The sequence below is a fragment of the Hordeum vulgare genome, chromosome 1H (assembly GCF_904849725.1).
Source record: "Hordeum vulgare subsp. vulgare chromosome 1H, MorexV3_pseudomolecules_assembly, whole genome shotgun sequence".
In the NCBI taxonomy this organism is placed as follows: domain Eukaryota; kingdom Viridiplantae; phylum Streptophyta; class Magnoliopsida; order Poales; family Poaceae; genus Hordeum; species Hordeum vulgare.
Genome location: NC_058518.1, coordinates 396,868,871 through 396,940,959, shown reverse-complemented (window position 1 = coordinate 396,940,959; position 72,089 = coordinate 396,868,871). Strand labels below are relative to the sequence as shown.

The 72,089-nt window shown below is 44.7% G+C and overlaps 1 protein-coding gene and 1 pseudogene across 1 annotated transcript; both read left to right on the top strand.

Annotated features, from left to right (window-relative positions):
• The first annotated feature begins 39,289 nt into the window (after window positions 1-39,289).
• On the top strand, window positions 39,290-59,155 carry LOC123440153. The gene is made up of 11 exons (XM_045116727.1): window positions 39,290-42,233; window positions 42,375-42,614; window positions 43,389-43,518; window positions 44,462-44,614; window positions 44,712-44,953; window positions 45,038-45,104; window positions 46,038-46,244; window positions 46,394-46,617; window positions 47,128-47,206; window positions 47,285-47,422; window positions 58,287-59,155. The coding sequence occupies exons 1-11, from the start codon at window positions 39,493-39,495 to the stop codon at window positions 58,494-58,496; spliced, it is 4,431 nt and encodes a 1,476-aa protein (XP_044972662.1). The 5' UTR covers window positions 39,290-39,492; the 3' UTR covers window positions 58,497-59,155.
• Window positions 59,156-62,260: 3,105 nt separating this feature from the next.
• Window positions 62,261-63,305, top strand: LOC123399601 (annotated as a pseudogene).
• Window positions 63,306-72,089: the final 8,784 nt, after the last annotated feature.

The following is a 72,089-nucleotide window of genomic DNA, read 5'->3' as shown; positions in this document are numbered from 1 at the left end:
GGTGTGTCCGAACGTCGTAATCGTACTCTATTAGAGATGGTGCGATCTATGATGTCTCTTACTGATTTGCCGTTATCATTTTGGGGTTATGCATTAGAAACAGCTGCATTCACTTTAAATAGGGCACCATCAAAATCCGTTGAGACGACACCATACGAACTGTGGTATGGCAAAAGGCCAAAGTTGTCGTTTCTTAAAGTTTGGGGATGTGATGCTTATGTCAAAAAGCTTCATCCTGAAAAGCTGGAACCCAAAGCGGAAAAGTGTGTCTTCATAGGTTACCCAAAAGAGACAGTTGGGTACACCTTCTATCTCAAATCCGAGGGCAAAGTGTTTGTTGCTAAAAACGGAGCTTTTCTCGAGAAGGAGTTTCTCTCGAGAGAATTGAGTGGGAGGAAGATAGAACTTGACGAGGTTGTCGAACCTCTCATCCCTCTGGATGGTGGCGCAGGGCAAGGGGAAACCTCTGTCGTTGCGACGCTGGTTGAGGAGGAAGTTAATGATGATGATCATGAAACTCTAGTTCAAGTTTCTGTTGAACCACGCAGGTCGACGAGATCACGCGCTGCTCCGGAGTGGTACGGTAATCCCGTCTTATCAATCATGTTGTTAGATAACAATAACCTGCAAATTATGAAGAAGCAATGGTGGGCCCAGATTCCAACAAATGGCTAGAAGCCATGAAGTACGAGATAGGATCCATGTATGAGAACAAAGTGTGGACTTTGGAGATACTACCTGAGGGCCGCAAGGCTATTCAGAACAATTGGATCTTTAAGAAGAAGACGGACACTGACGGTAATGTGACCGTTTATAAAGCTCGACTTGTGGCAAAGGGTTTTTCACAAGTTCCAGGAGTTGACTACGATGAGACTTTCTCACCCGTAGCGATGCTTAAGTCCGTCAGAATCATGTTAGCAATAGCTGCATTTTTCGGTTATGAAATCTGGCAGATGGATGTCAAAACGGCGTTCCTTAACGGTTTCCTTAAGGAAGAGTTGTATATGATGCAACCCGAAGGTTTTGTCGATACTAAGAATGCTAACAAGGTCTGCAAGCTCCAGCGATCCATTTATGGACTGGTGCAAGCATCTCGGAGTTGGAACAAACGCTTTGATGAGGTGATCAAAGCATTTGGGTTTATACAAGTGGTTGGAGAATCTTGTATTTACAAGAAAGTGAGTGGGAGCTCTGTGGCGTTTCTGATATTATATGTGGATGACATATTACTGATTGGAAACAACGTAGAGCTTTTGGAGAGCATAAAAGGTTACTTAAATAAAAGTTTATCTATGAAGGACCTAGGAGAAGCTGCTTACATTCTAGGCATTAAGATCTATAGGGATAGATCAAAACGCCTGATAGGACTTTCACAAAGCACATACCTTGCTAAAGTTTTCAAGAGGTTCAAAATGGAACAGTCCAAGAAAGGGTTCTTGCCAGTTTTACAAGGTACGAGATTGAGTAAGACTCAGTGCCCAGCAACTGATGAAGATAGAGAGCATATGCGCTCCGTCCCCTATGCTTCAGCCATAGGTTCTATCATGTATGCAATGATGTGCACTAGACCGAATGTTAGCCTGGCCATAAGTATGGCAGGTAGGTTCCAGAGTAATCCAAGAGTGGATCACTGGACAGCCGTCAAGAATATCCTGAAGTACCTGAAAAGGACTAAGGAGATGTTTCTCGTGTATGGAGGTGACGAAGAGCTCGCCGTAAAAGGTTACGTCGATGCAAGCTTTGACACAGATCCGGACGACTCTAAGTCGCAAACCGGATACGTATTTATTCTTAATGGGGGTGCAGTAAGCTGGTGCAGTTCCAAGCAAAGCGTCGTAGCAGATTCTACATGTGAAGCGGAGTACATGGCTGCCTCGGAGGCGGCTAAGGAGGGTGTCTGGATGAAGCAGTTCATGACGGATCTTGGAGTGGTGCCAAGCGCACTGAATCCAATAACCTTGTTCTGTGACAACACTGGTGCCATTGCCTTAGCAAAGGAACCACGGTTTCACAAGAAGACCAGACACATCAAACGATGCTTCAACCTCATCCGCGACTACGTCGAGGAAGAGGACGTAAATATATGCAAAGTGCACACGGATCTGAATGTAGCAGACCCGCTGACTAAACCTCTTCCACAACCAAAACATGATCGACACCAGAACTGTATGGGTGTTAGATTTATTACAATATAATTCACATGGTGATGTGAGGGCTAGATTATTGACTCTAGTGCAAGTGGGAGACTGTTGGAATTATGCCCTAGAGGCAATAATAAATATAGTTATTATTATAATTCCTGTATCAAGATAATAGTTTATTATCCATGCTATAATTGTATTGAATGAAGACTCATTTACATGTGTGGATACATAGACAAAACACCGTCCCTAGCATGCCTCTAGTTGGCTAGCCAGTTGGTCAATGATAGTCAGTGTCTTCTGATTATGAACAAGGTGTTGTTGCTTGATAACTGGATCACGTCATTGGGAGAATCACGTGATGGACTAGACCCAAAGCTAATAGACGTAGCATGTTGATCGTGTCATTTTGATGCTACTGTTTTCTGCGTGTCAAGTATTTATTCCTATGACCATGAGATCATATAACTCACTGACACCGGAGGAATGCTTTGTGTGTATCAAACGTCGCAACGTAACTGGGTGACTATAAAGATGCTCTACAGGTATCTCCGAAGGTGTTAGTTGAGTTAGTATGGATCAAGACTGGGATTTGTCACTCCGTGTGACGGAGAGGTATCTCGGGGCCCACTCGGTAATACAACATCACACACAAGCCTTGCAAGCAATGTAACTTAGTGTAAGTTGCGGGATCTTGTATTACGGAACGAGTAAAGAGACTTGCCGGTAAACGAGATTGAAATAGGTATGCGGATACTGACGATCGAATCTCGGGCAAGTAACATACCGAAGGACAAAGGGAATGACATACGGGATTATACGAATCCTTGGCACTGAGGTTCAAACGATGAGATCTTCGTAGAATATGTAGGATCCAATATGGGCATCCAGGTCCCGCTATTGGATATTGACCGAGGAGTCTCTCGGGTCATGTCTACATAGTTCTCGAACCCGCAGGGTCTGCACACTTAAGGTTCGACGTTGTTTTATGCGTATTTGAGTTATATGGTTGGTTACCGAATGTTGTTCGGAGTCCCGTATGAGATCACGGACGTCACGAGGGTTTCCGGAATGGTCCGGAAACGAAGATTGATATATAGGATGACCTCATTTGATTACCGGAAGGTTTTCGGAGTTACCGGGAATGTACCGGGAATGACGAATGGGTTCCGGGAGTTCACCGGGGGGGCAACCCACCCCGGGGAAGCCCATAGGCCTTGGGGGAGACACACCAGCCCTTAGTGGGCTGGTGGGACAGCCCACAAGTGCCCTATGCGCCAAGGAGAAGAAAATCAAGAGAGAAAGAAAAAAAAAGGAGGAGGTGGGAAGGGAGGGGGACTCCCTCCCACCAAACCTAGTCCAACTCGGTTTGGGGGGGGAGAGTCCTCCCCCTTGGACTCGGCCGACCCCCTTGGGGCTCCTTGAGCCCCAAGGCAAGGCCCCCTCCCTCCCACCTATATATACGGAGGTTTTAGGGCTGATTTGAGACGACTTTTCCACGGCAGCCCGACCACATACCTCCACGGTTTTTCCTCTAGATCGCGTTTCTGCGGAGCTCGGGCGGAGCCCTGCTGAGACAAGGTCATCACCAACCTCCGGAGCGCCGTCACGCTGTCGGAGAACTCTTCTACCTCTCCGTCTCTCTTGCTGGATCAAGAAGGCCGAGATCATCGTCGAGCTGTACGTGTGCTGAACGCGGAGGTGCCGTCCGTTCGGTACTAGATCGCGGGACTGATCGCGGGATTGTTCGCGGGGCGGATCGAGCGACGTGAGCAGTTCCACTACATCAACCGCGTTCTCTAACGCTTCTACTGTACGGTCTACAAGGGTACGTAGATCACTCATCCCCTCTCGTAGATGGACATCACCATGATAGGTCTTCGTGCGCGTAGGAAAATTTTTGTTTCCCATGCGACGTTCCCCATCACTATTTGGTATGGTGCATGCTATGATGTCTCCTATCGAATTACCACTATCGTTTATGGGTTATCATTAGAGACAACCGCATTCACTTCAAATATGGCACCGCGTGTTTCCGTTGAGATGACACAGTATAGACTGAGGTTTAGAGAAATCTAAACTATCGTTTCTTGAAAGTTTGGGGCTTCGACACTTATGTGAAAAAGTTTCAGTCGAATAAGCTCGAACCCAAAGCGGATAAATGCATCTTCATAGGATATCCAAAACAGTTGGGTACATCTCCTATCTCAGATCCGAAAGCAAAGTGTTTGTTTCTAGAAACGGATCCTTTCTCGAGGAAAGGTTTCTCTCGAAAGAATTGAGTGGGAGGGTGGTAGAACTTGATGAGTTTATTGAACCATCACTTCAACCAGTGTGTAGCAGGGCGCGGGAAGTTGTTCCTATGGCGCCTACACCAATTGAAGTGAAAGCTGATGATGGTGATCATCGAGCATCGGTTCAAGTTACTACAAACCTCGTAGGTTGACAAGGTCGCGTACTACTGCAGAGTGGTACGGTAACCCTGTCTTGGAGGTCATGTTGTTGAGCAACAGTGAACCTACGAGTTATGGAGAAAGCAATGGTGGGCCGGCTTCCGACAAATGGCTGGAGGCCATGAAATCCGAGAGAGGATCCATGTATGAAAACAAAGTGTAGACTTTGGAAGAACTACTTGATGGTCATAGGACTATTGAGTAAAGATGGATCTTTAAAAGGAAGACAGACGATGATGGTGATAAGTCACTATTAAGAAAAGCTCGACTTGTCGCAAAGATGTTTCCGACAAGATCAAACAGTTGACTATGATGAGACTTTCTCACTCGTAGCGATGCTAAAATCTGTTAGAATTATGTTAGTAGTTGTTGCATTATTTATGAAATATTGCACGTAGGATGTCAGAACATTGTTTCCTCGACGGTTTCCTTGATCAAACATTGTATGTGATACAACCAGGAGGTTTTGTCGATCCTAAAGATACTAGCAAGTATGCAAGCTCCAGCGATCCTTCAATGGACTGGTGCAAGCATCTCGGAGTTGGAATATACACTTTGATGAGATGATCAAAGATTTTGGGTTTGTACAAGGTTTATGAGAAACTTGTATTTCCAAAGAAGTGAGTGGGAGCACTATAGAATTTCTGATAAGTATATGTGGTTGACATATTGTGGATCAGAAGTAATGTAGAATTTCTGTAAAGCATACAAGGTTGTTTGAAAGGAGTTTTTCAAAGGAATACCTGGATTGCGCTACTTGAACATTGAGCATCAAAAATCTATGGAGATAGATCGAAAGCGCTTAATAGAAGTTTCAACAAGATGCATGCCTTGACAAGTTTTTGAAGGAGTTCAAAATAGATCAACAAAGAAGGAGTTCTTGGTTGCGTTGTAAGGTGTGAATTTCAGTAAGACTCAAAACCCGACCCCGACAGAATAAAGAGAATAGACAAAGGTCGTCTTCTATGCCTTGGCCGTAGAATCTGAAGTATGCCACGTTGGGTACCGCACCTGATGTGTGCCGTGACTCAAAGTCTGTTGAGAGGTACAGAGAGTGATCCATGATTGAATCACTAGCAGCGGTCAAAATTTATCCTCAGTAACCGATGGACTAAGGAATTTTTCTCGATTATGGAGGTGGTTAAAGAGTTCGTCGTAAAGGGTTACGTCGATGCAAGCTTTGACACTAATCCGAATAACTATGAGTAGTGAAACGGATTCGTATAGTAGAGTAGATATTTGGAGTATTTCCGAATAGCACATAGTAGCAGCATCTATAAGATGACATAAAGATTTGTAAAGAACACACGAATCTGAAAGTTTCAGAACCGTTGACTAAAACCTCTCTCACGAGCAAGACGTGATCAGACCCCATAACTATATGGGTGTTGGATTCGTTGGAATCACATGGTGATGTGAACTAGATTATTGACTCTAGTGCAAGTGGGAGACTGTTGGAAATATGCCCTAGAGGCAATAATAAATTAGTTATTATTATATTTCTTTGTTCATGATAATCGTTTATTATCTATGCTATAATTGTATTGATTGGAAACACAGTGCATGTGTGGATACATAGACAAAACACTGTCCCTAGTAAGCCTGTAGTTGACTAGCTCGTTGATCGAAGATGGTCAAGGTTTCCTCACCATAGGCAAGTGTTGTCACTTGATAACGGGATCACATCATTAGGAGAATCATGTGATGGACTAGACCCAAACTAATAGACGTAGCATGTTGATCGTGTCATTTTGTTGCTACTGTTTTCTGCGTGTCAAGTATTTGTTCCTATGACCATGAGATCATATAACTCACTGACACCGGAGGAATGCTTTGTGTGTATCAAACGTCGCAACGTAACTGGGTGACTATAAAGATGCTCTACACGTATCTCCGAAGGTGTTCGTTGAGTTAGTATGGATCGAGACTGGGATTTGTCACTCCGTGTGACGGAGAGGTACTCGGGGCCCACTCGGTAATACAACATCACACACAAGCCTTGCAAGCAATGTGACTTAGTGTAAGTCACGGGATCTTGTATTACGGAACGAGTAAAGAGACTTGCCGGTAAACAAGAGTGAAATAGGTATGCGGATACCGACGATCGAATCTCGGGCAAGTAACATACCGAAGGACAAAGGGAATGACATACGGGATTATATGAATCCTTGGCACTGAGGTTCAACCGATAAAGATCTTCGGAATATGTAGGATCCAATGTGGGCATCCACGTCCCGCTATTGGATATTGACCGAGGAGTCCCTCGGGTCATGTCTACATAGTTCTCGAACCCGCAGGGTCTGCACACTTAAGGTTCGATGATGTTTTATGCGTATTTGAGTTATATGGTTGGTTACCGAATGTTGTTCAGAGTCCCGGATGGGATCACGGACGTCACGAGGGTTTCCGGAATGGTCCGCAGACGAAGATTGATATATAGGATGACCTCATTTGGTTACCGGAAAGTTTTCGGGCATTACCGGAAAAGTTTCGGGCTCATCGGTAGTGTACCGGGAGTGCCGGGAGGGGTGACGGGGACCATCCAGAGGAGTGTCACGCCCCAAGGGGTCTCATGGGCTATGGGAAGAGATAAACCAGCCCCTAGTGGGCTGGAATAAGTTCCCACTAAGGCCCATAAGGTTTGAGAAGGGAAAAACACAAGGTGGAAAGAGTTTCCAAGTGGGAAGGTGGAATCCCACTCCAAGTAGGATTGGAGTAGGACTCCTCCACCTCAAATTTCGGCCAAACCTTGAGGGTTTGAGGCTGCCTCCTCCCCTCCCTCCCTCCTATATATACTGAGGTATTAGGGCTGATTTGAGACAACTTTGCCACGGCAGCCCGACCACATACCTCCACAGTTTTTCCTCTAGATCGCGTTTCTGCGGAGCTCGGGCGCAGCCCTGCTGAGATTAGATCACCACCAACCTGCGGAGCACCGCCACACTGCCGGAGAACTCATCTACCTCTCCGTCTCTCTTGCTGGATCAAGAAGGCCGAGATCATCGTCGAGCTGTACGTGTGCTGAACGCGGAGGTGTCGTCCGTTCGGCACTAGATCGGAGCGGATCTGGGACGGATCGCGGGACGGTTCGTGGGACGGTTCGCGGGGCGGATCGAGGGACATGAGGACGTTCCACTACATCAACCGCGTTTCTTAACGCTTCTGCTGTGCGATCTACAAGGGTACGTAGATCAGAAATCCCCTCTCGTAGATGGACATCACCATGATAGGTCTTCGTGCGCGTAGGAAATTTTTTGTTTCCCATGCGACGTTCCCCAACAGAAGCGACCAACTAGAGAGCAATAACGGTCATAATCGTGCAGAGCGACAAAGCAACATTCAATCGGGCATGAAAGCGATATAACTATTCTGAAATAAAAAGATCGTCAAGGCTTGATAGACTACTAGTCATAAACATGTGTAAACATGTGCCAAGTCAATCCAAAAACTCTTCGAAGGGAAATACCACTCTAATATGCCAAACCATGAACAATGCAATGCATGATAACCATTTCAATAACACATTATGCACTCCAGCTATTTGAGACTAGTCACAAAGAAAGCATGACCTACTGGGAGAGCATTGTAATCATAGCACTATGTCGCTACAAGCTGGTCTCTAGATCATAAGTACAGGCATATGTACAAAAGTAGAAACAAATAGAGTTCATACCGACTTCCCTTGTTGCATTCCTTCCGTCGATCTTTGTCATTATTGCATCGTCACTTGCACGACCGAACATAGAAAGATATAATCAAGCGCAATAGCAACCATGGACGTCAGCTGAACTCTACAAACAAAGCAAACTAAAGAAAGAAAAGAAATCTTTTGGGGTTTTCCAAAGGTTAAGCAAAAGCAAAATAAAAGAGAACTCTTTTTTTTGTTTTTGCAAAGAGAGAACAAAGAAGAACAGGCAAAAACTCTGAAAATACTTGCAAAGGATAATACTGAAGGTACAATGGAAGGGGACAAGGATACGTACTCCCCCAAGCTTAGGCTTTTGTCCTAAGTTGAGCTCGGCTATTGTGGGCTCCACGAGCTTCCTCCGGCTCCGGAGTGGTATTGGTGGCTGATACGTCCATTTTGCATCATGCTTTCATGTTGATATTTATTGCTTTATGGGCTGTTATTACTTTGTGGTACCATATTTATGCCTTTTCTCTCTTATTTTGCAAGGTTTATTTGAAGAGGGAGAATTCAGGCAGCTCGAATTCTGGACTGGAAAAGGAGCAAATCTTAGTCCACTATTCTGCACAACTCCAAATGCCGTGAAAATTTACGTGGAATTTTTTGGGATTATATAAAAAATATTGGGCGAAAGAAGTACCAAAGGGGAGCTACCAGGGCGCCACAAGCCTGGTAGCCGCCACCTCCCTGGCATCTTCATCAACATCTTGATCAGCACTATCTCCTCTCCAATCCCTAGTTCATCTCTTGTAACCAATCTCCGTCTCACGGCTCCGATTGGTACTTGTAAGGTTACTAGTAGTGTTGATTACTCTTTGTAGTTGATGCTAGTTGGATTACTTGGTGGAAGAGTTTATGTTGTGATCCTTGATGCTATTCATTACACCTCTGATCATGATCATGATTATGCTTTGTGAGTAGTTACTTTTGTTCCTGAGGACATGGGATAAGTCATGCTGATAATAGTCATGTGAATTTGATATTCGTTCGATGTTTTGATATGTTGTATGTTGTCTTTTCCTCTAGTGGTGTTATGTGAACGTCGACTACATAACACTTCACCATACTTGGTCCTAGAGGAAGGCATTGGGGAGTAGTAAGTAGATGATGGGTTGCTGGAGTGACAGAAGCTTAAACCCCAGTCTATGCGTTGCTTCGTAAGGGGCTGATTTGGATCCACTAGTTTAATGCTATGGTTAGACGTTGTCTTAATTCTTCTTTCGTAGTTGTGGATGCTTGCGAGAGGGGTTAATCATGAGTGGGATGCTTGTCCAAGTAAGGGCAGTACCCAAGCGTCGGTCCACCCAGATATCAAACTATCAAAGTAACGAACGCGAATCATATGAACATGATGAAACTAGCATGACAGAAATTCCCGTGTGTCCTCGGGAGCGTTTTTCCTCCTATAAGACTTTGTTCAGTCTTGTCCCTTGCTACAAAAGGGATTGTGCCACTTGCTGCACCATTGCTACTACTTGTTACTTGTTACTTTTCGCTTGCTATGTTTCACCTCACTACACCATCACTTGTTACCGCTACTTTCAGTGCTTGCAGTTATTACCTTGCTGAAAACCGTTTATCAGAGCCTTCTGCTCCTCGTTGGGTTCGACACTCTTACTTATCGAAAGGACTATGATTGATCCCGTATACTTGTGGGTCATCAATGGCTCCAAGAATCATACGAGGCCTCGGGCGCGTACATTGATGCCCGGCTGGCCTCCCAAGGAGAAGGTTCTTCTTCCTCGGGAACAACCTCCTCCGTGGGGTTGTGGAACTGCTGTTGGATCACGAACTCGTCCAGCTCAGTCGAGGTGAAAGACCACTCGTTCCTGCTAGTGTAATCAAACAAAAGTGGTGCAGGAAGACGGATCTCGCGAGTAGTGAGCTCGCCAAACCTCATAATATAAACAAGGTTACCAATCTCGGAAGTCCTAGTAACAAACTCATGCCTCTTCATAGCGGTAAGATCAATGTCTGTGTATGGAAAAGGCACATCATCCGCACGTACAGTGCACCCAAGGTGCTCGAGGATAAGCGTGGCATAAATGCTACCGAAGTGAGACCCTTTGCTGCTGTTAGCGACGAGGCGACGAGCAAGCAAAGCACCAATATTATACATGTTATCTCCTAAGAGGGCAGCTGCCAAGATAGCGAGATCGGGAGCCGAAATGTTGCTCGTGTTGTCACGAGCTAACACCCCTCGAGCAATATAGTATGCAAAATACCTGATGTGAGGAAACAAGATGCTGGAGATTTTTCCCCGGTGAATTTCTAGCGGTTCCTTACTACAAAGGGAAGCAAATAGGGATTTCAGCTCGTAGGGCCGAACGTTCATTTTGGTCGTCTTCCCGACATTCCACACACCTATAACATCACAAAATTCTACCAAAGACATGGTAAAGACATCCTCATATAATCTGAATTCAATCATAGAAGTTTTATCATTATATCTAAACCAGTTGACAAAATAACAGGTGAGTTTTGAATATTGTTGTACACATCGTGTTACGAGATGTGTCAAACCTGTAGCTGCACAGAGGTTATCAAACTTATCCTTAATACCTGCCGCCATAAGGAAATCTGAACACGGGTATGCCATGGCACGTGTCGTGTCCGTCTCATGGAACAACTCCGGTGGCACGATATCATCATTGTAACTTGTCCTCGGAGTGGAGAATCAAGTTGCAGCTCTAGTTAATCTATCGGTGGGCTCGGGTCTCTTCTTCCCAAGCCATCCCTTCGCTTTTCCAAACAAGCTCATTTCTGAAATTTTTGGTTCATCACAAAAATGGTGGTTTAAGCAAAAATGAGTTAGAGCAAACTATTCTACTAACCCCCTTATACATAAGCTTGCATCAAAACTTCACAAATAAGTTTCTAAACATGCATGCAAGCTCATATAAACAGCACAAAGAACTCCTAAATACTCACAAATAAGACCACCAATCAAAAATTTAGTTGGAGGAGTGGAGTAGTCACATACCAGGAAGCAAATGCTCAAATTCTCAATGCAAATGATGGGTTGTAGAGAGAGATCGAAATTTGCCACCAAGAACATCAAGAACTCGAGCTCCAGCAGAAAAATCAGGATTTTTGAAGTGAGAGAGAGAGAAGGGAAGAAGAAGTACGTGGAAAGGGGGCCAGGTGGGCACAGGCGACTTGTGGGCGCGGCCAAGGGGCAGGCCGCGCCAGCTCGCCGCCTGGACAGAGGGTGGCCCCCCTGGCTAGCCCTAGGTGCCCCTACGTCACTTTTACGATGGAAATTTTTATTTTAAATTTTTTGGAATTTTCCTGACAACTTCACTTCTGAAAACTTTTCGAAATACTGAAAGCTGCAAACTTCTCGTATGCTCGAAACAATGGTTAAACATATGAAGTTCCAAAAAAAAAACTTTGGTACAACACGGAGGAAGAAAGATAAAAGAAATGAAAACATAACAAGCTTCTCTTTTTTACTTATATAAAACACAAGGTTGATCAAGTCTTACTACCAAATAGGTGTTATATTTGAGCAAAAAGTTTCACTTCTTATAAAGCAATCATGGTACCTTTATTTCAATGGATATTATCCCCACCATAATAGTTTTGTATTTGTGGTGCACATGTAGAGGACAATCCCACTCTCCAACCTTCACGGTCTCAATATTCTCAATAGAATTAAGGCCATGCCTTTTATCAATCTTCTTCGAAAAATATATCGTGTGCTCCTTCTCATTAACATTGAAGGTCACCTTTCCTTTATTGCAATCAATAATAGCACCTGCAGTGTTAAGAAAAGGTCTACCAAGAATAATAGACATGCTCCCATCCTCGGGCATGTCAAGCACAACAAAATCATTAAGTATCAAGCAATTAGCAACTTCAACGGGAAAATCCTCACAAACACCTACAGGAACGGTTGTTGACTTGTCAACCATTTGAAGAGAGATATCTGTAGGGATTAGTTTATCTAGGCAAAGACTTTTGTAAAGAGAGAAAGTCATAACACTCACTCCTGCACCAAGATCACATAAAGCAGTTCTGACATAATTATCTTTTATGGAGCAAGGAATGGTGGGTATACCTGGATCACCAAGCTTCTCAGGAATCTTGCCACTGAAATGGTAATTAGCAAGCATAGTGGATATTGCCTCATTAGTAACTTTTCTTTTATTAGTGACAATATCTTACATATACCTTGAGGACGGAGGCAACTTAATAGCATCGATCAATATCTTCTTCTTTAGTTTTGAAAGACTTACTTGGAAAGGGCATTGATTTTTGTACCCATGGTTCTATTTCCTTCCCATGTGTTCTTGCGACAAAATCTTCTCTAGTATACCTCTTGCGCTTGTCGTGTGCTTCTTCTTCTCGTATCTCATGAGGATCAATCTTCTCATTATCTTTATCAGGTTCAGCACCATCTTCCGTTTCAGCATCAGAAATATATATACTATTAGGATCAACAATAGGTTCTTCCTCAGTTATGGGATCATTAGAGTTGTCAGCATCCTTATGTTTCTTCTTCTTCTTCGGGGAGCTCACAATGTCTTCTTCCTGCAATTAAGAATCTTGCTCGATCCTCTTTTGATGCCCCTCCGGATAAAGGGGATCTTGGGTATGTGTACCTCCTCGGGTCTTTATACCATATGCCTGCGTATCAACTTGTTTGGCATTGTTAGCAAGAAAATCTTTTTGCACATTAGAAATTTGTTCAAGCTGAGTTTGAACCATATGAAAATGCTTAACAAGATCTTTAACATCATTAACAGTTCTACTTAAAACATCAAGAAAACTTTTGATAGCAAGGGAATTATCATGCAATTGGCTTTGAATCCGCCCATTAAAGTGATTTTGCTTGACAATGAAATTATCAAGCTAATCTAAACATTGATGAGGAGGCTTACCATGAGGGATGTCACTGTTGCGGCAACTAAAGTCCTTCCTTGGCGCTAGGAATTCTTCTTGTTACTTCTCTGGTTTGCGTCGGTTTTTCCCTTGAAGAGGAAAGGGTGATGCAGCACAGAAGCAGTAAGTATTTCCCTCGGTTTGAGAACCAAGGTATCAATCCAGAAGGAGGGCCTCGTCAAGTCCAGAGTACCTGCGCAAACACAAACAAGCTTGCACCCAACGCTTCAAAGGGGTTGTCAATCCCTTCAAGATTGTTTGCAAAGTGAGATCTGAAGGCGGAAAGTGCAACGAAGTGAAAAGTGTAAGGCTGAAAGTATGGTGTAGAGTAGACCCTGGGGGCCGTAGTGTTCTCTAGAGGCTTCTCTCATAATAGCAAATATCATGGTGGGTGAAAAAATTACTGTCGAGCAATTGATAGAACCGCGCAAAGTCATGACGATATCTAAGGCAATGATCATACATATAGGCATCACGTCCGAGACAAGTAGACCGATACTTTCTGCATCTACTACTATTACTCCACACATCAACCGCTATCCAGCATGCATCTAGTGTATTGAGTTCATGACGAACAGAGTAACGCCTTAAGCAAGATGACATGATGTAGAGGGATAATCTCAAACCAATGATGAAAACCCCATCTTTTTACCATTGATGGCAACAACATGATGCGTGCCTCGCTACCCCTTCTGTCACTGGGTGAGGTCACCGCACGGTATGAACCCAAAACCAAGCACTTCTCCCATTGCAAGAATCATAGATCTAGTTGGCCAGACAAAACCCACAACTCGAAGAGAATTACAAGGATATGAAATCATGCATAAGAGAGATCAGAAGAAACTCAAATAAGATTCATAGATAATCTGATCATAAATCCACGATTCATCGGATCTCGACAAACACACCGCAAAAGAAGATTACATCGGATAGATCTCCATGAAGATCATGGAGAACTTTGTATTGAAGATCCAAGAGAGAGAAGAAGCCATCTAGCTACTAGCTATGGACCCGTAGGTCTATGGTGAACTACTCACACATCATTGGAGAGGTCATGCTGTTGATGAAGAAGCCCTCCGTATCCGAATCCCCCCTCCGGCAGTGCACCAGAACGTGCCCCAGGTGGGATCTTGCGGAGACAGAAGCTTGCGGCGGCGGAAAAGTACTTTCGATGATCTCCTGATTTTTTGGGGATTTTTTGGGAATTTATAGGCGCAGCCCCTAGGTCAGGGGGCGCTTAGGGGGCCCGCAAGCCTGTGGGTCGCGGCCTACCCCCTGGCCGCGGGTGGGGGCTTGTGGGGCCCCTGAGGCTCCCCTACCTTGGCTCTCAAGCTTCCCGATCTTCTTCCGTTCTAGAAAAAATCTTTTCGGGGATTTTCTTCCGTTTGGACTTCGTTTCAAAATCTCCTCTCGAAGGGGTCAAAAACATGGAAAAAACAGGAAGTGGCACTTGGCACTGAGTTAATAAGTTAGTCCCAAAAAAATATATAAAAGGCATACAAAACGTCCAAAGTTTGACAAGACAACAGCATGAAACCATCAAAAATTATTGATACGTTGGAGACATATCAAGCATCCCCAATCTTAACTCTTGCTCGTCCTCGAGTAGGGAAGTGATAAAGAATGAATTTTTGATGTGGAATGCTACCTAGCATAGTTGTCCTTTGCAACTTCTTTCACGTGGCATGAATGTTCAGATCCGTAAGACTCAAAACAATAGTTTGCTATTGACATGAAAACAATAATACTTCAAGCAAACTAGCAAAGTAATCATGAACTTTCAAAATAACAAGGCCAAAGAAAGTTATCCCTACAAAATCATATAGTCTAGCTATGCTCCATCATCCTCACACAACTAATGTAAATCATGCACAACCCCGGTATTGGCCAATTAATTGTTTTCGCACTCTTACTTTCTCAAACTTTTTATAACTATCACGCAATACATGAGCGCGAGCCATGGATATAGCATTATAGGTGGAATAGAGTGTGGTGGTGGTTGTGAGACAAAAAAGGAGGAGATGGTCGCATTGACTCGGCGTATCAAAAGGCTATGGAGATGCCCATTAATAGATATCAATGTGAATGAGTAGGGATTGCCATACAAGAGATGCACTAGAGCTATAAGTATGTGAAAGCTCAAAAGGAAAACTAGTGGGTGTGCATCCAACTTGCTTGCTCACGAAGACCTAGGGCAATTTTGAGGAAGCCCATCATTGGAATATACAAGCCAAGTTATATAATGAAGATTCCCACTAGCATATGGTAGTGACAAAGCAAGAATCTCTCAATCATGAAGAACATGGTGCTATTATGAAGCACAAGTGTGGAAAAAGATAGTAGCATTGTCCCTTATCTCTTTTTCTCTCTTCTCTCTTTTTTTCATTTGGGCTCTTAGGCCTCTCTTTTTTCTTTTCTTTTCTTTTCTCTTTTTTTTTGGGATCTTTGGCCTTTTTTTATTTCCTCACATGGGACAATGCTCTAATAATGATGATCATCACACTTTTATTTACTCACAACTCAAAGATCACAATGATGATGACTCCATAGGAAATGCCTCCGGCAGTGTACCGGGATGTGCAACGATCTAGCATGGCATATGACGTTGAAACATCTCGCTAGCTATCTTACGATCATGCAATGGCAATATGAGAGTGACGGCACAAGTCATGAGACGGAACGGTGGGAGTTGCATGGCAATATATCTCGGAATGGCTATGAAAATGCCATAGTAGGTAGATACGGTGGCTATTTTGAGAAAGGAATTTGGTGGGTTTGTGCACCGGCGAGAATTCCGCGGCACTAGATAGGCTAGCAATGGTGGAAGGTGAAGGTGCATATATACCATGGGCTCACATTAGTCATGAAGAACTCACAAACTTGTTGCTAAAGTTTTTATTAGTAATCGAAACAAAGTGCTAAACGCATACTCCGAGGGGAAGGGTTGGTAGGTGTAAACCATCGCGCAATCCCGACCTCAACACAAAGGATGACAATCAATAGATCAATTACGCTCTGACTTCCTAACATAGCGGTTCACCATACGTGCATGCTACGGGAATCACTAACTTCAACACAAGTATTTCTAGATTCAAACCACCCTACTAATATAACTCTTAATATTACCAAATCCATGTCTCAAAACTATTTGATAGGAATCAAAACTTCTCTTTCTACTCAATGCACATGAAGATGGAGGTTTTTGCATCCTCTTTGGGTATCTATCACTTTTGAGACTACTTTCATAGCATAAGCCAACTACCAAATCACGCACCGCCGTGCTCTAAAAGATATAAGTGAAGCACATAGAGCAAAAGTAACTTAGCTCAAAAGATATAAGTGAAGCACTATGAGCATTCTAGCAAAAATCACGATGAATGAATGTCTCTCTCTCAAAAAGGTGTGCAGCAAGGATGATTGTGACACAACAAAAGTAAAAGACTCCTACGATACAAGACGCTCCAAGCAAAAACACATATCATGTGGTGAATAAAAATATAGCTCCAAGTAATGTTACTGATGGATTGAAGACGAAAGAGGGGATGCCTTCCCGGGGCATCCCCAAGCTTAGGCTTTTTGGTGTCCTTGAATTTGGATTGGGATGCTTTGGGCATCCCCAAGCTTGAGCTCTTTCCACTCCTTATCTCTTTGTCCATGAGAACATCACCCAAAACTTGAAAACTTCACAACACAAAACTTAAACACAAACTCATGATAACATTAGCAGAAGAAAACAAACTACCACTTCTTTTGATACTGTAGTAAACTTGAATTCTATCTATATTGGTGTTGGTATACTGTATTCTCACTTTTCCATGGCTAGTACCCCCGATACTAACCATAGTTTCATCAAAACAAGCAACCAACTCAACAAAAACAGAATTTGTCAAAAACAAACCAGTCTGTAGCAATCTGTATACTTCTGGTACCTCAAAAAATCTGAAAATTTGCGACGGCCTGGGAAAAAAGCATATCAATCAGCAGAAAAAAGAATCAACTCAAAATCTCCTTCTTAATAAAAATGAAAAATCATCTCGTAAGCGAAAAGTTTCTGTCTTTTTCCAGCAAGATCAAACAACCATTACCAAGACTAGTCATAAAGGCTTTGCTTGGCTCAAACACAAAAAGAAACACAAAAAACACAATCACAACAGAATTATAAAAGTGTGGACGCAACAAAACAGAAAGAAAAAGATAACTTAATTGGGCTGCCTCCCAACAAGCGCTATTGTTTAACGCCCTTAGCTAGGCATAAAAGCGATAGAATCACGTATCGTCGTCTTTGGTGTTCAAACCATAAGTGGCACTCATCATGGATTCATAAGGCAATCTTATTTTCTTTCTAGGAAAGTGTTCCATGCCCTTCCTTAAAGGAAACTGAAATCTAATATTCCCTTCCTTCATATCGATGATAGCACCGATAGTCCTTAGGAAAGGTCTACCAAGAATAATAGGGCATGTAGGATTGCAATCATTGTCCAGCACAATGAAATACACGGGTACATAGTTCCTATTTGCAATAATAAGAACATCATTGATCCTTCCCATGGGTTTCTTGACAGTAGAATCACCAAGATGCAAATTAAGAGAACACTCTTCAATCTCATTAAAACCCAGAACATCACATAAAGACTTCGGAATCGCAGAAACACTAGCACCCAAATCACACAAAGCATTGCACTCATAGTTTTTTATTTTGATTTTGATGGTAGGTTCCCACTCATCATGAAGCTTTCTAGGGATAGAGACTTCCAATTCAAGTTTCTCTTCAAGATATTTTATCATAGCTTCGACGATATGATCGGTAAATGCCTTGTTTTGGCTATAAGCATGTGGAGAGTTCAACATAGATTGCATCAAGGAAATGCATTCAATCAAGGAGCAACTATCATAATTGAATTCCTTGAAATCCATGGTAGTAATTTCATTACTACTCAAAGTTTTAACATCTTCTACTCCACTTTTAATGCTTTTAGCATCAAGATAGATGGACTCCGAATCATTGGGGCACTTTTCAACCAAAGTGGATTCATATCCAGCCCCATAATCATTAGGTTTGACACAAGAAAACAAAGATTCAATGGGAGTCACACCAAGCACTTTAAGATCTTCGTGATTCTCATCACGAGTTCAGGTTTAGCAGCCATTTTATTGACTAAAGTATCTTGCTTATCAAAATCTGTCCCACTAGCTTTTCAAGACGAGCAAACTGAGAATTTAGCACAAGGAATTCTTTGTCCATATCATCAACTTCTCTACTCATAAAAGCCAGAAAAGAATTTTGCTCCTTCAGCTCTCTACGGAAGTAACTATTATATTCAAACTATGTAGACATGAAGCCTTTAACACTAGTTTCAATCTCTTCTAACTTTGCAAAGTGAGCATCAAAACCCCTTAGTGGGGCCATTCGGGTTTTAGCAGGCAAGCAAGCACACAAGCAAACAAAGAGCAGGCGAGAAAAGGCGAACGAAAAAGGCAACCGAAAAAGGCAAATTGGTGAAGTGGGGGAGAGGAAAACGAGAGGCAACTGGCACACAAAGTAAATGCAAGAGATGAGTTTGCGACACCTACTTGGATAAGTTCTTGACTTGATCTTCCTCCCCGACAACGGCGCCAGAAATTCTTCTACTGCGGCAACAAAAGTCCTTCCTTGGCGCTAGGAATTCTTCTTGTTACTTCTCTGGTTTGCGTCGGTTTTTCCCTTGAAGAGGAAAGGGTGATGCAGCACAGGAGCAGTAAGTATTTCCCTTAGTTTGAGAACTAAGGTATCGATCCAGAAGGAGGGCCTCGTCAAGTCCAGAGTACCTGCGCAAACACAAACAAGCTTGCACCCAATGCTTCAAAGGGGTTGTCAATCCCTTCAAATTGTTTGCAAAGTGAGATCTGAAGGCGGAAAGTGCAAAGAAGTGAAAAGTGTAAGGCTGAAATATGGTGTGGAGTAGACCCTGGGGGCCATAGTGTTCACTAGAGGCTTCTCTCACAATAGCAAATATCATGGTGGGTGAACAAATTACTGTCGAGCAATTGATAGAACCGCGCAAAGTCATGACGATATCTAAGGCAATGGTCATACATATAGGCATCACGTCCGAGACAAGTAGACTGATACTTTCTGCATCTACTACTATTACTCCACACATCGACCGCTATCCACCATGCATCTAGTGTATTGAGTTCATGACGAACAGAGTAATGCCTTAAGCAAGATGACATGATGTAGAGGGATAATCTCAAACCGATGATGAAAACCCCATCTTTTTACCCTTGATGGCAACAACACGATGCGTGCCTCGCTACCCCTTCTGTCACTGGGTGAGGTCACCGCACGGTATGAACCCAAAACCAAGCACTTCTCCCATTGCAAGAATCATAGATCTAGTTGGCCAGACAGAACCCACAACTCGAAGAGAATTACAAGGATATGAAATCATGCATAAGAGAGATCAGAAGAAACTCAAATAAGATTCATAGATAATCTGATCATAAATCCAAAATTCATCGGATCTCGACAAACACACTGCAAAAGAAGATTACATTGGATAGATATCCATGAATATCATGGAGAACTTTGTATTGAAGATCCAAGAGAGAGAAGAAGCCATCTAGCTACTAGCTATGGACCCGTAGGTCTATGGTGAACTACTCACACATCATCGGAGAGGTCATGGTGTTGATGAAGAAGCCCTCCGTATCCGAATCCCCCCTCTGGCAGGGCAGCAGAACGTGCCCCAGATGGGATCTTGCGGAGACAGAAGCTTGCGGCGGCGGAAAAGTACTTTCGATGATCTCCTGATTTTTTTGGGATTTTTAGGGAATTTATAGGCACAACCCCTAGGTCAGTGGGCGCTCAGGGGGGCCGCAAGCCTGTGGGCCGCGGCCTACCCCCTGGCCACGGGGTGGGGGCTTGTGGGGCCCCTGAGGCTCCCCTGCCTTGGCTCTCAAGCTTCCCGATCTTCTTCCGTTCCAGAAAAAATACTTTCGGGCATTTTCTTCCGTTTGGACTCCATTTCAAAATCTCCTCTGAAAGGGGTCAAAAACATGAAAAAAACAGGAACTGGCACTTGGCACTGAGTTAATAAGTTAGTCCCAAAAAAATATATAAAAGGCATGCAAAACATCCAAAGTTTGACAAGATAATAGCATGAAACCATAAAAAATTATAGATATGTTGGAGACGTATCAGTTACTTGCATTGAATTCTAAAAGAGAGTGTACCTCTACCATAGGTGGGTGAGTGGTAGGCTCACATAATTTCTCAATAGGAGGTCGATTTTTCACATCTTCAGTTTTAATACCTCTCTCTTTCATAGACTTATTGGCCTCTTGCGTAACTTCTGGGCTCAAGAAAAGCATACCTCTCTTCTTGGGTGGTGGAGGTGGTTCAGGAATGGACCAATCATCATGATTCTTAGCTATCTTGCCCATTAATTCTTTGGCATCGTCCAGTGTTCTTTCCCTGAAAACACAACCACACAACTATCGAGATAGGTTCTAGATTCATGAGTTAGACCAGCATAAAATATATCAAGCAATTCATTCTTAGGAATCCCATGTACTGGTCTAGCCTTAATCAAAGTGCAATACCTCCCCCAAGCTTTAGGGAGGTGCTCGTCCTGCAACTTTTAAAGTTATAAATTCTTTGTAAAGCAGCATGCTGCTTATGAGCAGGAAAATATTTAGCAACAAAAGATTGAGCTAAATCTTGAGGACTCTTAATAGAACCACATGGTAGTGCATCATACCATGCTTTAGCGTCTTCCTTCAAAGAGAAAGGAAGTAGCTTAGTAAAATAATAATTTATCTTTTTGTCCTCTGTAGTGAATAAGCCACCCAACTCAATGAGTTTGGTAAGGTGTGCAATAGCATCGTCATCTTCTCTGCCATAAAAGGGGTCAACTTCAACTGTGGATATAAGTGAAAGATCAACAGAGAAATCAAAATCAGCATCCTCAATGCAAATAGGAGATGAAACAAACTTAGGATCAAGAGTAAACGTGTTCTTCATAGAATGCTTTTCAAGCAGCTTCTTAATAGAAGCAGGGTCAGAGTCAGCACACTCTGTAAGTTCCCTGCATAAATCATCATCAAGTTCAATATAATCATCATCAAGAATTCTTTCCTTGAGACCACTCAAGTCTGGGTAACCAAAAGATCTAACAATGGGGTAGCGTGTAACAGGAAGTTCAATTCCAGACTGCTTAACAGCCTTAGCAATCTGAGACTCAATAAAATAACCAAGTAAACCAGGCTCATCAATAGTAGTGGAAGCATCATCAATAGTATCAGGCATAGTAACAGACTCGGTAGAAGCATCATGTGGTGGTGGTGAAGCAAACTTACTTATAACGGAGGGTGAATCAAGCGTAGCGCTAGTGTTGAGAACAATACCTTTTCTCGTAGTGGATGGTAAAATTGGAACCTTGGGGTCTCCTTTCTTACCCATAGTGAATAAATTGCAGCACGCAAAATAACTCCAAGTAGACTTGTAAATAAAGCTATGCTCCTCGACAACGACGCCAAAAAAGGTCTTGATAACCCACAAGTGTAGGGGATCGCAATAGTCTTCGTGGGTAAGCTAACCCAATTTATTGATTCGACACAAGGGGAGCCAAAGAATATTTATAAGCTTTAACAATTGAGTTTTCAATTCAACCGCACCTGAAAGATACTTGCTTGGCAACGAAATATTAGTAGCAACGGTGGTATGGAAGTGATGGTGGCAACGGAAATAATAGTGGCAAAGCAACGAAAGTAAAACAACGAAAGTAGAGCTACTTGTGACCAACAAGATTGAAACACTGTAGGCTAAGGAGATGGATGGTTGGTCATGGATGAGAGATATCATGTATTTAACTTGGGGCAAGGCACACGGAAAAGTAATGATCATCTAGGCATATATCAAACATTAGGCATGTATCCCGAGGTAGTCGTACGTGCTTGCAATAAGAACTTGCACGACATCTTTTGTCCTACCATCCCGCTATTAATGGGGCCAAATGGAACTTATGGATATTAAGGTTTTCCTATCAAAGAGCACCAGAACAAAGCATTAATAATCAATGGATACATGGAATCCTCAAAGTATAGCCTATCCCCTTTGGTGTCCCAAGCTGTCACCATTGGGATCGCTGGTTCCGGACTATAATATGTGCATACTACTCATAGATAGGATCTAGAACACAAATATAATCATGAAAACATAAGGTATTCAGATCTGAACTCATGGCACTCGGGCCCAAAGTGACAAGCATTAAGAGTAACAAGTAGTAGCAAAGATGATAAACACCATAGTAGATGATAGGCAACATGCCCCCAACAATCCAACGAACTATTACATGATCTAACTCATCCAATCTCTCACATCCCCTTCACCTACAGCAGGGAATTACTCACACATGATGGGAGAAGCCATGGAAGGATGATGGAGTGGTGATGGTGATGACGATGGCAACGATTTCCCCTCTCTGGAGGCCAAAACAACCTCGAGATTAGCTCTCTCGAAGAAGAACCGAGGGTGGCGGCGGCTCTGCGTCGAGAACTTGCAAAACGACTTATGTTCTGGAATTTCCTCGTCACGGGTAAAAATAGGAGCCAGAGTAGGGCACTAGAGGGGGTGGGCCCCACCCAGGCGGCCTCCCGACGCGGTCAGGGGGCAAGCCGTGCCAACAGGTCGCCTGGGGCCGTGTGGCTCCCCTCTGGCCCATCTTCTGGCCCACGGTCCCTCATGGTGTGTGGATTTTCTCTATTTTTTCTGGGAATTTTTTGGGACGTCTAAATATCCATTTTCTTGCATGCAAGAAAACCATACAGCAGCTCTGCTGAAAACAACATCAGTCCAGGTTAGTTTCATTCAAATCATACAAGAATGAGGCCAAAACAATAGCAAAAGTGTTTGGAAAAGTCGATAAGTTTGGGACGTATCAATTGGTACCAAGTTTGGTATTTTTTCATGTCAGTACCAACTTTGAGGCGGGTCGTTGCAAATCAAACTAATTCGGCTGTTTATACGTATTGACTTTGAAACTAACTGGCCGGGCCGAGCTGTCAGGTGCCATGGTGGCCAATCAGCACGTGCCTGCGCGCTGACAAGGCCGAGCCTGGCTCGGTCGAATTTGTTTGTCCAAGTCGCTCTCATATGTCTACCCCACCCCACCATTGTTCCTCCTTGCTCCTTTGTTCCCTCGCCGCCGCCAACCTTCCCGCCCGCCGCTCGCCCGCTGCCGCCGCCGTCATGGTTTTCGAGGACGAGAGCAGTGATGACCAGTCGAGCCTCCCACACATGCACTCCTCAATCTCCACAACCGATGTGCTTTACCAGCTGAGCTCATTCGAGCTAGGGTTAGACATTTGATTTGGGGATTTCCTTTGATTGTTTTGTTCCTCGTCCTCGGCACCTGGAATTAATTTGTATTTAGCTAGTGCATGTATCAGTTTCAGTTGAGGACGCGGAATACCAGGGACTTGAGATAGATCTAATGTTTTCTATGAGAAGCATGACAAGGCATCGAAGAGGTATGTTTGCATTTGAAGGAACAAACAGATGGAGAAGGTTCTTAGCATGTGCAGAGCATGTAAGTTTAATTCCTAGTTGATAAGTAGTAATGTGCAGCGGCTATATGTTAGTGTATATGCTCAGTGGAGTGTTCATATGCCCTTGTAGAGTGTATGTGTTAGCAATTGTAGAGCTATAGTTACTATTAAATAAAGTGCATACCATCTTGTTGTTGAAAAAATAACAACATAATTTTATAGCTCCAATTGTTGTCCTAATAAACTCAATTTCATGTTGTTGTTAAATAAACTCCATATCATGTTGTTGTTCAACAAGACAAAAGCCTTTTAATTTAGGGATTCACATGATGTTATTTTGTGGCTAGGTTCAGTTAACTAGTTTATGAACTCAGTAGCTCTTTTGCTCTTTTTGCAGGAAGGTGATAATTGTGGTTTTCTTGAATCGGTTGATCATGAGTGGCCCATAACAATGCAAAATGCATTGTTGAAGCTTTGGGAAATGTTTGAAGAAGCCAAGAATGGTAGGGTGACTAATAATCTTTAAAGTGCTTTAACTATTCACTATGTAACAACAGAGAAGAACCCTTTGGATGCCAACTATGACAACTTAGTTAAAGATGTGCATGAAATGATGGATTTCCAGGAGGAAAGGGTGATTGATTTCAATTATCTGTAGTCTAACCTAACCTATCAGCAGCAATGCATAAGTGAAGTGGTTGCTGATATGAAAGGACAAATGGCAAAGAAAGATGCAGATCATCAACATCTTAATGACAAGTATCAACTCCTGGTTAACCTGACAAGAGCTCAAGCCGCTGTCATCCAGAACTTGAAGTTGAAGCATATGAAAGAGAAGCAAGTGCATAGTGAAGCTATGATGAAATTGGAGATGAAGAATCCAGAGCTCACAAAGTCTGAGGAGAAGCTTACCCAAGATAAGATGGAGTTGAAGTTTCAGATTGCTGGTGTGCTAAAGGGAAAGGAAGTGCTTAGTGAAGAGAAGGGCCAGCTAGAGCATCAAATTGCTGAGCTCATGAAGGGAGAGGAGAAGCTCAAGCTGAAGCTCAAGGGGATCCCGACAATCTTATAGAAATGAACAAGATGGATATGAGAGCATGTAGTGGGCATTGCAGGCCTTTTGGGTAGGATGGTTGTGCAGTGACCTAGTTAACTATGGTTGTGTACTGTATGGTTGTACTATTTCTAAGACTCTGGTTGTGTATGTATCTATTATTGGTGCTATCCATCCTTTGTGAGCAAAGGATGAATATAAGCATTTCAACTCCACTATGTATTTGTGAACCATGGTTCTAGTATATTGAACTAAATAAATTGTGTTGGTATGATTTGTGATTGGTGATGTTTATGGGATTTGTGAGCTCTGAGTTGTTATGATTTTTGAGTTGTGTAGTTTAGGTGATTATTGAGCTGTGATTTAGCATGATTTGTGGTATAGGTAATTTTTGAGCTAACAACATGATCATTGGACATGTAACCACATCATCATCAACATAATAACAGCATAATCCCGAGCAACATATGCATCATCCACACACAACACCAAGTTCACTCATTGCACCATCACTTTCTAACATAACATCACTCCACTAGTGGTTACCACTAGCAGTAAAGTAGACCATCCATCCAGTGTGTGTACCATAGGAAGGAAGAGTAGTAGAAGTGGAGGCAACAGATTACCTGTGTAGTGAATGCCCTTGGATCACCTCTTCCAGCAGCACTTCTTCCAGCACCTCCTATGTCAGCATTTCCTATGCGAGCAACACCTCTGCCAGCACCACCTCTGCCAGCAACTCCTCTGCCTGCACCACCTCTGCCAGTAGTAGGAGCTCTTGGTGTTGGAGGAGGAGCATTAGCAGCTATTGGTTGTCTTGTTGGTGGTGTAGGAGCCTCTGAAACAGCTCTTGACTGTGAATTGCTTGGAGTAGCCTTGCATATACATAGGAAATGGTAAATAATGCAACCAGTAAAGTAATTTACAAGGAAGAAACAATTATATTGCAAGGGCAAACATTATTACCACATGTTTGTTCTTCCTCGAAACGAGCTAACGCTTCAACTGCTTAAGACAGCTTGTGTACGTATGCCCTTGAAGACCACAATTGCCACATGTTATAGTCCCCATTCTTGATGTGTCCTTTGGCTTTGGTACTTAAAATTTTCCCTTGCCCCTCTTTTCTTTCTTTCTTCCTCTCCTCACTTTAAATCTAGGTGGTTCTATGTCTGGACCAGGGGTCTTTATCCAATCATGCTCACCAGGAACATGATAGATCATTGGTTCATAAGCTGGCACATAAAACTGTTTCTTGAAGAATTTGTTGACATAATCCACTAGAGATCTTTTAGCCTTGTTTATGGCAGAGATGGTATGGTTGCAGGGGATGCTAGTAAGATCCCACTTTCTGCATCCACGAGTGTGAAGTTCCAAGTTCACAACATGTATTTGCTGCCCACTTTTAACTTGCCATAAGTTCACCCGAGCTTGTATTGGCTTGCAATATTTGGCCCTCTCCTTCTCAGTCTCTAGTTTCTCACTATAATGAGGTGTTATTTCCCATCTAGTTGCCTTTCCACTCTCTTTATTCCTAAGCCACCTCACCATCTACCTATCTTTTATCCCATCACACATTGTCCTTATAGGTTTTTCCTAACATCTAGAATGTACTAGTTAAACACCCCAAACAGGTTGTTAACTACCAAGTCAGTCTTGCAATTTATGTCAAATGCATGTCTTGCCCATGTTTTTTTGTATTGCCCTAAGACACTTCCAAGCTTCCTCAATTTTAGCTCTTAGATTATTCACTGCAATATTAAATTTGTGTTCATTGTAGGCATAACTCGCATTATCCATGCACTTCTTAAGATCTTCCCCCTAAACCCAGCATTCTCGAAATTTGAATATAAATGACTAAGAAAAAAAATCTTTGGTTGCAGTTTGGAAACACATTATTAACTGCATTAAGTAACCCCTGGCACACACAGTTTAACAAAATGATCTAGCTAGCACAACAATGTAATGGAATATTGTAAAACAAAATGAAATGTGCATACACATACCTTTTGTCTATCTGACATTATGGTATATGTTTCAAACTGTTCTTGTGTTGGAAATATGCCCTAGAGGCAATGATAAATAGTTATTATTATATTTCCCGTTAAAAGATAATCGTTTATTATCCATGCTATAATTGTATTGAATGAAAACATAGATACATGTGTGGATACATAGACAAAACAATGTCCCTAGCAAGCCTCTAGTTGGCTAGCCAGTTGATCAAGGATAGTCAAGGTTTTCCGACTATGTGCAAGTGTTGTTGCTTGATAACTGGATCACATCATTAGGAGAATCATGTGATGGACTAGACCTAAACTATAAACGTAGCATATTGATCGTGTCATTTTATTGCTATTGTTTTCTGCATGTCAAGTATTTATTCCTATGACCATGAGATCATATAACTCACTGGCACCGGAGGAATACCTTGTGTGCATCAAACATCGCGACGTAACTGGGTGACTATAAAGGTGTTCTACATGTATCTCGGAAGGTGTCCGTTGAGTTAGTATGGATCAAGCTAGGATTTGTCACTCCGTGTGACAAAGAGGTATCTCGAGGCCCACTCGGTAATACAACATCATACACAAGCCTTGTAAGCAATGTGACTAAGTGTAAGTCACGAGATCTTGTATTACGGAACGAGTAAAGAGACTTGCCGGTAACGAGATTGAAATAGGTATGCGGATATCGACGATCGGATCTCGGGCAAGTAATATACCGAAGGACAAAGGGAATGACATACGGGATTATATGAATCCTTGACACTGAGGTTCAACCGATAAGATCTTCGGAGAATATGTAGGATCCAATATGGGCATCCACGTCCCGCTATTGGATATTGACCGAGGAGTGCCTCGGGTTATGTCTACATAGTTCTCGAACCCATAGGGTCTGCACACTTAAGGTTCAATGATGTTTTAGTAGAGTTGAGTTATATGTGTGGTTACCGAATGTTGTTAGGAGTCCCAGATGAGATCACAGACATCACGGGGGTTTCCGGAATGGTCCGAAAATGAAGAATGATATATAGGATGGTTTCATTTGGTCATCGGAAAGTTTTGGGCAATTCCGGCAGTGTACCGGGAGTGACGAATGGGTTCCGAGTGTTTACCGGGAGGGGCCCACCCACCCGGGAGTGAGCCCAAGGCCCTAGGGTGGCGCCACAATTCCTTAGTGGGCTGGTGGAGTCAGCCCAAGAGGGCTATGGAGCCACATAAAGAAAATACCAAAAGAAAAGAAAAGGAAAAGGGAAGAGGGAAGTGGGACGGAAGAGGAGGACTCCTCCTTCCCGAACCGAATTGGAGGAGGAGTCCTCCTCCTCCTGGCGACCTGTGCACCTTGAGGGCATTGTCCCTCAAGGCTAGCCCCTCCCCCTCCCTCCTATATATAGTGGTGGTTTAGGACTTTCTGAGACACAACTTTGCCACGTGCAACTCTAGCCTATTCCACATAGTTTTACCTCTAAATCGGATTTCTGCGGAGCTCGGGCGGAGCCGTGCAGGAGTAGATCATCACCACCACCGGAGCACCGTCACGCTGCCGGAGAACTCATCTACTTCTCCGTCTTAATTGCTGGATCAAGAAGGTCGAGATCATCGTCGAGTTGTACGTGTGTTGAACGCGGAGGTGCCGTCCGTTCGGCGCTAGATCGGAACGGATCGTGGGACGGATCACGGGGCAGTTCGTGGGACGGTTCGAGGGACGTGTAGACGTTACACTACATCAACCACGTTTCTTAACGCTTCCCGTTGTGCGATCTACAAGGGTACATAGATCTAATATCCACTCATAGATGGACATCACCATGATAGGTCTTCGTGTGCGTAGGAATTTTTTTGTTCCCATGCAACGTTCCCCAACAGTGGCATCATGAGCTAGGTTCATGCGTAGATGTTATCTCGAGTAGAACACAAAAGGTTTTGTTGACAGTGATGTTCGATTTGCTGCCCTCCTTAGTATTTTCTCGATCCGGCGGTATTCTTGGATTGAAGCGGCCCGGACCGACATAACTCGTACGCTTACGAGAGACTGGTTTCATCGATTGACATGCAACCTCGTTGCATAAAGATGATTGGCGGGTGCCTGTTTCTTCAACTTTAGTTGAATTTGTTTTGACCGAGGCGGTCCTTGGAGAGGTTAAATAGCAATTTGCACATCTCCGTTGTGGTTTTTGCGTAAGTACGATGCGATCATACTAGATACCCATAGCAACCACGTAAAACATGCAACAACAAATTAGAGGACGTCTAACTTATTTTTGCAGGGTATGCTTGTGATATGATATGGCCAATGACGTGATGTGATATATTGTATGTATGAGATGATCATGTTGTAATAGTTAATATCGACTTGCACGTCGATGTTACGGCAACCGGCAGGAGCCATAGGGTTGTCTTTAAACTAACGCTTGTGTTTGCAGATGTGTTTACTATATTGCTAGGTCGTAGCTTTAGTAGTAATAGCATAGATAGCACTACAACCTCGATGGCGACACGTTGATGGAGATCATGGTGTGGCGTCGGCGACAAGAAGATCATGTCGGTGCTTTGGTGATGGAGATCAAGAAGCACAAGTTGATGGCCATATCATGTCACTTATGAATTGCATGTGATGTTAATCCTTTTATGCACCTTATTTTGCTTAGAACCACGGTAGCATTATAAGGTGATCTCTCACTAAAATTTCAAGACGAAATTGTGTTCTCCCCAACTGTGCACCGTTGTGACCGTTCGTCGTTTCAAGACACCACGTGATGATCGGGTGCGATAGACTCAACGTTCACATACAACGGGTGCAAAACAATTGCACACACGGAACACTCGGGTTAAACTTGACGAGCCTAGCATGTGCAGACATGGCCTCGGAACACATGATATCGAAAGGTCGAGCATGAATCATATAGTTGATATGATTAGCATAGAGATGCTTACCGCTGGAACTATTCTCAACTCACGTGATGCTCGGACTTGAGTTAGTGAATTTGGATCATGTACCACTCAAATGACTAGAGAGATGTAACTTTTGAGTGGGAGTTTATTAGTAATTTGATTAATTAAACTCTAATTATTTTAAACATAATCTAAGTCCACTTTTGCAAAATTTGTGTTGTAGATCAATGGCTCACGCAACTGTCACCCTGAATTTTAATACGTTCCTAGAGAAAGCTAAGTTGAAAGATGATGGAAGCAACTTTGTAGACTGGGCTCGTAATCTTAAGTTGCTCCTGCAAGCTAGGAAGAAGGATTATGTCCTTGATGCTGCGCTAGGAGATGAACCACCCGCTACGGCTGACCAAGATGTTAAGAACGCTTGGTTAACACGTAAGGAGGACTACTCAGTAGTTCAATGTGCAGTCTTGTATGGCTTAGAGCCGGGACTTCAACGTCGCTTTGAGCGTCATGGAGCATATGAGATGTTCCAGGAGTTGAAGTTTGTCTTTCAGAAGAATGCCCGGATCGAGAGGTATGAGACCTCCGATAAATTCTATGCTTGCAAGATGGAGGAAAGTTCGTGTGTCAGTGAACATGTGCTCAAAATGTTTGGGTACTCAAACCGTCTAGCTGAGCTGGGAATTGAACTCCTGCAAGATGCTATCACTGACATAATTCTTCAATCACTGCCACCAAGCTACAAGAGCTTTGTGTTGAACTATAACATGCAAGGGATGAACAAGTCACCCGACGAGTTATTCGCGATGCTGAAAGTCACAGAGTCAAAACTCCGCAAAGAGCATCAAGTGTTGATGGTCAATAAGACCACTAGTTTCAAGAGAAACGACAAAGGCAAGAAGGGTAACTCCAAGAAGAGCGGCAAGCATGTTGCCAATCCAACGAAGAAACCCAAGGCTGGGCCTAAGCGTGAAACAGAGTGTTATTTTTGCAAGGGACTGGGTCACTTGAAGCGCAACTGCCCCAAGTATTTGGCTGATAAGAAGGCGGCCAAGAAAAATTCAGGTATATTTGATATACATGTTATTGATGTGTACTTAACCAACTCTCGTAGTGGTGCCTGGGTATTCGATGCCGGTTTTGTTGCTCATATTTGCAACTCGAAACAGGAACTGCGGAATAAACGAAGGCTGGCGAAGGATGAAGTGACGATGCGCGTGGGAAATGGTTCCAAGGTTGATGCAATCGCCGTCGGCACAATTTCACTTCAGTTACCATCAGGATTAGTTATGAACTTAAATAATTGTTATTTAGTGCCTGCGTTAAGCATGAACATTATATCTGGATCTTGTTTATTGCGAAACGGTTACTCGTTTAAGTCAGAGAATAATGGTTGTTCTATTTCTATGAGTAATATCTTTTATGGTCATGCACCCAATGTGAGAGGATTGTTCATATTGAATCTTGATAGCGATGATACACATATACATAACATTGAGACCAAAAGAGTTAGAGTTAACAATGACAGCGCCATGTTTTTGTGGCACTGCTGCTTAGGTCATATTGGTGTAAAGCGCATGAAGAAACTTCATTCTGATGGACTTTTGGAGTCACTTGACTTTGATTCACTTGACACGTGCGAACCATGCCTCATGAGCAAGATGACTAAGACTCCGTTCTCCGGAACAATGGAGCGTGCAAGTGACTTGTTGGAAATCATACATACTGATGTGTGCGGTCCGATGAGTGTGGAGGCGCGTGGCGGATATCGTTATTTTCACAGTTTCACTAATGATTTGAGTAGGTATGGATATATATACTTGATGAAGCACAACTATGAAACATTTGAGAAGTTCAAGCAATTTCAAAGTGAAGTTGAAAATCATCGTAACAAGAAGATCAAGTTCCTACGGTCTGATCGTGGGGGTGAATATCTGAGTTTCGAGTTTGGTGCTCACTTAAGACAATGTGGAATTGCTTCACAATTAACACCGCCTGGAACACCACAGCGTAATGGTGTGTCCGAATGTCAGAATCGTACTTTGTTAGAAATGGTGCGATCTATGATGTCTCTTACCGATTTGTCGTTATCGTTTTGGGGTTATGCATTTGAGACAACTGCATTCACATTAAATAGGGCACCATCAAAATTCGCTGAGACGACACCATACGAACTGTGGTATGGCAAAAGACCAAAGTTGTCGTTTCTTAAAGTTTGGGGATGTGATGCTTATGTCAAAAAGCTTCAGTCTGAAAAGCTGGAACCCAAAGCGGAAAAGTGCGTCTTCATAGGTTACCCAAAGGAGACAGTTGGGTACACCTTCTATCTCAAATCTGAGGGCAAAGTGTTTGTTGCTAAAAACAGAGCTTTTCTTGAGAAGGAGTTTCTCTCGAAAGAATTGAGTGGGAGGAAGATAGAACTTGATGAGGTTGTCGAACCTCTAGTCCCTCTAGATGGTGGCGCGGGGCAAGGGGAAACCCCTGTCGTTGCGACGCCGGATCAGGAGCAAGTTGATGATGATGATCATGAAACTTGAGATCAAGTTCCTATCGGACCTCGCATGTCGACAAGATCACGTACTACTCCTAAGTGGTACGGTAATCCTGTCTTATCAATTATGTTGTTAGACAACAATGAACCTGCGAATTATGAAGAAGCAGTGGTGGGCCCGGATTCCAACAAATAGCTGGAGGCCATGAAGTCCGAGATAGGATCTATGTACAAAAACAAAGTGTGGATTTTGGAAGTACTACCTGAAGGCCGCAAGGCTATTCAGAACAAATGGATCTTTAGGAAGAAGACAGACGCAGACGGTAATGTGACCGTTTATAAAGCTCGACTTGTGGCAATGGGTTTTTCAGAAGTTCAAGGAGTTGACTACGGTGAGACGTTCTCATCGGTAGCGATGCTTAAGTCCGTCTGAATCATGTTAAGCAATAGCTGCATTTTTCAATTATGAAATCTGGCACATGGATGTCAAAACGGTGTTCCTTAACGGTTTTCTTAAGGAAGAGTTGTATATGATGCAACCCGAAGGTTTTGTCGAACCAAAGAATGTTAACAAAGTGTGCAAGCTCCAGCGATCCATTTATGGACTGGTGCAAGCATCTCGGAGTTGGAATAAGCGCTTTGATGAGGTGATCAAAGCATTTGGGTTTATACAAGTGGTTGGAGAATCTTGTATTTACAAGGAAGTGAGTGGGAGCTCTGTGGCGTTTCTAATATTATATGTGGATGACATATTGCTGATTGGAAACAACGTGGAGTTTTTGGAGAGCGTAAAGGATTACTTGAATAAAAGTTTCTCTATGAAGGGCCTAGGAGAAGCTGCTTACATTCTAGGCATTAAGATCTATAGGGATAGATCGAGACGCCTGATAGGACTTTCACAAAGCACATACCTTGATAAAGTTTTGAAGAAGTTCAAAATGGATCAGTCCAAGAAAGGGTTCTTGCCAGTGTTACAAGGTATAAAATTGAGTAAGACTCAATGCCCAGCAACTGCGGAAGATAGAGAACAAATGAGTTTCGTCCCCTATGCTTCAGCCATAGGTTCTATCATGTATGCAATGTTGTGCACTAGACCAGACGTCGGCTTGGCCATAAGCATGGCAGGCAGGTTTCAGAGTAATCCAGGAGTGGATCACTAGACGGCGGTCAAGAATATTCTAAAGTACCCGAAAAGGACTAAGGAAATGTTTCTCGTTTATGGAGGTGACAAATAGCTCGTCGTAAAAGGTTACGTCGACACAAGCTTTGACACCGATCCGGATGACTCTAAGTCGCAAACCGGATACATATTTATTCTTAATGGGGATGCGGTAAGCTGGTACAGTTCCGAGCAAAGCGTCATAGCAGATTCTACATGTGAAGCGGAGTACATGGCTGCCTCGGAGGCAGCAAAGGAGAGTGTCTGGATGAAGCAGTTCATGACGGATCTTGGAGTTGTGCCAAGCGCACTAAATCCAATAGCTCTGTTCTGTGACAACACTGGTGCCATTGCTCTAGCAAAGGAACCAAGGTTTCACAAGGAGACCAGACACATCAAACGATGCTTCAACCTCATCCGTGACTACGTCGAAGGAGAGGACGTGAATATTTGCGAAGTGCACACAGATTTGAATGTAGCAGACCCGCTGACTAAACCTCTTCCACGGGAAAACATGATCAACACCAGAACTATATGGGTGTTAGATTTATTACAATGTAAACTGCGTGGCGTTGCGAGGACTAGATTATTGACTCTAGTGCAAGTGGGAGACTGTTGGAAATATGCCCTAGAGGCAATGATAAATAGTTATTATTATATTTCCTGTTAAAAGATAATCGTTTATTATCCATGCTATAATTGTATTGAATGAAAACATAGATACATGTGTGGATACATAGACAAAACAATGTCCCTAGCAAGCCTCTAGTTGGCTAGCCAGTTGATCAAGGATAGTCAAGGTTTTCCGACTATGTGCAAGTGTTGTTGCTTGATAACTGGATCACATCATTAGGAGAATCATGTGATGGACTAGACCTAAACTATAAACGTAGCATATTGATCGTGTCATTTTATTGCTATTGTTTTCTGCATGTCAAGTATTTATTCCTATGACCATGAGATCATATAACTCACTGGCACCGGAGGAATACCTTGTGTGCATCAAACATCGCGACGTAACTGGGTGACTATAAAGGTGTTCTACATGTATCTCGGAAGGTGTCCGTTGAGTTAGTATGGATCAAGCTAGGATTTGTCACTCCGTGTGACAAAGAGGTATCTCGAGGCCCACTCGGTAATACAACATCATACACAAGCCTTGTAAGCAATGTGACTAAGTGTAAGTCACGAGATCTTGTATTACGGAACGAGTAAAGAGACTTGCCGGTAACGAGATTGAAATAGGTATGCGGATATCGACGATCGAATCTTGGGCAAGTAATATACCGAAGGACAAAGGGAATGACATACGGGATTATATGAATCCTTGACACTGAGGTTCAACCGATAAGATCTTCGGAGAATATGTAGGATCCAATATGGGCATCCAGGTCCCGCTATCGGATATTGACCGAGGAGTGCCTCAGGTCATGTCTACATAGTTCTCGAACCCGCAGGGTCTGCACACTTAAGGTTCGATGATGTTTTAGTATAGTTGAGTTATATGTGTGGTTACCGAATGTTGTTCAGAGTCCCGGATGAGATCACAGACGTCACGACGGTTTCCGAAATGGTCCCGAAACGAAGAATGATATATAGGATGGTTTCATTTGGTCACCGGAAAGTTTCGAGCAATTCCGGCAGTGTACCGGAAGTGACGAATGGGTTCCGGGTGTTTACCTGGAGGGGGCCACCCACGTGGGAGTGAGCCCAGGGCCCTAGGGTGGCGCCACAAGTCCTTAGTGGGCTGGTGGAGTCAGCCCAAGATGGCTATGGCGCCACCTAAATAAAATACCAAAAGAAAAGAAAAAGAAAAGGGAAGAGGGAGGTGGGAAGGAAGAGGAGGACTCCTCCTTCCCGAATCGAATTGGAGGAGGAGTCCTCCTCCTCCTGGAGGCCGGCACACCTTGAGGGAATTGTCCCTCAAGGCTAGCCCCTCCCCCTCCCTCCTATATATAGTGGTGGTTTAGGGCTTTTTGAGACACAACTTTGCCACTTGCAACTCTAGCCTATTCCACATAGTTTTACCTCTAGATCGGATTTCTGCGGAGCTCGGGCGGAGCCCTGCAGTAGTAGATCATCGCCACCACCGGAGCGTTGTCATGCTGCCGGAGAACTCATCTACTTCTCCGTCTTGCTTGCTGTATCAAGAAGGCCGAGATCATCGTCGAGCTATACCCGTGCTGAACGCGGAGGTGCCGTCCGTTCGGCGCTAGATCGGAACGGGTCGTGGGACGGATCATGGGGCAGTTCGAGGGACGTGAAGACGTTCCATTACATCAACCACGTTTCTTAACGCTTCCTGCTGTGTGATCTACAAGGATACGTAGATCTAACCTCCACTCGTAGATGGACATCACCATGATAGGTCTTCGTGTGCGTAGGATTTTTTGTGTTTCCCATGCAACGTTCCCCAACATCTTTTCCCCCCAGGCAAATTTTAAGTTGGTCTAGAAACCAACACCAACTAGGTGTGTCCTCTTGTCCAACAATGCCAAATGCAAGTGGATATATATTGTTATTGCCATCTCTATCAGTGGCAGCAAGGAGTTGAGCACTAGTAGTCAGCTTAATAAATCATCCATCAACACCTAGAATCAACATTTCAAACAATTAAATATATTTTAAATGAGAAACAATAAGTACTGCACAATATTCAGAAACTAACCAATGAATGGTCTACACCCCTTGAGAAAATCCTCCCTTGCTCCACTGATGCAGTAGAACATGGCATGGAATATTGGGCCTGGGTGGGGAATTTTTTTTAGTAGGTGTTGGAGTAACAATATTGACTATAACTCTGCTCCCAGGGTTTGTATCTAGGTCAGTCTGAGCATATTCTCTTAGCCTAGGATATTGCTTCTTGTGATCTCCTAACACAACATCAATAACTGTGTTCTTTGCCATATATGCCATAGTCTTTGGAACATCTACACCATAATTTTCCATGCATGCATCAATGATAGTTTGAATGCTAGTAAGTTGGATCAGATCTGAAGTGGGGCTCATATTTCAGTGCCAGTCACTTAGCACTAACCCTGGTGGTCTCTGTAGTACAAGGGCAAGTGTGCTCTATTCTTGTTTTCTTAATTACAAAGGTTTTCTCCCCTTTTATAATTGCTGCCACCATAAAGAACTTGCACGGTTTATTTCTACACTCAACACTTATTCTCTGATGTGAATTCCTGTGGTAGTTGAAATTTCTGGCCCGAGTTATGTGTAAATTCAACAAAGTTTGTCTGAATTGATGTTGATCCTTAAAACACAAGTGTAGGTAGAGTTGCTGATGTGGCTGATCCATTTTCTCATTATACCATTTACTAGCATGCCTCTTCTTTGCCCTAATCTTCCTTTTCTTTGGTAGGACAAATGACAGTGGCTCAAAACAATCATCATCACTCTTCTTCAGCAAACCCTTCTCTTCTTCATAAGATGAAGGTTTGAAATCTGGTTCCAACTTTTCTATCACACTTGAATGTGACCTTGTTGTTGGTCCTCTCCTAACAGGCAACTTTTGCTTCTTCTCTGAAGGTTCATCTCCTTCCGTAACCAATGTTTCATGTTCCTCCAGCTCAAAAAGTTCCTCAACTTCAGTGTCACCCTCATAATGCAGTACTTCTTCCTCCTCTGATTGTTCAACATTTATTTTTCATATTCTTCTTCTTCCTCTCTCTGTCTCTTTCCCTCTCGCATCTCTACATCTCCATCACGAGACATATAATAAGAGTATTTTCCAATTTGAACTTCATTATCACAGGGACAAGCATCACTGTCCTCATATACATCAAATCCCTGGTACCCCTCTTCTTCTTCTTCTTCATAAACTGCTTTCAAATTTGCATTTAAATTCCTGCTTTCTTGTGTGCAAATAGCAGGAGCATGAGTTGTAGTAGAGCTGTTACACTGACTTTCAAAAACAACTCCTTGTTGATCAACAACTAATATAGGAGGATCACTCGGATCAAACACAACAGGCTCTTCATACGCAATAGGGGACAAATATGGCTTATGAGAGTGTTGAATCTCAAATTCACTAGCACGACGTGGACAAGCCCTAACTAGCAAATCAAGTACCATAGTATCCTTATTCTCCCTCTTTATCATTTGTAATTCAGCATCACTAACTACAATTTCGAGCCCTTGCTCTCTTAAACCTGGATTCTCAATGTGACACGAAGAGTCATATACACTAAATCCTTGTGTTTCCATCAGTGCAGCTGTATTCAAGTAATTAACATCTGAAGTGCATAGCTTCCTCTCGAAAGGTTCTTGAGCATCAAAATAGATCCTAACTTCCCAAATGTCTTCATTGAGACTACAACACAAAGGAAATTTCTAGTTTTCAGTACCCTTACTCATAAATTTCTATAAACTGTACTTAATAGGAAAATTAAATTTGACTAAATTTTCTATGGTAGTGCCCTACTCCTAAGTTTCAGCACAAAGTAAAACAGAAGCAACAACTTGCCCTACTCCTAAATTTTCTATGGAGTGCCCTACTCCTAGTACTCAAATTCAATAAAGTAATCCCGTGAGGAAACCTTAATCCCCAATTACACGAGAAGGAGGAGAAGTAGGGAAGATGAACAGAACTTACAACATGTCGCCAATACCATGAGTCCATTCATGGCTACTGCTAAGGTTCACCACCAAAAGCTTGGCGAGCCGCAACCGCTGCTCCATGGACAACGACGGCTCTGAAATTTCTTCGTCGTCGGTGGAATACGCGGAGCTGGAGTCGCCGCCCCCGTCGTCGTAGATTCCGCCAACCGCGGAGCTACGTATGTACGACATGTCTTCGCCGCCGTCGAAGTCCTGGCCGCCGCCTGCCGGAGTCGTCAACGCCATAGCCGCTCGGGACGAACAAATTCGACCGATTCGGGCTAGGCCAAGTCAGCACGCGGGCACGCGCCGATTGGCTACCGTGGCACCTCACAGTTGGGCTGGACCGATCAGTTTCAACGCCACCGTGGCACCTGATCTGCAACGGCTCGCCTTAAAGTTGGTACTGACATGAGAAAATTAGCAAACTTGATACCAATCTACACATACTGTATGATATTTCCATGCAATTTACTCCATAGAAGATCGATGAATGCACAAACTACGATTGTATGCAAATTTTACGAACACAAACGTCGCGGAAAACTCACGCACGTCTCGTGCTCGGAATGCATAAATGCTTGGAAGGAAGTAGTATAACAACTCGTTTGTCTCCCTTCATTTAGGTTAGAATTCACGGATTTCATTTCCAAATTCCATCCCCAACGTGTTTGGTCGTCACAGAATTGAAGATATGATTTCATTTCTCAAATCCAATGGACATGTACCATAGCTAGGTCGAATTCCCTCCCCAGACCCTATATTTTTTGTGAATTCCCCTCCCTGACACACCTCTCTCCCGATCCCGACCCCTCTCCTCCTCCTGCCGCTGCCACCCTCTCCTCCACCCACACGGCTACACGCCACCCTCTCCTCCGGCAAGGTCGCTCCGCCCGGATCTCGTTGATCTGCCCAGATCGCCCCGTCCCTGTCCCTCTCCTCCGCCTAGATCGCCTCGTCCAGGTCCATCTCCTCTGCCCAGGTCGCCATGGACCGATCCTCTCCTCCAGCAAGGTAAGGACACCACGACGGAGGCCACCTGTCCCTCTTGCCGCCGGTAAGGATTCTGCTCTTCTTCTCCTTCCCTGCAGATTTGACCTAAAAATGCTAGTGCCAGCCAAACACGAAATTTGAATTTGAAATCTTGATTCAGCCAAATGAAATTTTGATAGAGATTTCATTTCATTTCAATCAAATGAAATGAAATCAGGGGAGCCAAACGAGCTGTAAGCAAAAAGTCCAGCTCGGAGCGACCCAAGGCAGGCCATTTCCAAATTTGAAAAACGGGACAGCGTCTCCGAAGGAAACCCTGCCCAAGTAAGTACATGAAATTATTATTATATCAAACCAATAGACGCCCACGCATCGCCCTCGCCGCCTTCCGTAAGCAACCTCCCCCTGCCCTCCTCTCCTCTCCCCTTCCGCCTTGCCACGCCCTTCCCCAAATCAATCGCGCCCTTCCACGCCTCTCCAGAACCTTCCCCACCGATCACCCGCCGCCCGCCGCCGCCCCGCCGCCGAAGGGGATGCCGCGGGCGGTAGCGCCCTGCCCCGCGCTCTAAAACCCTAGCTGGCCCCATCCAGCCGCCGCCGCCATGACCACCCCCCACCTAGGTCTCGGTCTCGCGCCGCCGCCGCCGCCATCCGCTGACCCTTCCGCCGCGCCGCCGTCCCGCCGAGCCCCTCGGCTGGCCAAGCGCCGACACGCGGCCACCACCTCCCGCTCTCGCGCGCAACCGTCGACCTCGACCTCGGCGCCGTGGAATCCATTTCTCGGCGGCGGTACGGATGCGTTGGGGCAGGACGGAACTGGCGGGTCGGGGAGTGTGGGTGGTGGCGGTGGTCACGAATTCGGGAAGGGCCAGAAGGCGGGCAATGTGTTTGGGCCTGCTCCAGCGGCGAGACAGCAGCAGCCGCCGGCGTCATCCAATGAAGCTCCCTTCGTGTTTGGGAGCGTGAGGGACAGCCTGCCACGGTTCGATGTAGGCTCATCAGCTGCTTCGAAGCTGGACCGTAAGATGGGGAAGCTGAACCTGCAGAGTCCAGGTAAATGCAGCGTTGGTGCTGGTAAGGGGGTGGATCAAAACCAGAAGAGCTTTGTTTTTGGTGCTACTATACCCATTTCCGCTTCCAACAGGGATGCGAATGTGCTCCCGGAAAAGCTGACACAGTTGAATATAGGAACCCAAGTGCCATTACAGAACGAGGGTGCTAATGTTGGGCCCAAAACTTTTGTGTTTGGAAGCAATGGGGCTGGGAGTTTTGCTGATAGTAGGAGCACTGCTTCCTCTTGTGCCGATTCATGTGCTTCCAGTTCAGTTCAGGTTACTCAGGCAAATGGTACACCAGAAAGTGGTCATGCAGAAAGCACTATTGATGTTGCTGGAGACTATGGTGCTGATGATGCAAGTGTGCTTCAGGAGAAGATAACACAGTTGAATATAGGAAGTGGCACATTTAAGTACATGAAAGATGGAGGTAGCGGTAGTCATCAAACTGAAGTGTTTCGCTTTGGGGATGGCCAAACTGCAGGTACTATATTTAGCAATGATTCAAGCAATACTTCAGACAAGGGCAGTATATTTTTCTCCTTTGGGAATAGCAATGCTTCTACCTCTGCTAATGGTGCTGCCAATTTACCTCCAGAGAGGGCATCAAATTTGAATGTAGGAGGTGGAGTTACGAAGAGCATGAAAAGTGATGATACAAATTGTTCACCAGAGGCTTTTGTATTTGGAAGAAATGGAAACACATACTCTGCTTCAGAGCAGTCAATGAGGGTTGTCATGGATAATGGTGATAATAGTGGCAGTGGTGCAAGTACAAGCACTTGTACTTCAGCTCATGGTACTATGGGGAGCACACTTCCGGAGAAGATGACAAAGTTAAATATAGAGCAGGTAGTCCCATCTCAGAGCATGAAAGATGAAGCTGCTGCACGGCAACCAGAACCATTTGTTTTTGGAAGTAATGCAACTTCAAGTTTTTCTTCTTTGAAGACCACATCATTCACAAGCTTTCAAACTAATGTATCCTCTGAGTCAAAGGGCAGTAGAGGGAACTTGGCTAATGGTGGCAGTGGCAGCAGTGTAAATGCTCTATCTGAAGGGGCTGCAGAACATGCACTGCAAGATGATATCAAGAAATTAAACATCAACGAGGAAGGACCGTCAGATGGAAATGTCAAGGCAAATGATGCTTGTACTCCTAAATTTTCCTTTCAGAGCAAAGCAGAAGCTGTACTAGGATATCATACCTTTCCTCAGCCCAAAGTTCAGGAGTCATGCCCGTTTACTCCGTTGAATAGTTTCTCTACTTCTGCAAATGCGATGCCCTCTTTTAGTTCCAACCCTCCGAATGGAGGAAGAGGAAGTGCTGGTGAATCTTGTGCGGTCAAACAAGATCCTGCTAGTTGCTCCAGAGAGAGCTTATTTGGTATAGACTATATAAAATCAGCGTATAGAGACAAAAAGGAAGCACAGAAAAGCACAAGGAAAAAGAAAAGACCAACTAGGCTAAAACAACATGGTCAACTCCATCAAGTTTCTCAAGAAGCATGCGCCAATGGACTAGCTTCAGATTTAACAGGTGACTATTCTCCAATGGATTGTTCTCCTTATCAGGCATCAGTTGAACAAGTGCCAAGAGAGCCATTCGTGAGTTGTGATCAGTCCACTGACATTGGTGATAGTAATGTCCCAAATCAGAACACCAGTTGTGCTGAAGATGATCTAGTTTCTGCAACTGAGCACTTGGTTATTGATGCTGATCTTCCAACGTATCAAGATGAAGGCAGAGATTCAATCGCGGATGCATCTGAGAGTAATTTTGGTAGCAACTTTTCTAGTTTCGATGGAGAGATAAATTTCTGTAATGCACCGCAGCCCATTTTCACTAATATGAATGTTGGTGCAAACGGTGAACCTAAAATGTACACAACAGAAGCTTGGGTTGATGGTTCTGGATGTAATGTTAGTGGGCCAATTTGCGAAGAGAACACCTCTAGAACACCACACGAGTCTGGTGAACCTGTTAATATTCAATCAAGCTCGGTAAATTTGAGTGGGCTGAACTTCACCTTTGGTGCATCACTGTACCCTGAAAGTTCCTTACCGACACAAAGACATACTACAAAAAGAAAGTTAAGGACTAAGGTTGGTCAGGCGCCTAAGCCTTCAGCTACCCAGGCTTCTGTACAACCAAAAGGCTCACAAGACACAAAGAGCATGCAGTTTTCCCCAGAAACAAGCACAACAGAAAATTCAGTGAGAGAGCAGTTGAGGAGAGATGCATCAATTTCTGCAGATTTGGAGACTTGTGAGACCTGGCGTACAAGGTTTGTCTGGACATGTTTTTCTTTTTTCTTTTTCTATATATCTCATTGCCATCGTTGTGGCATTTAGAAATATCTTACTGCAAAAGCTTGTGTTACTCCAGTTTTTGATATATCATAGTTTGTTTGTTTTATTTGTGCCAGTGGGAATCAAGCCTATGCAAATGGTCACTTTGCTACTGCAGAGGGGTGTTATACCCGTGGAATAAATTCGATTTCCCAGTATGGAACTTCTGGACGCTGTTCCCATGCATTGATGCTGTGCTATAGCAACCGTGCAGCTACTAAAATGTCTCTGGGGAGAATGAGAGAAGGTCTTCAAGATTGTTTGATGGCGACATCTATTGATCCCACCTTTCTTAAGGCTAAAGTTCGTGCAGCAAAGTAAGGAGTTGCTATCCTCAACTCAACTAATTCTTCTGTATACTAGCTAAATACCGTGCTACAGATCAACAAATTAGATTGCTTCAGCATGTCAAACCATAACTGTTATGCTACATGACACACCCTTTGCATCGATCTAATCTCTCGGCCAAGCCCTGCCTCGAGTAGAATCTAGAGACATATAGGTTTTGCTTTGAGATTATCCCACATGTAAGACGGTGTAGGAGAAGGTGTATGGACCGCTGCCACTGAGATTCACGTCTTTACAGAATTAAAGATTGATACTTTTTCCATTGCAATAGCATGTATGGTTCAGCAAAAAACATCAGAGCCCCGATCATCATACGAGGAACTAAATTTATGCAAGGGCCATTGATGTATATTTTTCTGGTAAATGCCAAATAGTGGTATGTTCTGTTCTTTTATCATGGAAGATTCAAAGTTACTTTTAGCATTATTAATAACTTTAAATTTATATGCATCTGGAAGGTCAGTAATGTGTGTCCTTCTGGTTGCAATACTGCAAGTATGCTCAGATAATTCAGATCTCCTCTTATGTTGCTCAGGTCATAACCATGTTATTTTACATGACTAAAACTAATAGCCCATGGGAAAACATTTCTGTTGTGATTATCTGGTTTGCCGCTTGATATGTGTTGTACTAGAGTACTTTGGAGAGACCATTAACCCAGCAACTTCAGTTGCTGGTACTTTCTTACCGTTAAACTTCTTAAGTGATTGCTAGGTTTAACTTCTTACTATCTACGAATGCAGTTGTCAACTTGCGCTTGGGGATCTTGAAGGTGCATCAAACAATTACACAGCCTGTTTGAAATCTAGTAACACTGCTGATTTTGACACCAAAATGTTTGCTGAGGCTTCTAATGGTCTGGAAAGAGTCAAGGCATGTTTTTTTCTGCTCAAGTGGTTACCTTCAAGTTTTTAATCCTGTATAACTTAGTAGTATCATCATATTAAACCACCCTTTAATTTTTTTCTTCTGTTCAGTTTAGTGATATCAGCATGTTTTGGAGTTTACGCCTTCAGTCTTGTCAGTCCAACATACCAACAACTTGTGGTTCTCTAGCAATACGTTATGAAAGTATGTATTTTGTGTGGCTACAATCAGACAATCAATGTTAACCAAAGGGCTAGATGGTTTTGGTGTCAGGCTATCTCCTGGTGCGCAATCCCTGATTAGACTAATGCATGAATCCTGATCAGGGTCCTAGGTTGCAGACCGGAGTCTGCCAACTCCCTGATTAAGCTAATGCGTATCTCCAAGTAGGCTTGTAGGTGGCCATATAAGCCGCAAGCCAGGACCTGGTGCCCAGTCCCTGATTTGGCTCCTGGGTAGCTATGTGGAATACTTTGGCTAGGCAAACAAGGTATCATCAAGGAGTTACTGTTTGATACACCTTCCTTTGCTTCGGCTGCAGGGGCATATCTTGTGCGCACTAATAGCTAGTCAATGATATAAGCTACATTTGGCTACCTGCATCTAAAATTTGAAGATCACTTTTGGTCTTGCTAAAATAGCGTGAGCTTCTCCAATATAATTTGTGTTTGGACTTGAAGATCCAGAATCACGTACCAACCCCATAGTATATGACTATCCGCTTAATGCATGTTGAATCTCTCGTCTTGGTTTGGTGGCACCACCTAGTTATCGATATGCAATTGTTACATTCCCTTCTTGGATCGGATGTACTAGTTTTTGAATGATCGTTTCCTTTGGGAGTACCCACAATTTAATTGAGTTCAAAACTTCCCAGTAGAAATAAGATTTGAGTTACCTGCTTGTTCTAGCATTATATCTCATTGACATCCTTTTACCAATACTGCAGAGAGTGGCAGACTGTATATCCCAGGCCAGGGAGCTTCTTAAGAAAAGAACATTGCCTGAAGCAAAAACAGCTTTGGAACTTATCTCCAGTGCATTGCACATAAGTTCACACTCGGATAACCTAATGGAGATGAAAGCAGAGGCACTCCTGACGGTATGTATTTATAGCCTGAGGTTTTACACTGATGAATTGTTAAGAATCCTTCATTTTTTAATCACCGCTTCACTAATATGGTTGCGACACTAAACAGCTACGAAGATATGAAGAAGTGATTGAACTCTGTCAAGAAACAGCAGATTTAGCTGAAAGAAATTCTGTTTCAATTAATGCCAATGAAGAGCCAAATATTTCCAGTGTATCTGAAAAGGCAGAATGCTCTGTAACACTTTGGCGACCATTCCTTATTTGCAAGTCCTACTTCCTTCTAGGCAAGCTTGAAGAGTCTCTTGACTTGTTAAAGAGGCATGAGCTAGTGACACCTGCCGAAGAGAGGTAAATTTTGCAGGTCCTGTGATTTCATCTTCTTTTTGCAGCTTGTATTGTGATATTTAACTTCTGAATGTGACAATCATGCAGTGACGGGAGCACTACAAATTGTTTCTCATCATTGGCTACAAGTATAAGGAAACTTCTTTCCTTCAAGGTATATATCTGTTTCTATTGATTTTTCTTCATCCTCTGGCACACTAGCAAAGTAGAAACCTGCTGATATGTTTTGTGTCATATCTACCAATGGTTTGTCATATCTACCAATGGTTTGTCATATCTACCAATGGTTTGTGTATGCTGATTATATTTCCTTGGCATCCTATTACTTTGAATGCTATAAATTGTTTCTACATTTCCCGACGGCTAAATTTGAGTTGAACAATCAAGTTTTCTATTTTTTTGTAAGTTCCATATACATGGTGTTCGCTGACGTATATGCATTATTATTGTCATCTCATTTCTAAGTCATATTAACCTCATAGCTTCAGTTATACTTGGCCTCAGAATTCTATCCACAAGTTCCTGGACCAACAAAAAGAATAAAGAACAAGCAAGAAAACCTTCTCATAGAGGGAAACATGGTTTGGAATGTGGCCTCAGATTTAAAAGAAGAAACAATGTTGAGTTTTCACATTAATTAATTTCAGAAAACATTAATAAACAAAATAAAACTGCCCCCTGGTTGCTTCATACCCTGGCATTTTGAGCCACTCTGCCTGGGGTTGGGGAGGCAGGGGTGCCATTCGGGGAGCAGCGTAGTCCGTTTGACGGTTGTGTGTGTGTGTGTGTGGCATTTTCAGCCACTCCATCTGGGGGTTGGGGAGGCAGGGGCGTTGGTGGGGGAGCAGCGTTGTCCGTCTGATAGTTGTATGTGTGTGTGCGCGCGCGTGCATGTGCACCTGCTATAGCTGGCCAATCTTATGTAGCCGGACAGACATTATATAGCAGGCTAGCAAACTAATAACTTGAAAATCAAGAATGGAGTCATAAATCTGAGAAATCTAACAGAATCGAAACCCAAGTCCTTGCAGTCTGGAATCAACAATGATAAATGCTATTGTTCTTTCTTCATCTTTGATCCTATTAGGCTGCGGGAAATGAATCATTTCAAGCTCGGCGATATTCAGAAGCTGTGGAACAGTATTCAGCGGCTTTGGTGTACAATAGTGATTCACGGCCCTTTTCAGCTGTCTGCTTTTGCAACCGTGCAGCTGCACATCAAGCACTTGGTCAACTTACTGATGCAATTGCAGATTGTTCACTAGCCATGGTTCTCGATGCAAATTATCCCAAGGTATACTTTAGTAGCTTTTGTTCTGTGTTACGAGCCTCTCTTTTTTCACATGTTTTGTATAAAATAACTGGAGGTCAAAGATTAGACACAGACTATCTGAACTGTACATCATTGTTCAAGGATTTAATCTAATAGCTTCTTAATTCCAGGCAATTTCCAGGCGAGCCACCTTATATGAGATGATAAGGGATCATGGGCAATCTGCTAATGATTTACGGAAGCTAATCTCACTTCTTCAAAAGCAAGGCAATAAGCCTGGAGTGTCACCAAAAGTTTTCAACAAGCATAGTGACCTGAAGCAGGCGCGTGCCCGACTTGTATCTGCGGAGGATGAAGCAAGAAAAGATACTCCCTTGAATTTTTATTTAATCTTGTAAGTTTTCGAAGTGAAATTTACCTGTCTGTTTGTATAATAGTGTTTTCCTTGCCACAGGTTTAGTTCCAGTTCCATCATCCAGAACAGTTGCACCTTATCAAATTAAAGCATGCCTCTTACATTTGTTTCCCCTTTTTATTATCATAGAAAAACAAAGAATACCATTGATTACGCCTACAAGAACTGACTCTGCTTTCTTATAGCCTTAGTGGAAATTTGCTCTCTCTGCTCTTCAGTGTGTCTGAAACTGTTTGTAAGAGCATCAATATGACATTGAAGTGACATCGGCAAGAAATTATGTTCTACTATATATGTTGCAACGGAACTTCATCTATCACCACCAAGTTGACATGCTTTAGCTTCGATTTTACCAGAACTTGAAAATCTCATTTCTATGTCACTATTTGAAATTTTTGGTGAACTGTCCACTTTTCATGGAATGAAGCAAATTCTGTATTGATCCTGTCATTCGGAGATAACTCGATTGGGTGTTATCCATTTTTCCAGGGGAGTCGAACCTTCCTGTTCTCCAGCAGATATTAAGAAGGCCTACCGAAAAGCTGCATTGAGACACCACCCGGATAAGGTTCCCATTATTTCAGAAAAATTCTCATTGGTTCTTTATGTAGGCAAAGTTTGCTTTTTACACCACTTTGACCTGCAGGCCACTCAACTGCTTGTAAGAAATGAGAATGCTGATGATGGGTTTTGGAGGGATGTCGTGAAGGAGGTTTATGCAGATGCCGATCATCTGTTCAAAATGATTGGAGAGGCATATAATATTCTTTCAGATCCTGACAAGGTAAAACATAACTGCAATTGACTATGATTCTGGGAAATGGAAATTAACTTATGTTTGCATGAAAGCACACCCAACCAGTTACATGCATAGTACTCCCTCCGTTCCTAAATATAAGTCTTTTTAGAGGTTTCACTAGCGGATTGCATACGGATGTATATAAACATACTTTAGAGCGTAGATTCACTCATTTTGCTTCGTATGTAGTCTCTAGTAGAATCTTCAAAAAGACTTATAGTTAGGAACGGAGGGAGTAGAAGCTTAGAAGGGAATCAGAACAGATTACCTCGTGTGCGTTTTTAGTTCCAACTATAATGTAAACATTGTACTGGAAAATCTGATAAGAGCAGTCTTAACTCTGAACTGATAACACTGCTGTTGGTAAACACTTGAGGTAGATGGGTGCCAGGATTAGGTGCCATTCAACCTGAAAACCGAACTGAATTAGCCAAATTATGGGATTATCTGGTTTATGGGCTTTGGGTTTGGCACCAATTCTTGTGCTATTCGGTTGTCACTCCATAAACTGAACTACCCAATAAGTCAATGATGTTCCGTGCAGCGCAGTTAAAATATCTCCAACCGGACTAGGTTAATTTGACCCCCCATTGGTCCGCGGACTGGAGCCGGGCGAGGGCAACCATGCCTCCATTTCCAAAATCCCCAAATCCATGCATGTGCATAGATCATTCAACGATACAAATATACAAACCAATGAAAATAGCACACAACAATTCAACAATACACTTTTTCAAATTAAAAAGTACATAGTTCAAACATAAATATTATTCGGAGTGCATACTTCAAACTAAAATGAATATGACATCACCAATCTAATTATTTTGAGCATGAATCCACATATGCTACACAAGATCATTGAGTAGTTGTGCATGCGCCTGTTGATCTCAAAGTTGTCGATCCATCTCTAGGAACTTGAGAACATTGGGCTGCATCTTATTTCGGAAGGCGGGCATGTACTTTGGGTCTCTCAAAGTCGGAAGCATGTCAAGCACCATCACCCTCATCCTCCACAATCATGTTGTGGAAGATCACCCAACAATTCACCACCTCCCATAATGTCTGACGATCCCACATAGTTGCAACTCCATGAACAATACTCCAATGAGCTTGGAGCACTCCAAATGTCCTCTCCACATCCTTCCTAGCAGCTTCTTGTATTTGGGCAAAGTGACATTTTCTGTTACCTTGGGGCTCGGGGATAGTCTTCACAAACGTTGCACACTAAGAATAGATACCATCAACAAGATAGTACCCCATGGTGTAGTTGTGCTCGTTGACGGTGTAGTTGCTCGCTGGAGCATTCCTATCACAAAGTCTTGCGAACAACGGTTATTGTTGAAGCACATTGATGTCATCGTGAGACCTTGACATGCCAAATCTGTTAAACTTCATGCACTAGCCAACACAATCAAAAGTCCGAACTGATATAAAGGGCTAGGCAATCCACATACACTTCAACACCCCCTCTCATGTGTGACGTGGGAAGTCAGCATGTGCATAGACTCAGAGGAATGGCTCAAGACGCCTATACGTGGTCATAGAGGGGGTAACAACGATTTTTGTATAAATTGCGAAAGCCAGGACTTGAACTCAAGGCCTTAGGCCCTGATACCATGTTAAACTTCATGCACTACCAACGTAACCCCAAGTCCGAACTGGTGGAAAGGGCTAGGCAAGCCACATATACACTTCAACAAAATCCATGAGTCTTTTGATGCTATTGCTTTAACAGTGATGGTGCCGCCTAGACAAATGGATTGGGGTGGTGGTGGTGGTGGTGTGGTGTTGGAGATGCTCTTAGCTGCGATATTTTTAGCTCAAAGCCCACTAACTCTTGTGGTTCCAGGCAGCCTGGTCCTCGTTCCATATCCATACGACCGTGCCTAGCTGCATTAGTCCCCCTCTCTCTGCCACCGCCAATACCTTTTCCGCTTCTCCCCAACGACCAAGATCTCCAACTCCCATCATCCATAGCAGACATTGCCGTTCCTTCTCACACTGAGCCCGCCATGGGCCCTTGCCGGCTGACAGTGGAGCAAACGAAGACATGTGACATAGTGGAAAGTGCCCCGGAGTTGTCCAACAATTTAATTAATCATCACGGTGGTGTATATGTTTGATTTGCGTAGCTTGTTTGATTCGTGAGCAATCGTCACCATGGCATATATTTGTGCTTTGCTTAGCATGTTTGATTTGTGACTGGTGGAACTGTGCATGTACCTGTTCATTTGTGGCTGGTAGAATTGTGAGTTGCCACTTCCTTTATTCTTTTTCTGCCTTTTTTCCCGGCTGCAAACTATTTCTGTTCAGTTAGTAGTTTGGCTAGTGATGAATTTGGTTGTCAATTTGTGGAACCTGGAATTAAAATTAACCCGAATAGACCGAATGTGGGGACACCGGCCTATAGGGCTCACACCTCTGATTGTACATTAGTGGTCCCATCATTGGTGTGCCACGGAGTACAACGAACTAATATCACAAGCATACATCCATTACAACACGAATATATCTTACATTGGGGAGACGATACTAGGTCAAGTCTTACATAGATAAGCCATAAGGGCGACTAGTGATTTAACACTGTAGCGAAAGCAACAATGGTAAGTTGAACCCACGGAGCAAGCCATAACCAACATGCAAGCTAAATGGGGAAGCGGCTAGTTCGCATTGACATCGTGGAGGAACTTATCTTCAAAGCATGTATCTTCCATTCCTGGCCAAGTTAATAGCCAGGGATGCTAGGTGAGTACATTTGAATGTACTCGTGAGCAACCCAAGGAATGTAATAGTAGAATCTTCATGCAAGACTCGGTACAAAGAAAGGCTTCTATGTTTAGCAGTTTGCGGAAAGCTGATTTTGAAATGCACAAGTCCTTATTAAAGAAAACAACAAGGCCTTGTGGTCCGAAGAACCACGATGCTTCAGGTTACAGACATCAACATAACAGATTATGTTGAACATCAACTTGATCATCTCATCTCACAATTCTCGGTACCCAGTACCCATCTTAACCATCATCATCATCTTACTACCCATATCATCACCATCCTTATCATCATCAGGTTATTATGAACATAGTATAAGCGTGGTCATCCCAACTGTCCTTATCCGAGGACGATGACTATTCAAATAGATTTTTACTCTATAGTGGTTGCACACTTTACCCACAAGAATTGGTGAACTTCGGAGTATAACACGACACCTTAACATAGAAAGCTGATTTTGGGCCAGTTCATTTGGTGCCTTTTTTAGGCTTCTAGATAAGCTGCCCCTACCCAACTTATTCGAGAAGCCCAACCAAAAATATTTTTTTAGAAGCCTACTAGTCAAGTCTTAATAAGTAGCAACAATACCAACAACAAAGCCTTTAGCCCCAAACAAGTTGAGGTAGGCTAGAGGCGAAACCCATAAGATCTCGCGACCAACTCATGGTTCTGGCACATGGATAGCAAGCTTCCACGCACCACTGTCCATGGCTAGTTCTTTGGTGATACTCCAATCCTTCAAATCTCTCTTTACAAACTCCTCCCATGTCAAGTTTGGTCTACCCCTGCCTCTCTTTTGACATTATCAACATGCTTTAGCCGTCCGCTATGCATTGGAGCTTCTGGAGTCCTGCGCTGAATATGACCAAACCATCTCAGACGATGTTGGACAAGCTTCTCTTCAGTCAGCGCTACCCCAACTCTATCTCGTATATCATCATTCCGGGCTCGGTCCTTCCTTGTGTGGCCACACATCCATCCCAACATGCGCATCTCCGCCATACCCAACTGTTGCACATGTCGCCTTTTAGTCGGCCAACACTCAACGCCATACAACATTGCGGGTCGAACCGCCGTCCTATAGAACTTACCTTTTAGCTTTTGTGGCATTCTCTTGTCACAGAGAATGCCAGAAGCTTGGCGCCACTTCATCCATCCGACTTTAATTCGATGGTTCATATCTTCATCGATGTCCCCATCCTTCTGCAGCATTGACCCCAAATATCGAAAGGTGTCCTTCTAAGGCATCACCTGCCCATCAAGGCTAACTTCCTCCTCCTCGTGCCTAGTAGTACTGAAACTGCACCTCATGTACTCGATTTTAGTTCTACTAAATCTAAAACCTTCCGATTCCAAGGTTTGTCGCCACAGCTCTAACTTCCTGTTGACCCCGACCGACTATCATCGACTAGCACCACATCGTCCGCAAGGAGCATACATCATGGGATATCTCCTTGTATATCCCTTGTGATCTCATCCACCACCAAGGCAAAAAGATAAGGGCTCAAAGTTGACCCTTGATGTCGTCCTATTTTAATTGGGAAGTCATCAGTGCCGCCATCACTTGTTCAAACACTTGTCACAACATTATTGTACATGTCATACCGCGATATCTTATCACAGGCCTTCTCCAAGTCAATGAACACCACATACAGGTCCTTCTTTTGCCCCATGTATCTCTCCATAAGTTGTCGTACCAAGAAAATGGCTTCCATGATCGACCTCCGAGGCATGAAACCAAACTGATTTTTGGTCACGCTTGTCATTCTTCTTAAGCGGTGCTCAATGACTCTCCCATAGCTTCATTGTATGGCTCATCAGCTTAATTCCATGGTAATTAGTACAACTCTCAACACCCCCCTTGTTCTTGATGATTGGTACTAATATACTCCGTCTCCATTCTTCTGGCATCTTGTTTGCCCGAAAAATAAGGTTGAAAAGCTTGGTTAGCCATAAAATCGTTATACCCCCAAGGCCTCTCCACACCTCAATGGGGATACAATCAGGGCCCATCGCCTTGCCTCTTTTCATCCTTTTTAAAGTCTCCTTGACCTCCGACTCCTGGATTTGCCGCACAAAACGCCTGCTAGTGTCATCAAAGGAGTCGTCCAGTTCAATAGTAGAGATCTCTCTCCCCATTGAACAACTTGTCAAAGTACTCTCATCATCTATGCTTAATCTCCTCGTTCTTCACCAGGAGCTGATATGCTCCATCCTTGATGCATTTGAATTGATCAACATCCTTCGTCTTCCTCTCTCGAATCTTGGCCATCTTATAAATGTCCCTTTTGCCTTCCTTCGTGTCTAGCCGTTGGTAGAGGTCCTCATACGCCCGACCCCTTGCTTCACTCACAGCTCGCTTTACAGCCTTCTTTGCCATCTTGTACTTCTCTATGTTGTCCTCACTCCTATCCAGGTATAGGCGTCTGAAACAATCTTTCTTCTCCTTAATTGCCTTCTAGACATCATCGTTCCAAGACCAGGTATCTTTAATTTTGCTTCTATTTTACTCGGACACTCCAAACTCCTCTGAGGCCACCTTATGAATGTAAGTCGCCATCTTCATCCACATGTTGTCTGCATCCACCTTAATGACCCTCTCCTTGAACGCCTGAGTTACCTTCCCCTTGAGCTTCCACCACTTCGTTCTAGCTACTTTTCTAGCTACTTAGGCACGCTTGTCCCACTCGGCACGAATTCGGAAGTGGAAATCAGCAACCACAAGCTTATGCTGAGGGACAACACTCTCTAGGTATCACCTTACAATCTAGGCACACACTAAAAGTCACCGGATGTGATTTTCTCTTCTTTTTAGGAGAAAATGCAAGGAGCGCTTGCGTTTTGTTTCATTGAAAAGGTGGGAGATTACATGCCTCCTAGGAGGTGATGGTTACAAAGCCAGTTCGTCATCAATGGACGTCCCAGGAGGCGGGCACCACAACTCTCATCCCTTGTGCCCCAGCTTGTGCCCAACATTTGGCTTCTACTTTGATCCTATCAACTAATGCTTCTATCGAGGGTCTCGCGTTGTTGAAGACACAATCATTCCGCTGTTTCCAAATCATCCAGGGGACAAGCATTGTGATGGATTGTAGAGCCTTGTGGAGTGCAGGCGGGGTTTGCTCCTTCGCTCGTTGCCACCAGTCATGCAAGGTATGTTCGTTACCTGGTAGTTGCACTGTTATATGCGTCCAGTCCAGAATGGTGTGCCAAGCTTGCTTGACCAATGGGCAAGCTAGAAGCAAGTGGTGGATTGTCTCTGTCTCTTGGTCGCATAGGAGGCACTTCGGGTGGTGCTGCAGGCCACGTCGGGCAAGTCTCGCTGCCGTCCAGCAGCGGTCTTTGTTGGCGAGCCAGTGAAAGAATCCGACGCGGGGCGGCACCCAACCCTTCCAGGCCTTCTTGGTTCCTGACGCCATAACCAAAGCCCCATGCACCCCTTCAAAACCTGTGTTTGATGTGCTCACGTGGCCATTGAGATCTCCTCCTATGAAGAGCCTCTCGCCAATGGGTACACTCCTAACTATGTCCTCTAGGCCTTCCTAGAACTCCCTCTTGGTGTTCTCATTATGGCCTACATGCGGGGCATACACGCTGATAATGTTGAGAACTAAATCTGCAACTACCAGCTTGACCAGGATAATCCGGTCCCCACGTCTCTTGACGTCTACCACTCCACACTTGAGGCTCTTGTTGATCAAGATGCCTACTCCATTTCTGTTTACAACTGTCCTCGTGTACCATAGCTTGAAGCCGGTACCCTCCACCTCCTTCGCCTTCTGTCCCCTCCATTTGGTCTCTTGGACGCAAAGGATATCAACACCTCTCCTCACCGCTGTATCAACTACCTTCGGAACCTTATCTGTCAAAGACCCTATGTTCCAGCTTCCTAAGCGGATCCTCCTAGGCTTGGCTAGCTTCCTTACCCTTCGCACTCGTCGAGTCAAATACGAAGGCCCTTGCTCATTTTCCACTACACCGGGCGCCGATGTAGCGCGCCACTAAGGATGCGACGGCCCTATCCTTGCTCACTTGCCACCGTATCCAGATCACGATACGGCACGCCACCAGGGGGTGACGGCCTGGCCCTTGCCCATTTGAGACTACACCGGGGCTCCGATGTGGCGTGTCGCTGAGAGGGTTTGCCCCACCGAAAATCTTTTGGGTTTCATCTCCATAAGAGTGTTTGAGTTTTGACGTTGGCTCGTCAAGCCTATCACAACCCTCATCTACCCGAGCTTGGGACCGGCTATGTTGAGACAACATAGGTGGAGTTCAAGTCTTAATAAGTAGGCTTCAAAGAAATAAATAAATTGGTTGGGCTTTTAGAATAAGGTAGGGGCAGCTTATTCCAGCTTATTCTAGAAGCCAGCAAAATAACTAGCCCTTTGTACTTGAGATAAACGCCTGATCAGTAGCTTTCCCTAGATGCCACTAATAGAGTCTGCGCGCTGGTATTCATCCCTTGTACCAACCCATCATCATCAAATGGCGCACTTGGCCTCCAAGGAGCTACCTTGGATTCTTGAACACAATCTCACACATACCAACGATGTGCCTGTAGACCGTCACTCAAGCCGCCTCATTACTTCGAGCACGACACCTTATCGGGAGTGAATCTCTCACCTCTGTCACTAATAATGCGGGCTATGCTAGTATCAAACAAGGTACTCAATAAAGCCTCTTTCCCATATAAGAGGTAGTGTGGTTGTGCTAGGTGTTGGGTCGACGGTCACATGCTTAAATCTAATCCTTTATGTAACTTCCATTTATTTTCTCTCTTAGGCATAAGTGTCACCTGACGGGGTTTTCATAGAAAATTTGAGTATGTTTGTGGCCAACCTACCTGCATGGCGAAGCATCTACCATAGCATTTAGCTATGCCCACCAAATGTTTCCTGGGCTATCAAGGAAAGGGAGTTATCCATATCTAGGGTGTCACATATACCATGCAATTAGCATCAACTACTAGCAATGCATATAATCATAGTTTTTCAATGCATGAAAATAAGTCTACTTCATGAGCAAAATAAATGGGTGATCGACATGGTCAAAAGGTTGCTTGCCTGGCTCAGTAAAGTCTTCAAATGCTTTTGGTCCTCTCCAAGTCCTTTGTCTACTTTGTTATGTAACATCGAAACGGAACAAAATAAGCAACACAAAGCAGAAAATAGAAGTGCTCTAAAAATAGGATTGTCATTTTTCTAGAACATCTCTGGTTATAAGAAGAATAACCAAAGTGAACCTAGTGTTTTTAGAGCTAGCATGATTTTTGAACAATTCATATTGGTGCAATCAAGGAGATAACGGGCATGCAAGGAATATACATGAAGCTTGAGTGGATGCTCCCATTAAAAGCGACATGATTTTAGAAACATTTATAAATTGGTTTCAGTGGAGTTGGATCTCAAATGAATATTCTAGGATTTTCCAAAGTTGATACATGTGAATAAAGTAGATCCATTAGAAACTAGGCTTAGGAAAAATGTTCACTATGGCTAGATAAATAGAGCATGATTGAACTTGTAACTCAACTTATGGAATTATTTCAATCTCACTGGAAATAGAAAAAGAAAAGGCCTAGCTGAGCTAAACGGGCCGAACGACCAGATCTGGTCCAGCCAGCGATCGCAGCCATGTGCGTGCACGCGCATGCGTGGTTTGGCTTGCCTACCAACGAGATAGAGATAGAGAGAGAGGCGGGATGACATGTGGGGACCGGGCCTGCTTGCCATCCCTAACCTTGGGCAGGGACGACGTGGTGCTCACCGGCGGTGATAGGGGCAGCAGCTCGAGAAGTGGTGGGCACGAGCGTGCTCAGGAGGTCGTCGTGCGTCGTGGTGGATGCCAGGGACCACAAAGTCGGCGACGGCGTTGAACCTGAAGGGCGACGAAGAAGACGATGACGAACTCGATGTTTTAGCCATAGATTCCGGCGGAAAATGAATGCATGAGCTCCGCATTGATGGAAGAAGAATGCATGAGCTCTGCATCGTTGGAAGAAGAATGGAAGCGAGAGGGGGTCGAGGCATGGCTGGAATCGCCTGGTCCACCGGCGACCCGAGGCATTGGCGTCGAGCTCAAACTTGAGCTTACCTACGGCTAACGACAGGGCTTTTGGCACATGATGAAGATTCGGTGATGGTGGAGGCGATTGAGATGGATGGATGTGGTCGGGGCTCGCCCGAGAGCAAGTTTCAGCTGTGGAGGTCAAAACTGCACTCTGGAGCAAGCTTGGGTGTTTGCGAGCGAATGGAGGCGAGGGAAGGAGTCTGGGGGTTTAGGAGGTTGCTAGGAGGCCGTGTGTGGCACTGGCCAGCGAGGAGATGGACACCTTGGCACACACGCTGTCCCATCGGTCATAGGAGGAAGAGTGGGCATGGGGCTTTGCCCAATGGTCGATTTCGTCACAATGACAGTCACAATGACACGAAGGTTTGGCCAGAAGGCCACTGGAGCAATGGCAAGCACTCAACAGTGCCAATTAGTCACTGTTGGCTTTGACCTGGCCGGTCCAGGGAGAGAAGAGAGATGTCCAGGAGGTTGCCACGATGAATGAGTGACTTGGGTCGACTGGATGTAGCTAGGTGGCAATGCAATGGCTGAGAGGAAGAGAGAGACAAATAATGGCCTGCTGTCCAGAAGTTAGGCAAGGGAGTTTGGATCTTTTCTGGGTCAAATTGACTGCTGAAACTTGCACTCGATGAAGATAAATGGATGGCAAGGTTCTGGTAAAAGTTTGAGGCAAAACAAAGGAACTTTGTTTTACAAAATTTTCAAAACAAGATTCTGCATGAAGTAGAAAAATAGGGGATCTTCATGTCAAATCGGTGAACTGGATGCTCAAACTTGGCATGATGGATATTTGACAACATTCACAACTCCGGGAATTATTTGGGAATATTTGGAGAACATGCCCTGTGCAAAAATTTCAAACCCTAGAAATTGGCAGAAATGAGATTTTTACATGTAGAGAGATTTTAGTCATGACCATGGGTTGGAACTCTCATATATGGAGAATATGTCTTCTGCGCTCTAAATTTTCTCAAATATTTTTGAAACATAAAAATAATTTTAACCTAATCTGTCCTATCCGTATTACTTGTCTTAGATTTGTCTAGATACGGATGTATCTAGACATGTTTTAGTGGTAGAATGGTAGGTACATCCGTATCTAGACAAATCTAAGACAAACCATTTCTGGCCTTAAGAAAAAGCTGAGAATTATAATTTTCAAAAATATAATTTTGTGGTTTTGGGATGTCCTAATACTAGTAGGATCCGGGCATAGGTTTGCAAAGCTTTTATTCCACTTAAATCAAGGACTTCTAGTTCAAGCCGTGACTTAAGGGTTTTTGAAAACATAATTTTAGAAATGCTTTTTGGCCAAAATATTTTTATGACTTGTTCCCATGGCATGATCAGTGGTAGAAATTTGGAATTCAGATCTGGAGTAGAATGGTCATATGAATTTTTCCCATGTTTTAGAGCACTTCAAACAAGCAGAGAACAATATTAAAAAATTCAAACAGAGAGAGAAACATTTCAAACAACTCAGGGTTCAGCTTAACATCATTTCAACCAGATTCAAGGTTACAGAATACTGGGTGTTACACTTAACCATATAACCAAGAAAACTGATCGCACACCCCTAGCCAGGACTTGAGACTGAAACCAGCCCTCAGGCCACTCCATGACCAGTTTTTCTTTCTCGCTTGTTAGAGCCTTAAGAGGAAGTAACTGCCCAAGAGTGTTCCAAATGGGAATTTAGAATTTGAAGTTGAAGATGCAAGACAGGTCAACTAAAATACCTGCAAGGTTTATTTTCCAAATTTGAATGTATTTCAATACCCAAATCCAAGCTGTATAGGAAATCACTAATTTTCTGGTTCAAACTGGCAATCTACTTTTAGGTTTGATTTTGATGCTGCTTGTTAGGTAACACTTATTAATGGTTGTAACCGTGAATTTTCTATAATTACAAGATGAGACTTATGCATTGCGTTTCATTTTATCAGCTACGACAACAAAACTTATTTTCCATTCAGTGAATCATTTCCCTTTTGTTTGAATTTTGCAGCGTGAAGAATATGATATTGAAGAGAATCTAAGAAATGCTAGTAGGAGAGCTTATAAGGGGAGGAGTACACCAAGGTCGCCCGAACAGCACTACAGAAGACATTATGAAGGGGGTTTTAACCCTCGGCATTGGCAATCTGCAGGGCAATCAAACAAAGGCGCACCACGCTCACGCTGGGCTGGATATGAATATTCGGATGACTACTGGTAAATTTGTTGGTAGATGCCCATGGTTGCGTGTTAACGCGGAAAGCATCTTTTGCATCGGCTGCAAATGAGCATGAGCGACCTCCTTGCACCAAGGTGTGTGGCATTTGTCATCCTGGAGTTGTTAGGGTGCCACTGCTTAACTTGCCGTCCTCCATCCTCGGCGCCCAGAGATGCATTGCAGCTTAGATGTCTGCCATTGCAGCCTAGATGTCTGCTCTTGCAGTTCTTTGGAAGAGTATGGAAATTTAAGGTCTGGATGGTCTACAGGATTGTTTGGTGGTTGAATATCTTAAACGCCACCGTTCAAGGTGACATCAGAGGGAGAGAGTTTTTCACTTTCCCTTTACAGAACAACATTATTTGTTCATGGTTGTGCACAGGGATGCATTAGTTATTTCTGGTGGGCTGGTATCAGGGGTTTTGTTACATTTACGATTACTTCATGTAATGTGCCCTACTTGACGGTGGGAAACAATGTTGTATCGTAGTCAAATCTCTTTAAGTTACCAGTTGATTGTTCTGTAGAAGTATAGTATTGTTCACGTGTTTTGGTTTCTTTTTGGTAAAGGTGTCGAATTTACCCATGCTGGCATATTTTAATTTCTGTAACGATACTAAGTGAACAGCGTGAAATTTTGACAGTACCAATGTGGCCCGGAACGCTTTGCCTGTACATTTCAGAATGACTAGATGCATTTTAGTTATGGATACATTCGTTTTTATACATTTGTGCGACAAGTAATTCTAAACGGAGGGAGTACTTGTTCCTCTCTCTCCATTTTCTTTATTCTCTCGAAACAACATTTCGTTCCGTTTTATATATAAACCAACAACAGAACAAATATGCGGTCGAACGATACAAGGTGGAGAGGTAACCCTCTTATAAAGCAAATCCGGTGATAATCGGATCACATAGAACGCACACAGCTACAATACCGAAGGAGAACATGGGGAATACCAGGTACATCGCCATGCCACACCCTAGCAGACCTAAGCTTCACAACAACTCCCTCAGGAGGGAAAGACGGCGCAAAGTGTCTTCGTTGCCGAGTCCAAAGTGGGCATGTGCTATCGCTCGAAACCTTGGCATGGAGAGGAGAACCACGACAACGCCTTTAAGAAGAGAACGACGCCCGTGAATGTCGTCGCCGTCGGCGCCAAAGCACAGAGCCTTCGCTTGGCAACTCAATGTGCTGTAGGAGGTCAACATGATAAACACAACTATCCCAGACTCCCAGATCTGGATCTGGGTGTCGTCCGTGTGATAGAGGATGAGCCCGAGGCACCCCACGCTACCCCCTCGCCGCCCACACGACCAAGAGGAGGGCCACCATCGTCGCCATAGTTCTCGTCGGATAGCCAACCATGCAGCCAACCATGTGATGCCGTCGCCCCGCCATACCAACTCTGGTACACCACTATCCGACCACTTATGGACTCACCATGGTAGGAAGAGCGGACGCCTCCATCCACTGATAGCCCGACATCAACCCTCGATTCTGGCTTATGCCCACAATGGGAAGTACCCACACATGAATCCCTAGCTAGCTCTGGTGGACTAGAAGAGACTTGAATCGAGGACTGCCGATGACCGTTGTTGAGCAAGTATACACCCTAGCCCTTTGGCCTTGGCCCAAGCGAGCACACACACCGCCATGTCCATGGCCTTTGACGCCAATTTGACGACACAAGCAGCAATGTACGACCACCACCAACTCCAATAGCACCCGCAAGAGGAAGACGCCGCTCGCGAGTACAACCCCAGCCAAGCCCAACCCCTCCCAAGCACGAACCCTAGCTCCTACCTTCCCCGCTTGCACCACACTTTGTAGGACCTTCCAAGATTGTTGGCAAGAGAGGCGACCATGCCCACCAATTCAAGCTCCCTTCCAATTTCTCCAATGTGCATGGCGTCTTTCATTTCTCTCAGCTCCGCAAGTGATTCAAGACTCCAGAGCGCACCGTTGATTTCCAAGACATTGATCCCTAATAGGATTCATCCTATTGTTAGCATCGAGTTGCTATCCTTGAAGAAATCGAGCGCAAAACTCGGAAAAAGTCTATCAAGTTCCTCAAAGTGAAGTGGTTCCATCATTCCTATGAAGAAACCACTTGGGAATGTGAGGACCCTCTCTGTTCCGAATATCCCGATTTCTTTCGTTCCTAGATCTAGGGACGAGATCTCTTTGTAGTGGGGGAGAGTTGTAACACCCCAAGAGAAACATTTATTCTATTATAACCTTTTCCATGAGATCAAGCTTGTATGACTTTCCATGTTTTATCTGAGTTGAAGAATATCACTTGTGTCATCCATTTTGCATCATGGCATTCATTTCATTTTGCACCATGGATTGTGTTGTGTGTATTGTGTGTTTATGTGTTTCAACTCCCAAGTGTTTTGAGCAAAGTGTGATATTGAGGGCATCAAGTTTTCAAAAAATTCCAACACTTCATATCCATACCCTTCTCTAAATTCTTGTTAATTTTTTGCAGTGTGTTCTTCCTGCCTTAATTTAGTGTCCACTATTTTTCTAAATTCCGTAAACAATGCCAAGGACCGACCCAGTAACTCCTGCCGCCACAACCTTGAAAAACTCAATCTCTAGCTCACCCCTCCTACTCCCCCGCACCGCTGGCCGCTTCGGCCTCAACGACCACCAGATTCGGCCATTATGGCCCTTTGCTCTTCCCCCAACCATCCCTTGTCCCCTCGTCGGCGCGCCCCCTCGCCCGCAGGGGCTCGCTTCGGACCGGGGATGCTGCGCAACTCGCCTCCCTGAGCTCCGCTGCATCGACGGCTGCGATGTCAGATCCGGCCTCAACGCCGCGAAACGTGCGGCGCGGGGAGTGTTCTAACGCCGGGGCTCGTTTCGGTCCGCCGGATCTTGGCTCGTCTCCTCACCGCGGGCATACGCGCCTTAAATCCGTGGTGATTTGCCCTGCCTCCTCATCCAAGGTCTCCCCTTCGGGCCAGGCTGACTCGACGGAGGTGGGATGGACGGAGGTCCTTTCCCGGAAGAACAGGTGGGCAGGCTCTTCTCCGTTGGTCCGTTCGGGGCGTGCCTCGATCCCGCAACCTGGCCGGCGCCGCTTCTTCAATGCGGGCGCGGGGCAAGATGCCTTCTTAAGACAGTTCAAGGGGAAGTGCTTCCGCTGCCTCAACAAACGCCACCGCCGCGTCGAGTGTCGTGACCCCCTTCGCTGCATCATCTGCAAGCGCGGAGGGCACTTCGGCAAAGACTGCCCGCAAAACCCTAGAAACGGGGGGCCAGGCGGGGCTCCTCGTGCTAGGCTCAGACCGCCAGCCGCGACGAGAGGCCCGGTGAAAGGACGACTGGTCTTTCCACCTCCCCTCCGTCGGCTCCCATGGATCTCCTCTCCCTCTGCGACCCGGCTAGGAGGCCGCAGGAGAGCAACAAGGTGATCGTGGCTTCCCCGGTGCTAGAGACAGAGGAGCACATCACGCGTCAGCATGCCGTCACCCTCACCGCCGCGGACAACACACACTGCACCACCCATGCGCCTGTCGGTAGGGTGATCTTTGAGCTGCTATCCACCCCGCCTTACAAACTCCGTGTCGCTGCCCACCAGCCGGAGGCCTTCCTCGTACACTTTGACCTCCCTGCACACAGGGAGAATGCTGTGCGCCAGGGCGTCATCAAGGTGGAGGGATGCAAGTACTTCATCAAGGCCTGGCACGAGGAGGACCACGTCGCGATCCTCAAGTGCAACCACCATGTGCGCGTTGTCATAGAAGTTCTACCGATGCAGTTTTGGTCCGTGCCGGGCGTCGAGGAGGCTCTCGGTGATGTCGGGCGTGTCGATCGGCTCGACACGCGCACTCCGGAGAGGGGCCACACAAAGACCTTCGCTTGCTGGGTTTGGGTCTAGGATGTTGCCCACATTCCGACAAAGCACGCTCTTTGGATGCTTCAACGAGGTGCCGCCCGGGCTGATGAGATCATTGGTCTGGCGCCCGCCGACCGTCACATCCGTCCACCTCCGGATGTGCGTCGCTACGACGTGCTGATCCATGTCGACCCGCTGGAGGACTGGACCCCCTGTCCCCGCGCTCCTCCCCCTCTGCTTAGAGCGGTTTGCTGTCTTTGGATGAGGAGGACGATCACCCTTTCCGCGTCTTGAATCCGGCTCTTGGGTGGCTCGTGTCGAAGGCGGCCAAGTAAGGGCTCGCAGCAGCACGCCGCGAGTCCAGGTTGCAGGCCATGGCCCCTTTCTTGGGAACGGTGGCAAGGATCGTGAAGATGGAGATGGGTGTGGCGGTTCTAGTCGGTCATGGAGGGATCGATTCATCAGCTGTGGATGCCACGCCAAGGGAAACATCGCTGACGTTGTCAAGAACGCGCATCGCTGGTGTAGCCGGACTTCGGTGGGGCGCCACCACGCGGCTGCTGGCCGAGGGGCCAACGGTGCTAGAGAGAACATGGGGGGCCCTGTGCTTCGCGCGACCCCCACTGCCTGTACGCCCTATGCCTCCGACGCTGCCCGAGGAAGACCCAGTGGCCCGGTTCTTCTCCTTCTCGGATTCGGGCCGCGACCTGTCCCCCCAGAGCGCAGACTGCACGCAATTGGAGATGGAAAATGCCATGCTAGAGGCCCTTGTCACCCTGTTGGCATTTGAAAATGGTGGCCGCTCCCCTCCATGCTTCGACGTTGGGCCAACTAAGCTGGAAAGCCCAGAGATGCTTCCATGTCTGCTGCCCTGCACCAACCACCCAGCAAAGGCCACGATGGGCTTTCAGATAGAGGCGGTGAGCTAGAGGGTGGGCGCAATCCAGATTGGCGGTGGTAGGGAGCAAGCTGCCGAGCTATTCGCCGTGTTGCCCCTCCCGGTCCTGACCAGGCAGCCGCCTCGCCCTCGACACTCTGCACCACCAAAATCCAGAGCTTCTTCAGTTCCATCTCACTGCAATGCATGTCAGGCCACAACAGCCAACTCAACCCCAGTTGCGTAGTGGGCTGTTATGCGTCTTATCCAGGAGCTGGGGAAGCTTGGCCCAAAAGGCAAGATGACTTTGCAAGCGGCAGCATAGCTCATGATGCATTTCCAGGAGCCTCTATCTGATGGGGACATCGCCGCCATTGTAAAACTCGCAGGCCTTGACCAAGCAACACTCAAAATTGCCGCGTTCATGGCGGGGGTTGTGGAGGCTGAGGAAGCAGTCCTCGGTTAATCATGTTAGCTGTAGTTAATGTATCTAGGCTCCGCCAACAGCTGGTCTTTAACCAGTTCGAGTTAGGATTAATGCTCATGTATAGTTCTTCAGTTCAGCGGTTCGTTCATCAACGACGGGGTTTTGCGCGCGTTTGTGGCCGTCGTCGCCCCCCGGCGTGCTGTATGGTGTCTCGTCATTTCTTCACTTATATGTTCAGTTGGCGGAGTAACATCTGGTTTCCTGATGGATGACACAAATTTAAATCTTTTGTGATGGAATGTGCGGGGTTCGAACTGCCCAACAAATCGTACTGCGATTTGTGACACTGCCTCAACACGTAGTGTAGCAATCCTTTGTTTGCAGGAAACAAAGATAGAGTATTGGTTGACGTCCTTAGCTTCAGAGATAGGTGGAAGCAAGCTGCAAGGCTGCATAGTGCTGCCGACAACCGGCTCCAGAGGAGGCGCGACAATTTTCTGGAATAAGACTCTAGTCAACATAGTTACTCAGCGTTGGGTAGCTTCTCCATCACCACTAGGATAAAGGAACTCCACTCCGACTCTTTCTTCTGGTTGACAAATGTGTATGGCCCGACGGACGACACACAGAAGGAAAATTTCCTCTCTGAGCTGACAGTGACAGCTCCGCTTGTGGGAGAGCCCTGGATGATAAACGATGATTTCAACATGATCTGTCAGGCGAGAGACAAAAACAACGCAAACATCAACAGAAGGATGATGGGGAAATTCCGTAGGGCCATCGATTCAGCGGGGCTGAAGGAGATAAAGTGCAAAACCCGCAGATTTACATGGAGTAATGAAAGGGAGGATCCTACTCTTTGCAGCATTGATAAAGTTTTCTGCAACAAGCCGTGGGAGGAGCCTCACTCAGAGCATGTGTTGATGGCGGCCTCCACCTCCTTCTCAGATCACTGTCCGCTTTTGCTTGCAAAAGCTGCTACGCCTTTCAGGAAAGCGCGGTTTCGATTCGAGAATTTTGGCCAAAATTCCCTCATTTCTTCGAGACTGTACTTCACGCCTCGCAGAGGCCGCCGCATGACTACCCGTTCATCAGGATCAAAAGGAAGCTAGAGCTGATAGCGATTGGTCTGAAGATTTGGAGCAAGACCGCCTTTGGGAAAGCCAAATTGCAATTTCACATTGCAAATGAGGTTATCCTCCATCTTGACACGACGCAAGAGACCAGGAGACTGACTACGGCCAAATTCAACCTCCGAAAGTAGCTGAAACTCAAGATCCTGGCGCAATTGAGAGGGCGAGGAGGAAGCAAGCATCCCAGATCAGCTGGCTGCATGAGGGGATGCAAACACCAAGCTGTTCCGTGCCAAGATGAAATTGAGAACGAGGAAAAACTTCATCCACTCTCTCACTGTGGGAAGCAAGGAAGTTGTTGATCATGGTGAAAAGGAGAAGATAATTCATGATCATTTTGCTGAGTACCTAGGCAGGCGTGAGGCGCGGAAAAAGACTATAAACTAGGAAAGGTTGAACATCCCGTCAGTGAATCAGCAGGGAATGGACTTGCCATTCTCACCAACCGAGGTGTGGTTGCAATCATTTCCTCACCGGTGGAAAAAGCTCCAGGGCCTGACAGTTCCAGAGGGAAATTCTTCAGTGCATGATGGCACATCATTCAGGAGCATATTATGGATGTTTTTCATAAATTCTATGAGCTCGCCGGGAAGAATTTTTCTTACATTAACATAGCCCTAATTGCTATGGTGCCTAAGACGAATGGCGATTCAGAAATTGGGCACCTTTTGACTCATTAGCCCGATCCACTCGGTCGCTAAACTAATCTCCAAAGTGCTTTCGGCTAGACTGGATGGTGTGATCAACGGTGTCATATCCCCGGCGCAGACTGCATTCCAAAGAGGCAAATGCATCCATGACAGCTATCAATATGTGCGGAGCTACATCAAGATGCTGCACAGAGAGAAGAAACAATCCTTATTTTTCAAGGTGGACATTGCCAGGGCGTTTGACTCAGTGTCGTGGGATATTTGTTGGAGCTCATGTAGAAAATGGGATTCTCTGCTAGATGGAGGGACTGTATTTTGCTTTTTCTATCCTCAGCATGCTCCACATGCATGCCGAATGGAACATCGGGGTCATCTTTCAGGCATGGGTGCGGAATTAGGCAAGGTGACCCCCTCTCCCCGCTGTTATTCATCATCACAATAGACCAACTGTACTGTCTGCTTGAGGCTTCCACAACGGAGGACATGATCGCTGCGCTTCCGGGGTGCGGGATCAGCATGAGAGTATGGGTACCCCGACTTACAAGTCAAGATCGCCAAATGAACGTGCTCAGTGATCCCAGAGATCAATGCTCACCGAACACACATAAACTGGATAACAAGAATCTTACATCCATACATACCGTTTGGTACAATAAATGACCATTGCAGTCAAGTCTTACATATAGCGGAAATATTGGTCGAAAGCGTGAACCCATGCCATCAGCCTTAACCTACAGGCATTCTGATTGGGAAGCGTCCTAGCTTGCAGGAACATCATCAAGTTACTCTTCACCATATCCTGATCTCTCATACGTGGTCAATGAAATAACTAGTTGCAAGCCAATGAGTAATTTGAATGTACTCGCAAATAGCCCATGATGTGGATAATGTAGTTGGTACGATAATAAGGGGCATGCAACATTTGGGGAAAGTAAGCTTTGAAGGTAAGTAAACATGATCATAGACGGGTATGGATATGCATCATAAGCTAGATGATATTCAAAGAACATGATACATATATCAACATATTTCTTGAGGGCTGAACACTTCGGGTTCACCCGATATGCGAAGTCTCCAAACTTGGTCATATCAACTCTTTCACAATACTCCTTGAACACACACACACTTGGTTTATGCGTAAATAACTGGACGTAGTTTAAGCAGTACCACCCAACTGTCCTTGACCGTGGACACGACTATTCGAATAGTTTTACACTCTGCAGAGGTTATACGCTGTACCCACGAGATCCGGGAAACTCGCATTTTATCCATGACTCATGGTATATAACATACCCGAGGTAAGTACCCGATCAATGCCTTTCCCCTTACGATACTAGACAAAGAGTTCCACTCGATCGGTACCCAACTCACATGATGTACGTCTTACGAGCACCGACTCTGGACAGTATCATCCATGCGGGGACCAACAGTGTGCCCGGAACACGTGAAAATGGCATAGTCGACCTACCTGGTACGACCCCATCATGAGAGTGACCACATATCACTCCCGCCACTAGTAATGTGGCTCTTTGCTAGCACCGACCAAAGTAATCAACAAAGCCCCATCCCATAAAGGAGTATCGTGGTCGTACATGTAAGGTTGGGATGGTCGACACATCATAAATCTAATCCCATTTCCTAAACCACTCACACCAAAATATACCTGGTGCTCCACTTCTTCACAAGTGGCCACCTAACTCATCATCACCCTCGGGCATTAGTGGCACCCGACGGGGTTTTCATAAACCTTTGATATTTACCATCATCGTGCTCATGCTTCTACTATGCTTAGCCCTACTTGTCAACATGATATTAGCATGACCCTCATAGGTGGTAGGATCATGCTCAAATGCAAGTGCTCCGGAGGATCCATCGGAAACATCATATCGATGATTTACCAAATATTCATGATCATATGCAACATGAATAATTGCTCTTCTAGCATGCAACATAGTATTTCCTCAAACATGGTCAAAGGGCTGCTTACCTTTGCTCACATAAGTCCTCGGGGTCTTCGAGGTCTTCCGGTCCAATTCCGAGTACTCCTTCCACTATTGTTGGAAACAACACAATAAGCTACACAGCAAACAGAAACAAAAGTGCTACATAAAATATGAGTTTTATTTTTCTTGGACCTCTCTGGTCATAAGAAAAATACCTGAAGCTTGCTATAGGAGATTTGGAGCATCAGATAATTTTGAATGGATGAAAGGAGGAATAGATGATCTTAAAAGAAGTCTACATAAAATATTATGATAAAAATGAGTGGAGGCACTCATTTAATAGAGCATAATTTTAGAAACACCTAGGAAGTTGTTTCATGGGATTTGAAGTTGATATGAATATAATATGGATTTTCTAACATTGGATAAATAGCAAAAGGGAGCTATTTGTTTATTGCAACAGAAATATGTCATACAAAAATGTTGACCAAGGCTTCAAAAATAGGGTATGATATAAGAAGGCTCTGGAAATTGGAATCACTTGATTTGGAGTTGATTTGAACCCTATAGGATTTTATAAAGTGGGGTTTGAATAAATCAAGTTCATATTTGGATTTGATCTCTACACAAAATGTCTGTGGAAAATTGTGCAAGGCACATATCTGAGTAGGTCTTGATTTTAGAAACCTGCAGAAATTTGAACCAACCAATTTCGAGTTAGGATGAATTGTTTAGGGATTTGTGAAGTTTGTGATAAAAAGAAAAATATAAGGGGGGCTGAACGAGGGAATTAAAGTGCGCTCAGGGAGACAATCAGGTAGAGGTCCGACCCAGCAGCTCGGCCTGGGGCAGCTGGCCATGCAGGAGGCGTATTCAACCAAATATGCCTTCGGCTTGGGGAAGGCGCAATGCATCGGGGCGCCTCCACTTACCTGCTGGGCCCAGCTCGCGGTCGCTGACACCTGGGGCCCGCCAGTCTCCTTCTCTCTCCTCTACCCTTCTTCAACCTCGCGATGGGGCAGGAAGAGAGAGCCGGCCACCGGGGCTCCTGCTACCTTGCCACGCCGGAGGCTGAGGCAGCGCTCGGGCGGCTGCCCTGCTGCCAGTAGAGCCCCGAGGGGGGGGAGCCCCGCTGGCCGCTAGGGAGGCAGGGAGGAGGGCCTCGACAGGGGCGGACAGAGGCGACGGTGGCCGTGGGCGCGTCGCTCTAGCCACATGGGAATTAAGAGGGAGAGAGGGAAGGGCCGTGCGAAGGCTGAGGGAGAGCTCCGCGCTGGACAGGGTGGAAGGAGGGCCCGGAGGGGCACGAGCTCGAGCGGAGGCCGCAGAGGGGGCTTCGGACATTGACGAGCATGCACGGAGGCAGAGGGCTAGAGGGAGCTCCGGGGTGCTCCAGGGAGAGAGGGAGAGATGCAGGAGGCAGCAGCGGCTCGGGGAAGGTTTCAAATGGAGGGCGACCGAAGGGTGAGCTCGGGAGCTCCCGGTGCTCCCAGGGAACGGGGAAGACATGCATCCCTGGGGAGACTTGGCTGCTTCTAGGCATCGGGAAGAACTTGGACCAGCCAAGGGGGATGCCCTGGTGCTTTGAGACATGCAACAACGGCCGGAAACGAGCTGCAGCAAAAGAACAAGGGGTAGAGCACCTTTATTGCATGCTGCCAGCGTGGGCACCGTGGCCACTCATGTCTAGAGGGCCCTCATGACCAATCAAACATGTCCAACACGTAAGGCATACTTGCAGGAAGGAGATTGAGGAGTTTGGTCTCTAGTGGTGCTGGTTAGGTGGGGTGTTGATTGAGGTCAAGTTTGCAACAACAAACTTGGAGTTAAGAAAAGTGGGTCTCAAATGGCGAGTCTTAGGGAAAATCCATGTCTAGCAGTGTTAGCTATGCAAAAATTACAACACTGCTAAGTTTCAGCTCAAACAAAGGAGGGTAGCTAGTACTTGATGTACAAAGCTACATTTCAACCAGAAATCAACCTGTAGATGTGCTGCTCATTTTCCTACATGAGCATGCCATAACCTGGTTCGAAATAATGCCTTGGGATGTTAGGGACCCTCTGGAAAGAGGTGAGGGCATTACCTTAAGCAGAGGTGAGGCAAGAGGGGTAAAAATGGTGATCCAAGGGTGAAACTGAGAGGTAGCTACATGGAGTCTCTCTCCAATAATTGACCAGAGGCCATGGCAAATCTACTGAGGTAAAATGTAACTATATAGAGCTGTGGTAAAAGTTTAAGCTCAAGGGTAAAAGTGTCAGGGGCCAAAGTAGACACTTTGGTGAGTGCACACAAGGTGTTTGATGAGTGTTAGAGCTACCTTATGGACTTCAATTGATATGAAACTTAACAGGATCAAATAATAGATGAAAATAAGCTTGGATACCAAATTTTGGGATTTGGTGGAGAAGGTTTCCAATGTAGACTTGGAAAACCCATGAAATGGGCAGAAATGGCCTTCTGCTTACAAAACTATTCAAATAAATTCCCACAAATCCAATATTTGGTGTGGGGGCATTATTTGAGCATTAAAGCACGCCCAAAAAGTTTGGGGTCAATTGGAGAAACTTTATAATGTAAAGTTTCCCAAAGTCAGAAATCATCAAAGAGGGTTTTGAGGGGCTTGGGACAAGTTCTTCTATTCTCCTTGATGAACCACTTGGTTTGGATGCATTATTGGAGCATTAGAACATGTCCACTAAATGTGAGAACAATTGAAGACACTTGACAATGTAGAGTTGCTCAAATTTGGATCTGGACAGATAGGGTTTTAGAATAATTAGGGGAATCAAATCAACTTGGATTGAGAATAAACTTGGCAAGATCATCAAACATATCATATGTGAGATGCTAGAATTTTAGGGGAATTGATTGAGAATATTTCTTATAGAAATATTCCAAAAGCTTGGAATAGGCAGGAAGGGTTTTGAAGGGGTTTTCCCCAACATTTTGAACATGACCATGTGCTGAAACTCATATATATGGAATATATATGTCCACTGAGTTTCCCTAAATTTTCTTAAATATTTTGGAAGCAATAAAAATAACTTTCCTTCATAAGAGACCATTTCTGGCCTCACAGGAAGGTATTTAAATAAAATAGTAAATAACTTTTAAAATAATAATATTGTGGTTTTAGGAAGCCATTTTGATAATGGGTTTTAAATAAAATAATTGGTGCAAAATAAATTCCCTAATTTGAGGACTTGTAGTACAAATCCCAACTCAAGGGTTTTTGAAAGCTTAAATCAAAGAAATGCTTTTTGGTGAAAATAAGGTTTGGTAAAAATAGTTTATGGTCCTAAACACATGGCATGATCATGAGGCAAGGGTTTGGGTCAAGGAGCTGAGTCTGGAGAGTAGTAGGAGCATTGGATTCAAACACCAACAATAGGCAAGCAAGCAAACATCACACGCATTCACAAATTTTTTAATTTGTCCTAATTTTTGAGAAAGGTCAAATCAATCAGGAGAGTTAAAAACAGGGTGTTACCGAGAGTGAGTCTTTACGTAGATGACGCCGTCAACTTTCCAAACCCAGACAGAAATGAAGTGGACACGCTGGTATTCCTGCTCAGCTGCTTCGGAGAGGCAACATCGCTGAAACTCAATGAGGAAAAATCATCTGTAATCCCAATCAACTGCTCTGGACTGCCACTTTTGGAGGTGCTGCAAAATTTTGGAGGACTTGTCTCTGCTTTTCTGACAACCTACCTGGGGCTGCCGGTCTCTCCTACAAAGTAGCGTCTTGTGCAACTGTAGTTCATCACCGACCGTGTTCGTGCAAGGCTGGCGGGTTGGAAGCGCAAGCTAATGAACATGGCCGGCAGGCGGGTGCTGGTGCACCCTGTCCTCACCGCCCTTCCAATCTTCGCTATGACGGTCCTCAAGGTGCCCGAGAAGATCCTCAAGGAGGTGGAAAAGGCGCGTCGCCAATTTCTTTGGGCCCAGGACGAGAATGTCTGTGGCGCCAAATGCAAAATGGCATGGGATAAGGTGTCCTTACCCGTTGCCAAGGGTGGCCTCGACATCCTTGATCTGCAGCGGTTCAGCATGGTGCTATGGTTGAGATGGCTCTGTCTCGAATGGTAGCAACCGAGAAGACCATGGATGAGCTTCTCAGTGAAAGGGATCGATATGGACCTAGAGGGGGGGGGGGGTGAATAGGTACAGTTACAAATTTTAATGGTTACTTACCAATTTTAGGCAATAATGCGGAATATGAAAGTGAGCCTAACAATTGCAAGGGTGAAGGTTAGTCTTTGTGTACCAAGCACGACAACAAGTAGGGTATGATAAAGCACAAGTAAGTAATCAAAGACTAGTAACAAGTAGGAAGTTAGGGTCAGGGATAACCGCAACTCCGAGAGACAAGGATGTATGCCGATGTTCACTTGCTTGGAGGGAAGCTACATCACCGTTAGAGAGGTGGGTGTTACCACGAAGGCACACGAACGCCACGAAGGATCACCCTATTCTCTCCTTGAGACAACACCACATATGTGTTTCTCAACCACTAGTGGTAAGCCTTTGAGGTGGCCTCCAAACCCTCACAAACTTTCCGGTGGAAATCACAACGGTCTGATTCCACTCCAAAGAACTCCTACCACCTAGGAGTCTCCAACCTTCAAGAGTAACAAGATCACGGGGGCTGCTCAAAACTTGCTCAAATCACAAATAGCTTGGGTTGAGAGGAGGAGAGGAAGACGATCTACCT

Bases quoted from the DNA above. Each gene is read 5' to 3' on its own strand.
- LOC123440153 (XM_045116727.1), top strand. From the start codon at position 39,493: ATGACCACCCCCCACCTAGGTCTCGGTCTCGCGCCGCCGCCGCCGCCA. The intron at 42,234-42,374 runs GTTTGTCTGGAC...TATTTGTGCCAG, and splicing joins TGTGAGACCTGGCGTACAAG to TGGGAATCAAGCCTATGCAA. The intron at 45,105-46,037 runs GTATATATCTGT...TGATCCTATTAG, and splicing joins GGAAACTTCTTTCCTTCAAG to GCTGCGGGAAATGAATCATT.